Source organism: Pinus tabuliformis, chromosome J (genome assembly GCF_031772625.1).
Source record: "Pinus tabuliformis cultivar Carrire ecotype Pingquan chromosome J, CPIR1, whole genome shotgun sequence".
Lineage (NCBI taxonomy): Eukaryota > Viridiplantae > Streptophyta > Pinopsida > Pinales > Pinaceae > Pinus > Pinus tabuliformis.
In genome coordinates, this window is record NC_142295.1 from 1,117,687,596 (window position 1) to 1,117,759,684 (window position 72,089).

Here is a 72,089-nt window from a genome sequence, read left to right on the forward strand (position 1 = left end):
GTTGTTCAATTCATTTCCACTTAATTAGCTTTATTGTTCTGTTATATTTCAGATTGTTGTTCATTTCCATTAATTTAGCTTTGTTGTTCATTTCCATTAATTTAGTGTTGGTATTCAAATAGGCTTTGTTGTTATCTCTTTCATGCAAGGATTTGATTTCGTCTTTTAATTGATATTGCAGCAAGTGTGTTTTAGTAAGCATTTCCAATTGAATTGCTATTTCCAGTTATTTCCTTTAGTGCGGATTGAAAGATCAACAACTGTAAAGGACACTAACTACCGTTGTCTAAGTTCTCAGATTGGAGATCTTGCCTATGATTGATTTTCATTTGCATCAGTTTACAGGGGAGAGATTTATCATTACTGAGTCCTTGACTGATGATTGTTTGAATAAATGATTTAGTGCAAAGTATTTGATTTTCTTGCCATTTCAATTAGGTTTTGTTTCCAGCATGCATTTACTTTTGCATTTTAAGCACTATACTACAAAACATTACTCTTGAGTAAATAGCCACCTCATACTAAGTACACTCTTGAGATAAAAAATCGTCCCTGGGTTGACAATTAATGTGAAGATAATTAGGAGTTAAAAAGACACCTTTTATCACTCAACAGCAGGCACGTGTATTCTAAGCTAAGTCATTAGTCTATGGAACACAGAACTTACATATGAACACTTTTAATCTTCAAAACTTATTTTTCTTTGGTAGTATGGCTTTGTCAGATCTCTTTGGAAGAACAACTTATCACAATGTTGTGTCTTCTTTTTTTAACTTTCTGCACGAGACTCTGGAGGGAAATCTTTCTTGAAAACCTAGCTCTATGTGCAGAAATTTACCAACCCCTTTGATCGTGTTATTAATTATGTCCTGGAGGTGGCTCATTTATCCACCAACACCGATCAATTTAAATCAATATGCTCCTTTATCAAGATGCAACAATGAATTTTTAACAACAAAACCCTTAGCAGCTACTGAAATTGCAAACTAACTTATTAGCCTATGGAACACAAAACTTCCACATGAACACTTGCTAACTTCAAAACTCTCATAACTATTGGGAGTGTGGCTTTTTATCCAACCATGCCAATGGAATGAAATCATCGCGAATCTTTCTTAAATGCAAATATAGTATTAACTAGCTTGCTCAAGGTCTCCTAGGTATGATGGCTGAGGGTGAAAATTTTATTTTCATTTACCAGACCCTTGTTGCCTTGTCCTTTGGATTTTCTTGCCACATAAGTCATTCCTTTGTCAAGGTTCCCATAATCTTTGAATATATAACTTTCATGAGATTGTCCTCAATCCACAACCTCAATAAGTTCTTGTTGTGAGCTCCCCACCTTGCCTCTTCCCTACTTTGTTTTCATTTTTGACAAACTGTCTCTATGAGAAGTCATTTAACTACCATCCTTATGATACTTGCAAACTGTGATGTTACCAAACCCTCCAAGGATCTCAAAATGGTAAAATATAATGCATGCATTCTTTGGGCATGCTAGTTATTACTTTGTATCTACTCAAGGAAAATTTCATCCACATATTTCTAGCATTTCCATTTCCCTCTTGTAATCATTGTTCTAACTAGTTTCGCCTCATGGTTCGGTGGTTGTGGTTTTAGGATTTTTCTTTTTCGTCTAACATTTTTTTGTGGAAAATATGTGTTCTTATAAAATGCTCATGTTGTAAAATTGCATTACTGATACAAGGATCAACACAGATATACAACAGAAAGGTCAAATACCTGTATGCTCTTGTCCTACAGGCTTAGGAGTTCATAGCCCAAAAGAAGTGAGTGGTCCCTAAACTTTAAATTGTTACTTCTTATATGATGTGTAATGGTGATGCCCTGCAAGATTGATATGCATGCCTTCATACCCTAGAAATATTAAATTGTTTGTTTCTCCTAGCTACTGGTTAATGTGAAATGCATCTCAAGGAAAGGTTGCATACAAGAGTATATTTTGCAAGATAACATCCCAACTTATTAACATCTTGGTAATTTTGAGATGAAACCTTATGGTTTTCAATGATACAGCCAAAGTGATAAGTGAACTGTTTAATGAAAATACAAATATAATGTTTATATGAAATGCATAAGGGTATATTTTGCAAGATCACATCCCAACCTATTAGCATCTTGGTAATTTTGAGATGAAAGTTTATGGTTGTCAATGATACAACCAAAGTGATAAGTGAACAGTTAATTCAAATACAAATATAATGTTTATATGAAATGCTATAGAATTTCTTAAAATATTGGTCTTAGCTTTAATCATAATACCTGAACAAGTTTTCTAGATCTGTGTAGAACAAAAATAAATGTTGAAGGATTTTCGAGTGCTTAAAACTGAACAATCACATGAAAATTCATTTCTTTGATGAATAAATGGGCTCTTATTCAAGAATATTTTGTTGGAACTGCATCAAGAAATATAGGGGCTGCACTACAAATAATATACTTTTGTCAACTTAAAAGGCTAGGTTTTTGTGGCATTTGTTCTGCCAAAGCAACTTGTGTGTTTCTCCTGGTTTCATCCCTTCTTGAACTCAGCCAATTAAGGTGGGTAATGTTGAATTTCCATGATCTTGGGTCTAGGATAGAATCTTAAAACCTCTAATTCTACCAAACCAAGAATCTCAACATAACTACTTTGCACATCGAAATATAAACAACAGTAAATCACACATGCTTAGAATATGGGCAACTTTTTACATTTTCAACCCAACTTCGTTATATTAAACAACATATAATACAACGGTCTAGGGTCCTGGTACTAGGGATAATGAAACTCATAGATCCACTAGTACAAGAATATAAGCTGGGGCTTGGTGTCAGTACATCGAAAACCAATCTTCCCTCAATAAGATACTAAGAACATCTAGCTGTTGCATGCTCTCTTAACTCCTCTTGGTCATACCATGTACCTTCTCGGTCCTTCGGCTCCCGATTTGCAACTCCTGCCTCTATCAATGCTCCAAGTCCATCTAGCCACTGAACCTCGGCTATTAACCTACTCACTATTTGTGCCTTAGTCCATCAAGGGCACAACACATTGAGACTCCTATCGATTTCTTCACAACTCCACTTGTGAACAACTCTTGATCTGCCCATTGTTTCTCCTCAGCTACTCAAGGACTTCAACCCACTATGGTCTTCCTTCACTGCATCGATGAAGACCAACTTAGGGCATGGAGGGCTACCACCTATCATTATAGGATGTTCATCTCCCACAATGAACACGAGTTAGGAGGGTTTCCCATCATCTATTGTAGGAGCCATTCTCCACACACAAGCCTCGGCCTTCACGAACTGCTCTTAGTTGATCAGACCCATGAGCTCATCAAATGCCTCTCTCGCAACTACCTTTGTCAATCAAGGTGTTTCTCACTGAGCTCTAACTTGGACACTAAGACGCTATCCTCCAGCATACCATAATTTCCCAATCCATGTTCACACTTGGTCTAGTCTCACACTGCCCTATAACATTCCAAGAGTGGCTAATCCACAATGTAGCATCTGCACCTAGCTAGGGCATCCTCACACTTAGGAGACCCTTCTATTGGCTGCCAAAAGACTTCTCCATATCTGCCCTTTTCTATTGATTAGAGGATCTATTGCGCAAATCAAGGCTTCATATGTATTGCTCTTCATTGTTATTTGTGGACTGAGTTCTGATCACTAGTTAGAGCTTCCACTAAAACCTACAACAACCCACTAACCCAACTAGAACTCACCTAATTTGTTGGGGCTTCTTCTCTTTACCAAGTCTAGAAACTTGCTTTCCTATATGACAGCTCCTGCAACCATTTTAAGCTTGTTTGGCCCTCTAAAATGTTCATTAAGGACTGCGACTAGTTCACCATAGGTCTATCACCTTCTTGGACTAATTCACATGCCACATCTAGCCCAAAAAAACTCTTCTTCTAATGCAGCCTCTCAGTAGATTACACCTTCAAACTGATCCCTCACTGTAGAATCTATCACCTCATTAGGGCATCTAACCATGAAGTCTGCCCCTCCTATTTGACTTCCAAAGGCTACCCAAATTATCCACACTTGGAAAACACCCACTCGGCAACAATTCACCATAGAAAAATACCAACTTACCTGTACATATGGGTTGGTGTACTACTGTAGGGTAACGTTCTGGTTAGGGAAACATAGCAAACCAAAAAACCTTCACAAAATCCAGCAACAGTGTCCTCATTCACTGCAGTTTCCCCTCCTTCTTAAGCCCTATACCCACTCTATCTATTGCTCTAGTCCAACACTATGCAATATCCCTTACGACCCTCCTAACCAGCCCAAAATAGATTTGTGGTGCCTCTCATGTGACCACAGGGCCTGCGAGTTAACAAAGAGGGATAAACCACCCCTTAATCAACACCAAAATGACCCAGACTTGCTCGGATTCCTCTTATGCTCCTCAACCTCCATAAAAGGTCTCACATCTTCACAATATCCTCCTCGGCCTTCTCTCCTTGAGTTGCGGCTTCCACAGGTATTATTTTCGCTATGAATGTTGCTCCAATGGATGACTAAATGAATGCTCCCTCACCTTGTATTTATACCAAATCCAAGGGCTCCACGAATTTTTTGAAGAGACATGTCTCTTCAACCAAGCCTACATGACTTGACTATCCATAATTAATTGTCAACTTCAAAAATTCATATCTCAAGTTCTAGAGCTCTGATTTAGGTGATTTTTGAAGCGTTGGAATCGACACACCAAAATCTATCACCTCAAATTTTCTCATGCTCAAATTATTCATGGTTTTTTCCCAAACCCTGATCGGTGAAAAACCCCATGCATGGGTTCCAAATCCACAAGCTTACTTGTGGCGCTTTTCCCTCCAAACCCCGAACACTAGGGCTTGGAGTACCTCCCAAGCTACCAAAAATCAACAGGTAAAACACAACACCCATGAAACCTTGGTAAATGGCCTGACACTCTGTCAACCTCATAAGTGAAACCAACTCATCGTTGGAAATTTGTATAATTAAATTAAAACTTAATATATAACTCTTGTGCAAGTTTTTGGCCACCTATTGGTCATGAAGTGACCCACAATTATGGGGTTGATTAACTTCGTTATATTTATTAATAAACCAACTTCATTAAACTTACTAATAAACAACAAAAGTGGTATGAGTGAGGCATCCTTAGTGTTTGAGCATGAATAAATACACATTTGAATGTAGGTTTGGAAATAATAGAAAAGACAAAGAAGCTACTTATATGTAATGAGTTGTTAAAATAACAAAATGATTATGACCAAACACTTATAATTTGTTGAATGATACAAATATTAAGTGATCACAATTAATTTGATATTTATGTTACATATTCTTTCTTTTCAAGATCAATGTACTCCTTGTTCTCTTAGGATCACGGGGTAGATGGGTAAACTTAGGGCACTTTCTTGTTCTCCTCTCTTCGTAGCAGCCACACCTTTCTAGCTTTCCTTCACTTTCTAGACGTTTCCTTCTTGAAATAACTTATTTGTATGCCTGTTTTTATCTCATTTCATTTCATTTTTCATTTCTTCTTACTCTAGGGGTGTTTTTTCTTGTTTGTTTCACCCCTCTTTTACTTTACTCTTTATTGCTGGTAGTAATCACTAGTCACCTTGTCTTATTTTGGTCTTCAGACATTAATACAAATTTCAATTTCATTCCATTTAATGTGTTCGAGTACATTTGTATTTGAAGTATGAGAGTGTAAGAATTTTACTATTCCTACCTCAGCAGGTTGGCTTCTTACTTCATCTGTTATTTTTTAGGAACAATGATGTATGTTAAATCAATATTTATATAGAAATTACATTTGACTATAAACTAATACAGATTCTTATATGCAACATGTTTGTTATTTTTGCTTGTCTTCTTTAATATTTAAAAGTTAAGATTTTGTGGCTTTCTATTATCATTTAAAAAAAACAAGATTTTATGTTATATTTACATATAACTAAATTGGTGCCTTATCTGTACTTGTAGGAGGATTTCTCTATAAAATTCCAATAGTGCTTTCAAAACTTTGGTCAAGTCTACAAAATTTTAGTCTCGTGTATATTCTTAGACAATATTTTTCTTTAAATAACTCTCTTGGAAAAAAAAGAAAGTATAATTGTTGCTTTTACTGAAATCCAGTTACACCGAAGGTGTCTCTTTTTGAAATTGGTCAGGCTAGGCATTGTCTACCTTTTTCATCTCCTTTTGACATCTTCCCCTCTATTGTTTAGCCCACTAAATGACATATGTTCCATCACTCTTTGAAAAATTGAGAGCTAGGGAAGGTGGTGCTAACTATTGAGAAAAATTCATCAAAGAGAAAGAAGATTCTTTACACATCCAAAGTGATAAGAATATAACTAATATATCTCTGCATTACTAGTTGTAGCAGAGGGTCTAACTCTGTAAATTGTAGAATTATTTATTATTCCTAGGTGCTGACATTTCTGGCGGTGGGGGGTGGGAATGCAAGTTAAGAATTTATCTTTTTCCCATATTTTGTATTTGTACCTACATAAGAAGTCACAAGAGATGCACTAAGAGTGGTTGTGATCTTGTGGAATGCCATGGTGACAGAATATTCACAGAATAGGCTTGTTGAGGCTGAGTTTTTCAGGAAAATGTGAGTGGAATGTGTGGAATTGAATCAATTTGCATTCTCCAGTGCTATAAAGGCATGCACTCCTATGGCAGGTTTGGAAGAGGGTAGGCAGGTTCATTTCCATATTGTTAAAACTGAGTTTGATTCTGACGTCTTTGTAGGAATCTCCCTTGTTGATATGTATGCAAAATGTGCAAAGCTAGAGTATGCACGTCAAGTGTTTGATAGGATACCTGAACCAAATGTGGTGACTTGGACCATCATGATTTTTGGGTATGTGCAGAGGAATGGTTTCGAGGATGCCTTGAAGCTTTATTTATAGCTACCCTTTCATGGCATCAAACTTGATCAGTTTGTGTTCTCCAACATTCTCAATGCATGTGCCAGTCTCTCATCCTTGGAACAAGGAATGCGGATCCATGCCCACATTGTGAAAACTAGATTTGAATCATAGAAATATGTACGGAATTATCTTATCGAAATGTATTCGAAGAGTGGGTGCCTGAAGTATTCCCGTCAAATACATGATTTGATGCCAGCAAAGGATGTGGTCTCATGGGCTGCCATTGTTGTAGGATATGCACAGCATGGGGATGGAAGTCAATCCCTTCAAGTTTTCAAACAAATGCAATAGGCAGGAGTAAAGAGAAATAACATTACCTTTGTTTGTGTATTGTCTTCTTGTAGCCATGGTTACTTAGTGGATGAAGGTCGTCGTTACTTCAATGCTATGTTTTGTGATCGTCGCGTAATGTCACGTCTGAGCACTGTGCCTACATGGTGGACCTCCTTGGTCGTGTTGGGAGAATCAAGGAAGCTGAAGAATTGCTTAACAAGATTCCTATTGAACCTAGTGCTTCTATCTGGGGGGCATTGCTTGGTGCCTGTAGAGTCCATGGTGACATGGCACTAGGAAAAAAAGAAAATGAAAACCTTCTTAAGTTGGAACCAAAATGTGCGGGAACTCATGTTCTTCTCTCAAACATTTATGTTGCAGCTAGTAGGTGGGATGATGTGGAAAGAGTGCAGAAATTGATGAAAGACAGGGGAGTGAAAAAGGAGACTGGAGTCAACAGGATTGAGGTAAGGAACACAATCCATGCATTTTCTATTAGTGACTCATTGTACTGATATTCATAAAGGATCTATGCAATGTTAGAAAAAATAAATCAAAAATTGAAGGATGAAGGATACTCACATGATACTAACTGTGTGCTACAAGATGTTGAGGAGTAGAAGGAGCGCATCCTCCAACACCACAGTGAAAAGTTGGCCCTTGCTTTTGGGCTTATTACCTCACCTCTTGGAGCAACCATCCGAATAAAAAAGAACCTCCATGTTTGTGATGACTACCACAGTAGCATCAAGTTCATTTCCAAGATTGTTGGGAGGGAGCTAATTGTGAGGGATACTCATCGCTTCCATGTTTTCAGTGGCGGGCTTTGTTCCTGCAAGAGTCATGGAAGGCGTTGGATGGAGTATGTTCAAGCTGAAATCCACGGACAATATGTACTATGTTTACAGGAAGGTTGATTTCAAGTGTCCGCTTTAGTGGGACAGTTCGAACCCTACACCTGCTCCTATGTTCAGAGCCTAGACGACTGCCGGAATTGAATCTTACCAGTGCTCCAACTGAGATCTTGGAATATGTTGAGTCTCATGACAGATGATCTTTTCTATCTCAACCACAAACTCCCTTGTGCTTCCTCCAGAAGAAGAGGCAACTTTCCTTCTTGTAAAACATAAAGCTAATTTATCATTAGCATTGCGGCTAAAGGTCCATGGCTTCTTAAACAGATATATAAATATATCTATATTGTATTCAATGTTCATCAATTGGGATGATTCGTCTTTGTACAGGTGCATTGTATATTTATCTTCAGTGCATCTAATGAAAAGGATCCAAATCAAGATTTTTTAACGACATGCTTTTGTTCCTCTCTTATTCTACTATTTTATTGTACTTTCTCATGCTGAAGAGTGAATATGATTGTGAATTTAACAACATTTCTTGCATGCCATTTGTTTTCTTCCAATATGTTTATTCATTTTGGGCTTTTTAATCCTTACTATGGATTTGAATTTCACCCTTGAATCCCTGAATGGTGAATGTGCTTATGAATTTAATAGTAGAGAATCTAGATTGCATGGCAGTTGTGTTCCTCCAATATGTTTATTAATTTTGGGATTTTTAATCCTTAATATGGATTTAAATTTCACCCTTCAATCGTTGAAAGGTGAATGTGCTTGCGGATTTAACAACATTTATTTCATTCCATTGGTTTTCTTCCAAAATTTTGGGTTTTTGATTCCTTAAAATAGATTTGAATTCCCTCACATGCCAGGCTTTCAAAATATGGAGCTCGTTTGATCAGAAATTGTGGGCCAATTTTTTAAACAACTCCTGTGTTCAATTTAAACCCCGGAAAACTGAATTGGAGTTTTAAAGACTGCACCTCTGTTTCTGTTGATCAATTTGAGATCTATAATTTCATTCCTTTTTTAAGATATCTTATTAAACTACAGATGTGGACCTCTCAAGCTATGGTGAGAATGTGGATGCCTAATAACCATGAGTTTTGTTTGAGCCCTGAGTTGAGTCAGCTCAAAATAAAAATAAATATTGTGAAGGAGTTATGGTTCCACTTCAGGAATCTGGATTCTGAAGTAGGACAGGGAACTAATCTAGCCTAGAGCCATCTAATCCTAGATCTGATATGCACCTTTAGGTTGCATACCTGAGTTACAGTATTTGATATATCAATTATTTGTTTGTATGAGCTCAAGATCCATTGGTTTTTACGAACTCAAGAGATGTAGCATCAAGCTTCACATGGTGCTTATTGAATATGGGTTTAGATGTGTCTAGGTTTGTGTGCATATTCAATAGTTCCCAGTGTACCATCAAAATTAAATGAATTATTCCACAAGTTCAAAGAGTTGATGTATCACCACACTCACTCAGGTTGTAGAATGCACCTTGCTTCTGTCTGTGCAAATAGGCTCCTCTATGATTAGATCTACATTGCATAACATTTTGTTAATGCTGTCAGTTAGGAGCAATGTCAAGTAAACCAAAGTTGTGCAAATTTCAACACTCTTAAAGTTGCTCATGAGTCACTCTAAGAAACTTATTATTCCTTGTTTTATTTAATTTGTTGCAGTGCTCTGACATATCAGTCTATCTGAAATTCAGTTGAGACAACCAAGATCTCGTAGCCTACTGTATTGTTCATTCCAAATGTAGTGATATCTATTCTAGACTCTAAGGAAAGCCAGTGTTCAGAATCTCACCTTAAACAGTAAGCCTTAGCTTGCTTGGTGATCTCGATACTGACTTCACCCATATGGGGATTTTTTTATGCCATTATTGAAATTCAATTCAATTCCAAGAGCAACAGAGAATGCTCCTGGGGCCCATCCAAAAATGTTTGAAAGAATGCACCATGCCCTTTGAGAGGTTGATGACTTGATCATTTGTGCCAAGCAACATCCATGGTGTCTCGGCTGCTATTCCCTCCACAATCCCAAGTTTTCTACCTAAATTAGAGATTGGAAGATGAGATTTGATTGATTCTTTGAAGAGCTTGAAAGGGTATTTTCAATCTCAGTGAATACTCAATAGATTGTGTCCAACCTGTTCCGGACTCCGACTTCATAGGGTCGACCATTGAATCCGCTCAAATGCACCTACATTGATGTTAGTACATCTCTGTTTTTGAGCACTGGTGGGTCTCAGTTGAGGTGGAGCGATTATATGTTGGCTCGATTCAAAATTTATATCACACAATGCATTATCAGTTAAGATTTGAATTTATTTACTTTTAATCTTTATGCACCATCAGCATCGAATTGAACCATTTCAGACTATATGAGCATATTCTACCGCTAGTTATTACTTTTTAATAATATTATTTGCTTCTGTTATTTTTTTTTTTTCTCGGTAAAGACTAAATCTATTAAGTAAAATATAGTACAGACAGGAAAAGCAAAAGACCGTCAGACCGGAAATGATGGATTCATCAACCTCGGTCCCGGAGGAAAGATACAATCACAGAGCTACAGGAAAAGCAAAAGACCGACAGACCGGAAATGATGGATTCATCAACCTCGGTCTCGGAGGGAAGATACAATCTCAGCTACATCAGAAGATTCGAGAGCAAATACTAACTATCAGGCTATTACCCCAGCGGGACAGTAACTACACCACAATGTTTTTTCCCTTTCTTTTTGTTAACTTTTGTCCAGCCATCATGGGGAGGATGGGCTAGAACAACTTGAAGACTGGAGTTCTCTATCTTCGGGGACTCCTTCTCTGATTCAGAGGATGAAGTCTCATGGGGACGTTTCTGGGAGCTTGCTGAGACATGGGTGTGCCCCATATTGTCCGTGGGCGGTTCCATCGGCTGAGGCGTCTGATCTGGTTCTGACTCTCTTTCCTCCTTTTCCATACTTGGGGGGCTGGAGCTTCCAGCTGGCGGCGGTGGACAGGGAGCCCAACGCTTGGGCTTAGAATGTGCGAAGAGGCCCTTTTTCGTTCTTGCTGTCAGCGATGGGCAGGAGTTATGCAGGTGCCCTGTTAGGTGACAATGGCGGCATCTGAAGGCAGTGTTTTCGTACTCTAGAAACTGGGTCCAGACAAAGTCCTTGATCTTGAGATTGATGTACTCTGGCAATCCCTTGCTTAAATCAAGCTCCACACAAACTCTAGCGTATGTATAGAGACCTTGCCGCTCTCTCTTGTAATCTCCCATTAGAAAGCTACCCAAGGCATTGCCTATTTGCCTGTATACTTCTGTACGCCACAGGTGAACTGGGAGATTTGGAAGTCTGATCCATACCGGGGCTTTGGTGATGACTGCTGAAGCTGGGTCAAAGTCTGGAAACCATGGAGTTAGGAAAAGGCCAGCTGAACCCATGAACCAAGGGCCTTCGTCTAGGGCATTGTAGCAGTGCTCGAGGTCATCGAACAGCACTATAAAATATCCCTTTGCACAGAAATAAACCTTGCAACGGTCAGTCCAGTTTTCCTTGATCCAGTCATAAAGATCCTGTGAGCGCGGCCAGAGCCCATTGAATCTGCAGATGATGGCCCTTTCAGCAAATTTTTGGGTGTCGTCTTCAAGATCAGGGTAGGAGATCTCAACTGAGGGAACCTCCTCCACTTTGTCAACCAAAAAAGGCTTGGGTGAAGTCTGCACTGGTGGATCTGTCTTTTCAGTCTTCTTGGCATGGACTGCATCTTTATACGAAAACGCCTTAGCTGAGGATGGCTCTCCCACAGCTCCTCCTCTCAAACGAAGGGTTAAGATAATAGATGCGTCTTTCTCAATGCCATAAAAAGAAATAGGAAAGAGATCCTCAAGATGTTTACCTTCGTAGAGAAGCCGTTGAGCTGCAGAGGGGATCCCCAGTTTGATGTCCAGTGCATGCTTGAGATTCTGCACTAGATCCGTCTGGCAAACCCATTGTAGCATAGTTTTGCCTGTAAGGAGCCTGATTTGTATCTGGAATGATGAGGAAGATTCTGAAAGCCTCTTTCCCCAACCGATCTGTGGAGAGGGTAGGCAAATGCCTTGATAGATTTTCGATTCCTGTATTTGTCTCATGAGCAGGGGCGGCGTGCATCTGTTTGGTGCCGTCCCTTCCTTTCTGGAAGCCATGGTCAGAGGAAAAGCTAAGGGATCTGCAAGATCTTTCTTGTCCGCTGCTCCATCAATCGGAAGGGGGCTGCAAAGGCACGCCGTGGAAGCAGGGGGTCGGGGCCAGGCTTTCCCTGAGCTCTCGGCTAAGAGGTTTGCAGGCCCTTTTAGATCTGCGGCACCAGTGTTGCTTCTGTTATTAATGTCAACTACATATAGAGTTATAATCTAGAATGAAAATGGTCTTTGTATCATAAAGTGGATTTAGGTCAATGTTCACATCATGATTACTATTTTTGATGGCACACCCATTGAAATATTTGTTTGATATCAATCTCAACTTCTTACAAAAGCTAATCTTATTCTGAATGCCTTTTTTTTTCTACTCTTTAAATTCAAGTCCATGAAATGAGTATTATATATTTTTCATTTAGTTATTAAAATCATTATAGTACATGGAAATGCTATTAAGAGGCAGGCTTAAAAACATATGGGTCTTGAGACACTGTATGAAGTTTTTTGAGTTCTTTAAGTTTGTTTCTGGGAAATTTAATTTTATTTATTGACAATATATTATTGATTATGACCATATGGAAGACAAGCTTCTTCGATAAGGTCTTTTATTAAATGATGAATTACAAAGCACGCTTGAAAAACATGACGCTACAACCTCAGAGTCTCCTTTACCACAACATCTTGTGATTTCCAGCTCTCAAACACCATCTTCCAGTGCCCCTTATGAGGAAGATGAGGCTGAAGATGATTTTGGCCAATTGATCTGCAGGTAATTTTAAGATGTTTTCTATTTTACGTTGCTAGAGATAGTTGAAATAAATATTTCATTGTTGTCTTAAAATGAAATATAGTTGTGGAAAACAATAGCAAGGGCTTTGAATCTGTCAAATTTTGGCAGAACGTCCTTTTCCAAGTCTTATCTATCCTTGCATTGAAGCTCTACACATTTCAACCCTAATAGTGCTAATTCCAAAGCCTCACAAAGAGGCCAATCTCCAACATTTTTATCTAGGATCTCCTGAAATGAACCATCCTCAATGGTTGCTTCAACTGCATCTGTTACAGCCATGGGTGGTCTTCCTATCAGCAATTGCAGAATGATTATTCCCATAGCATACAAATCAGACTTGGGGCCAAGAATACCAGTCCTTTGGTACTCAGGATCAATATAAAAAAATGTGCCTGCAGGGACTGTGCTATTGTACTGGGTTAGCATGGTTGTGGTCATTGCAGGCACAAGCCTGGCAAGACCTGCATCCAGGGAAAATTTTAAGGATGGAATTGTATATTAAAGTTTGGAAACCTTGGCGAATATTCCTAGGCCATAATATGCAAATTATAAAATGTTTGCTAATATTTTTGTAAAAATATTTAAATCTCTATTGATTTTATGTTAGTCTATATAAACTTTTAGCGATTTTTGAGGTTAAATATTTTTTTACTATAAAATTTGGGCGAATCATCTTTAGAAAAAAATGAAAATTGGCGAATATTGTTTTTGGAAAAAGCATGAAAAATTAGCCCACTTACGAATATTAGCCCCTAAAATTTTCCTTGGCTGCATCATCAATTTTGCTAACAAAGTTGTGATCCAGTAAGATATTTGTAGGCTTCAAGTCACGGTGAACAATTGGCTCTGGCTTTGCACTGTGAAGAAAAAGCAATGCATATGCCACTTCCCAAATGATTCTGATCACTATTTCCCTTGCAGAGAAAATGGTCTTCTAGACTACCATTTTCCATATATTCATATACCAAACACCCATGCTCAGGGCACGCTCCAAGAAAAAGTACCATGTGAGGGTGACGAACTCGGCTCAAAATCTCAAGTTGAACAATTTAGGAAAAGAAAAACACCCAACCAAATATTTAAAAACAAAATAAGCAACCCAAGTATTAAAAATCTTCTGCAGATTCATTATTGAGTTTTAGATTTTAAGAGCATTAACCATAGGTAGTGCTTTGAAGATTTAATACCTCGTTGAAATTCTTGTATTCCTTGAGTTGCTTCATTTTTAAGAATCTTGACTGCCACTATGGTATGTTGCAAAGTGCACATGTAGACAGCACCATAACCTCCCTCTCCTATCTTGAGTGAATCAGAGAAGAAATCTGTGGCAGTTTGAATTTCTTCTATTGAGTATCTTCTGTATCCTTGATGGGTAGATGCAAGCTCTTCCTGTGCTTTCTTTCTCTCTTCTGCTTCTATTGTGGCTCTTAGTTCTGCATCTCTTCTTTCTTGGGCCTCCTTTTTAGCAAGTTGTCTAGTTTTTTCAACCATCCTAATGACCATTTCACTCTTTTCTTTCTCTTATGCAGTGATTGTTTTCGCTATCTCTTCTCTTTTCTTTGCTTCCTCGACTTTTCTCACATCTTTCATCACTTGGAGAGATAGTTCATTAGCCTGTCACCGGCATTGAGCTCCTAAACATCAACCCTCCAATGTACTACCTAGTACCCACAACTACATATCTGATATTCAACCTACATTCAACTCGACTAGAAATTTTAAAGCAAGATAGACAGATAAAACTCACCATGATTTTCTCTTTCACTATGTCTTCCCTCTCTACAACAAACATGCCTAGAGTATGATTTAGCTCATGCTTCAACCTTTCTAGCTCAATCATTATGTCGTGTTGAACAAATAAAGAAAGAAATCATATTAGCTCAGAACAAACCCATTACATGGCTCACCCTTCCAACCACATTACATTCAACGTATTGCTGGATGACATTCTGATAAACAAGGTAGTAGACTTTGGACTTTTGAAATTCATTATTGATGGTGGTACCGATAAAGTGGGAAAAGGCCATGTATCCCCCCAAGGAGAGGAAACATTTTGTTTCATGGTCATTGTGAAAACTCATTTGAGACACGTTCCTTTTGATAGTTTTCTCTTAAGTTACTTACTAACATTCTAAATTTTTTCTTGGTTCTAAAAGTTGTGGGCCTTTTTGCAGCACTAACAACAGGTAGACATAAAGGTGCTGAAGAATGTTGACCTAGGTTGTAATTGATGTCAATATGGCAATATTCTAGATACTAGATGATGATATGAAGCCAAGGGGAAGCAGAGCAAATCAATGAAGAAACAGGAGCAAGGCCATCAGGAAAGCCAAGCCATGAGTAAGAGTCTGTTAACGAAGGAGTTAACAAAGGAGGCATATCAAAGCTATCACTTATGCTTAGGAGTATTGCATAATATCAGAGCAAGAGAGGCATATCGAAAAACACAGAAGCCATCAAAGTATGAAGGTATCAGAGAAGACATTGGAGCAAGAGGAGCCACATCGGAGGAGCATCGCATGTGATACATGCCCAAGAAGAACCGAGAGGAAGAAGGCAGGGAACAGAGGAGCAAACAGAGCTATCAAAGGAGCAAAACAGAGCTATCAGAGGCTATTGGGAGCTATCAGAGGCTATCGGGAGTATCAGAGTAAACGTCGGAGGAGAAAAACAGAGCTATCGAAGGCTATCGGAGGCTATCAGAGGAGCAAAACAGTGCTATCAGGAGATATCGGGAGTATCAGAGCAATGTATGCCAAAGAAGGACTATCGAGAGAAATGGATGCCAAATAAGTAAAGAACGAATACATATATATACTGACCTTCCTAGCCTTTTACAATGCCAAAATTATAGTGAACTCGGGAGGCTTCTCTCCAAGCTTTTTGAGCATAGGAATAAAATCTTAAATCAAAATAAATAATTTGTCTTTTTAGGTCCGATAGATCATTATTTGGTCTCAGCGGACGTTAACCATCATCATCATATAAGCGGAGCATAAAGAAGAGCGGAAGAGCAGTATAATATATATATGTGTGTGTGTGTGTGTGTGTGTGTGTGTGTGTGTGTGCACAATATACACTATCGGAGGCAGAGTGTACATATATCAGAATACACTATCGGAGGTGGAATTCACATATATATCGGAATACACTATCGGAAGCGGAATATACATATATATCGGATAAATCATATCGGTGGGTTCTATTATGAGCCACTACCTGCAACCCTTGACAGTGATATATATGTGTAGACCCGACGAGACATATATGTTTGGGTGTATAAACAGCAGAACTCCGAGTAAGTGCTTCAAAGCGGGTTTTAAGTTTATTTCATATATATCGTTATATTTGGGCTCTAAGCCTTGCCACATTAACACTTGTGAATTGCAACACACACACACACACACACACACATATATATATAATAGCGATATGTTGCGGACCCGCTTAAATATTAGAATATGACTTTATTGTATGTCGCATCTGCCATATCGCAAGAGCTTAAGGCCTTGCCGCTTCGAAAGTGCCGATTGCGATATATGCCGCGGACCCAATGGTCCAATTTTAACACATCTCAATACTATATCGCGTCCAGTAGGGCCATCGGCCATCAACGATGTTATGGGTTCAACTTATACAAGACCTCCGGAAGCTGTGACTGCCGATTGCGACTACACAGCGAACCTAATAAATTTTATAGATGTGGGCGTAAGGAATTTGAAGTCTGGCCTTAAGCATTCAGTCGGGTTTTCCCACATATTCCTATGTATTTCAAATAATTGTATTGCACAGGGTTTTAAGGCCAAAACACATAAAAAACGCTCTCGATAGTTCAGTAGACCTGAACAAAGTCGATTGCGATTGCGATGGTGACATGGCATGTGGGGCCCTCCTGATTAAGACAATCTCTCCATATCAGTAAAGTCCTGTGTATGAACGTTATTAAAGAAAAAAAGGGACTCTCTCTGATATTGTCTAATAAGCATAATTTCCTGTGCAAGCCAATTCCAATGCATATACATTCTTACAATTTTTTGTTATCAAGGAAGCCAATTCCAATTATACAAGGGTATTGAAATTGTGGAGCTAACCACTGGATATGAATTTAATTTTCCACCATTTAATGTGATTCAAGCTTTGGATTTATATGTTAGAGAGTAAACTCTCTTGTAGGATGGAGAAATCTTAAACATTTTTCTTTTGCCTCATAATATGTCATAAAATGAAGTTCCAACTGAGGATCTTGCATGTTCAAATTCAATGACATGAATGTATTTTCAGAAAATATAAGTGTGTTGCCTTATTATTTTCAATGTTTCTTTCTAGAATTGTTAAGTTTTGGAAATTGTTTTTTCATTTAGATTTAAAATGAATTTGTTGTTATCCATGGGGTCTTGGATAGATGTTGATTAGGTGCTTTGTTAAGACACTCCTTGATGTGAATTCATCTGTTAAATTCTCTGCCCCGATCAAGATGATATATTGGACATGTTGAAGATGTAGTCCTGCCAAGCTTACAAAAAAAAAGTCTACATTTTTTTAAGACCCTGATCGGGGTGCGAGTTGGCATTGAAGCACTCAGCTAAGGGAGTAATGGTTTGTACAACAGTGTACAATAACACCGACCCCCACACGCTCGAGGTGATGGGTGCGGTGTCCCTTTGCATGATGGCATGTAGTATATATGGGAAAGGTGGCAGCAGGAGTAAAGACAGAGTTGGTTTTAGTAACAGGGAAGGAGGGAACATTGGTGCTGATTGAAATGTTTACGGGCATGGAGACCGGTGGAACAGGTGGGGTCTCTGGCACCACCAACTACAACAAGTCTATCGACTGTGCACAAAGGGTAACAGATATGTACTCAGATATAACTCTGCTCTCGTAATTTTGACCTTCTCTGGTTTTCGTTTGGGGGAGAGGGGAGGAATTATGGGGGAGACCTGCAAAATTGAGAAGCATTGGGGGCATAGGCTGGTGGCATATTCTTGGTTCTGTGTCTATCTCTAGTACCTTTTTGGAATACTATCTATTTCTCTTTGCTTTGAAGTTCTCCTTTCCCGTATGGGAATTCTATTTGCACTGGATAAAGGGCCTAGTTTTGTAGTTCATATGAGTCCTACTATTAAAGCTAGGGAGATGAGCCTTGGGGGTAGAGTTGGCCATCCCATCTGCATGTTGGGTGGTAGCCACCGCTTTAGGTCCATGCGTAGTCGCAGAGGTAGGTTGCAACCTCGGAATGAGGGAGAAGGCCGTGAATCATGGGCGAGAAGTCTGACAAGGAGTGGCATTGGCTATGGCAGACAGATTGGTCATGGAAGCTTCATGGGGCTCAGGGATGGGTGGTTGATTGGGTCGGGTCCTCCTCTTGCATCCTAGGTAGAGGGTAAAGGGTATGCCATCCAAGTTTGGCAGAGAGCTACTAAGTGGCGATGTTTAGAAACTCATAACTGAGGAGAAGAAACAAATTGAATTGAGGTTGAGAGGAGGTGTCTTAAGAGAATTGTATCCATTGGTGTTGGTTGTGGGTTGGCCTCCTCCAGGGAACTGACCTGTGACCCCGAAAGGCCGGGCACTGCAACTAGCAGGGGAGGGTATGAGGAAGGTGGGATTGTGCACAGTAATACTAGCACCTGTGTGAAAGCTCCTTGTAGTATTTTGTTGAATTGTAACTGGATTATGGTTTGTTGCAATGAACAGGGTTGGGTCAGAAAAACCATGATATGTCCTGCAAAAAATCATGGCTGTGGAAGGAGAGCCCAAGCAACCAGGAAGGACACGAAACCGGGGAGGTCTAATGGATGCAAAGGCAGAAAATCTGTTGAAAAGCTTATAAGTGGAGTGACAGTTGCCTACCGTGAAGGCACTAATGAGGAAATTCATAAACTACTAGCGGATTGGGAAAAGGAAGTGAAATAGGAGAGTGAGACAGACACAAAAATGGAGGATTGGATAACCCTTGTCCTAGATCCTAGAAACACAAGGGGTAGAATCACTCAATCCAAGGAAATCCTCTACCTATATTGGTTGATGAAACGTCTGTTGGGTAAGTCTATGGAACAAATTTCGGTGGGCATGGCTGTCACTGTCTAGGGCATGCCAAATTACAAACAGGAATTCTAGAAGGTGTAGTTCCAACTACACAAACATGATGTTCGACTTGGCCGAATTGAGAGAAACATGCCTTGTATCCTGGTCTAAACAGAGATGCTGGGGATGAATTCCAAAGATCTAGCGACTGTGGAATCTGCTTCTGCTGAGTAACATAACTAACTAGTCTACTTTTATGGTTTCATTTATATATGCGAATAACCTTTACATTTCCTTATGCAAATATATATGTATGTAGATCTCTAGAGTATGGACAAGAATCTGAGACTTATATAGCTTGTATAGAAACACTGAAATTCTTTTGTTTCTGGATGGAATACAATGCGGATAGGTGGCCAACAAACTTGGTTTCTCGCCGAGCAAGTTGAGGCCACCTAGCCAGTGTATGTGGTGTAAATTTGCTTCATAACTAATGGAAAAGGAGGATCTACCAAGCTTAAAAAAAATTGACTTTGCTATTAGCTTTAAAAATAATGGAATTTTTTTTTTCCATAAAGAACAGAGGTTTAAGGTAATTAAAATCACTATTTTGGAACTTTGAATGTTGAAACCACCTTAAAAGAACATTTAAAATGATTTTGTTTATTTTTTTTAAATAATTTTTCATATCGTCTTTAAAGAGACAATAGTTGGAATCAAGGACATATGGTCTATATAGAGACAATATGTTTTTAATCTCAGCTATTGTCCCTAAAGAGACAAAAATGAAAGTGTCTCTACAGAGAAAAATGAAATTGTCTATAGAGAGGCAAATGAAATTGTCTCTTAAGAGAAAATAATTCCTATGTCTTTATAGAGACAGTAATAATGTGTTCTATATTGTCTTTATAGAGAAAAAATTTTAAGATAATAATTTTGAGACACTGATTTTGAGACACCCGCTTAAAGAAAATATTTAAGACAATACACAAGTTTATTTTTGTCTCAAGTTAAGACAATTGACTTGAAAATTGGCTTAAATATTGTCTTAAAACCCCCCTATATGTAGTAGTGTACAGTGGCCCTTCTCCACGAGATGAGAATGGAATAACCAAATATCTTATTAAGGAATCATAAAATATGGAACAACAATGATATCTCCTTTGTCAACTCCAGAGTGCCCTCAAGTGGTTTGTGCCCTTTCTGGGATCCCTGCCAACTTCAACTTCTAAATTTTCTCAAGATGAAACATTAGATAGCCACCTCCTTCCTGATCCTCTCCATAAATCAGATATGTGCTATCATCTCATGATATATATATATATATATATATATATGCTTGCCCATTTTAGAGAGAAATCAAGATTGTTGGAACTTCCTCATGGGTCTTAAATATTTTGAATTCGGCACTCATTGTATATTCGGAAGGAATTTCAACACCACATCAATATTAAAATAATATTATCTAGTGTTGAAGCATTTGTGATGAGATGTATTAAATAAAAAATTTCTCTTCTTATCTATATTTTATGAATGCAATTAGATTGGAGCTCGTCTCCATTCCGCTCCATTGGGGAAGTCAAGATGTAGTCCATGTCTGATCTGAGAAGGACAATGTTAATGTTGCATGACATGAAATGTATTGTGAAGGTCGTCTTTATCGCATGGAGACTAGACCCGGTCTTGACATGTCCATATATATATATATATATATTAAAAATGAAAGTAGCATGTCTCTTTATGACTAAATTCTCTCTTCCCTGTCCTAGACTTATGTAACTTCTCTCATTTATATAATGAAGAAGGTCTGTTTTTTTCTTCCAAAAAAATATCATGTCTCCATTCATAGCTACATCATTAAATAATAAACGTAATGGACGTAGATTCTATGTTTGACTTCCCTCAAATTAATTTAAAATAGAAAAGTCACAGAGAACTTCGATAAAATAATCCTATGTAATGATCCTCATAGCGTTTACAGGCCACACTACTTCAAAGTACCCATTCACACAACCATCATCGCTAAAAATCTGTAATTGAGAAATGTGCCACCATTTTGTATCATAAAAGTAATTTTCTTAATGGTTTATTTCACTTTTGGAGACCAATTTCTATATTTTAAGAAATGCATGTAGATTGGGATACATCTCCATTGTGACCCATTAGGTCTTAGGTAACAGAAGTTAATGCAATGGATATACAGAGGATTTATCTAATTTAAGGTCGTGAAGGATCAAATTTTTAGGGGTGGAAATTTTACTTTTGGAGTGTAGAATTTTAGGGAAGGTTTGCACCTCAAGGGATTTGATCTATTTCCACCTATGATAGATCTGGGGTTAGATGGATATAAGCTAATTCCAATTGGGGACAACAATGTCACATTTACAGATTATCAATATTATTTATATGCTTGAGATTAATGTCATACTTTGATATTTATATGTTTATTATTATGTCTTTGTTTGAGGATTTAAAGTGATGACATGTAGATACAATCTTAGTTTGACTTGGATTGAGAATGGTGAGTTCATAAATTTGGATCTGGCCACTATACACAAATCTTGTAGTAACTTTTTCTACATTAGGTCGTTGTTGAAAAGATTTGTGGCGGTCTTATGGCTTTATATCATATTTTGTTTTTTTACATTTGTTCATTTTTAAAAAGCTAAGTGGTGGATTTACATCATCACGTTTTTCTTTTCTTGTGTTTGACAATTGTTAAAAAGTCCTTTCGTGGGTTTACACTATGTTGCATTCTCCTAAGCTAACCTTATCACTCCTTTAATCGTCAGATGCGTTGAATTGTTTGTGAGTGGTTTGTGTGTATGGATTTGGATGGTAATGTTTGTGGATATTATAGTCCCTCTGTTGTATTTCTATATGTATATGTAATTGTCTATCTTGATCCAGAAGTGAGATATTTTGTTTTAATTCTTAATAGTTTCCCTCAAGGTATTATTATACATACCTTGAGGAGAGTTTTTAATAATTTACTTCCTTAAGAATATTCCTGAAATAATTTTCCTCCAAATTACATGTGAAATAATATGTTTCTTTGCAAAATTTTGAAACAATTGATTTCCTTCAAGAATATTTTGGTGAAATTTTTTATCATTATTTTTCAAAGTCAAGAAATAATATAATTTTTTTCATGAGTGGCCAATATTACAAATTCTCTATATTATCTACTTTTTCAAACAACTATAATAGATTTGAAAGGTTAGGAACAATTATAAACAATTTTTGATAAGCCTTGAGAAAGAAGACAAAACATGTTTATTGGTGTTGTTAATTTTTTGATAAAAAATTACTGCAAGGATTTATTAGTCAAGTTATTGTCATGTTATGATTTTTTATGGAACCATTTTTATAAAATAAAAACTAATCTATATTTTTTATTTTATCACACCTCCATTTTCTATATCTCTTAATAATGGATCTTGAATAGCATTTTAATGAAAGGTTTATAAATATATCTTTCCGTGAGATAAACATATTGAATATATTGTTGTATGCAATACTTTTTAATCTTTTATATTTGATTAAATTTTGGGTCAAGGTTAAGGAAAAATGATAAATGATGTTAAAATTTCGACTAAAATGATAAATCATAAATCATAAAATTTTAAATTAAATTGTTTATTTATGCCAATTTAAAAAAATATATTCATCTTCATTGGGATGTTGAAATAATTTTATTTTATTGTTCATGAAAGAGTTCTGGTCATTTTATGTGAAAATAAAACTATAAACTAGAATGATGTAGTTTAGGGACAAAATATTTTTTATTCTCGTTCATTGGGATGAAGAATTAATTTCATTTTATTGTTTATGAAAGAGTGTTGGTAGTTTTATGAGAAAATTAAACTGTAAACTAGAATAAGGGACACTTTAATTTTAATTTGTATATTTGATCAAAATAATTTTCTAATGAATATCCATTCATTTTGGTAGAATTTTATTTTGTTAATTTTATTATATTATATTTGCAAAAGATAAATTTATTTCTTAGATAGCTAGGTAGTTGATGTATAAAACTGTAAAATATTTACAAATAGACATGATATTAGTTGAAATTGTACAATGTTCGCAACTCAAATTATGTGTGTACAATTAATTTAATTATTTATCTCTTTCCTTCAATGTTCTTTGTAGTGTATATTCACTATATTTAAGCGTAGATAAAAACTTAAGCATTCATTATATTTATACTATAATTTTAATTATTTAAATTAAAATGTATAAATAGAACTAAAAGATGACAACACACTATTTTTTTTTCTTTTTAAAACGGACACACACACACACACACATATATATCACTTACATTGATTTTATTATTAATAATATTTTTAAATATCACATAATTGAATGAATTATGCATCCCTCTCTTATTACTTTTATTAGAAAATAATTGAAATTTTGAGCAAGAAGTTCATTACTTTTTATTCCATTAACACGTGTTAAAATAAAAATAAAAGTATTATTTAAATTAAAAAATAATATCAATTGTAAAAGTATTATAAAACGTAGTACCATTGGCATGTGTAAATAAAAATAAAAGTATTATTTAAATTAAAAAATAATATCAATTGTAAAAGTATTATAAAACGTAGTACCACTCGCATGTGTTATGGATTGTTGATATTGCAAGTCAATACAAAGGAGATATAATAAAAATATTTCATTCTTACTCAATTAAAAATAAAATATTTCCATATCCATATAAAATAAGGTAATTTTATATGAACTTTAAAAAAATTTGAAGCAATTAAAACAAAAAACAAAAAAAAATTATATTATTTATATTTTAATATTTCAATTGGATAATTAAATAAACTATTTTAATATCTATATCAATTGTTTTATTTTAATACTAACTTCAGAAAAAACATAAACATATATGTATGTATATGAACTACAATAAAATATTTCAATGTGCAAAGTAAAAAAGTAATTGAAATAAAAAGATTGAAAATAATATTGATATGTATTTAAAAATATATTAATAGAAAAAAAAGCTTGAATATGAACAATATAATCCACAATTAAAATATCTCAATAATCATGTTAGCTTACTTATTTCAATGTCAACAATGGTTTAACATAATAATAATATTACAATGTTTATATATATATATTGCATTTTAAGCATCATTATTTTACATTTTGATCTTTTTATTAAGGGTTAATTTTGAATATGGCCAATATTTTGCTCCAATTGTCAATTTAAGTCTTCTTTTTTTTTTTCCATATATTCAAGCAATTTATCCATTTATACATTCAAAAATACAATCTAAGAAATGACTATATATATAGAGATAGAGATAGAGAGGGGGGTTCATCTTAACTATCATCTACATAGCTTTTGTAAGTTTTCCACTATAAAACGGGCTAAATTTGTAGTTAACAAGAATCTATATTGATTTCTTATTTACTTCTTCTCTATGTACATTAAATTTTTTTTGATAATTAACATTAATATACATTAAAAAAATTTTGATAATTAACATTAAAATATTATTGTGTTAATTTAAAATATATATATAGATTGAAATATTTTATGGTACATTAAAATATATTTAATTTCTTAAAAAAAAAAAAAAACTAATATATTTGTTGGTCTGGGAAAAAATAGCACGTTTCAAGTTTAAAATGATATCTTAATCTATCTTCCTTAAGATTTATTAATACTATGAATAAAATTTATCAAAATTGATTTTTTTAAATATTTATACTAATAAAAATGGTTGAATTTTAAAAAATTTAATAAATAATAATGAATTAAAAATTACGATAAATTTATGTTAATTATAATTTCATTAATTTTTTATTTTTCAAAATATATATTTTTATTAAAAAATATAACCTTTTATAATTATATAAGCAAGTTTATCTCTTAAATATTTCATCTGATATGAATGCAAAATACAACTCATCAACAATTTCAAACCATTGTTCGACAATATCCATCCGCATTCATTTGCATGATCCACGTGTCAAATTTTCCATCACATACCTTTTTGTTTTTCTTCACTTCTGGTTCACGGATACCTAGGTCAATACCCGGGTCAATGGGTAGCCGCTACATCCAGGGTTGTTCAACACTGAGTGGACGCACCCGAAGGCATCAACACCCCTCGGCACCTAACCCCAAGAGCTTTCGGGATTCGACCCTGTGACCTCCCATTGGAGAGGCACTTGATTTGACCGATTGAGCTAACTCTTGGGGCTTTCCATCACATACCTTATGAAGAGAGCACTTAAATTTTTTGACAATATTCGTACAGAAAGTCTAAGATGAATATGGCATACAAATTGGAGATATAGATCATTTCTCAATTGTGAAACTTACAAAATATTAAGTCAAATTAAGTGAGTAGTTTATCAACACATTACTTAATTTCTTAATATATTTTTAATTTTCTTTTCTAACTAAAGATGAGTAATTAACATGTTACTTAATTTTTTTCCAGCTCAACACCAGTAAGTCTGATTTTGAATTTCTGTATCAGGAAAGCCCTTCAAGCAAGACATGATTCCATCTCCAAAAATTATAAAACTCAACCAAAGCCAAATTATTTTATTTTTTGGCAAGTTAATTTATTACATAAATTAAAAAATATATATTATATAATTGTTTAATTTTTAAAAATGTATTAAAATTTAGTTAAATAATTTTTTTATTATTTAAAATATATTTTTAAACTCTTAAATAAAAATAACATCTTATTCTAATTACTTAAAGATCACGGTCCAAATTTAACCAATAAATATATCCAAAAAAAACCTTAGACTTTAAGCTCAAAAATCCTTCAAAGGAAACCCCACTCCATTGCAAAATTTTATTCCAAACAAAAACACTCAACGGGGCCGGGGTTAAATTTGACGCCCGTATACTTGTATTTAGCTTTTTTACATGTAAAATACTTTCTCGTTTCAAATCTCCACGTCATGTGTAACTGGCTAAATCTCCACGTCATGCGTAACTGGCTATGACCGTCATATTTAAAAATGAAAAGTTTTAAATTTTTTAAAACCGTCATATTTAAAAATGAAAAGTTTTAATTTTTTATATATATATATATATATTTAAAAGCCAAAATTTTAAATTTTTTTTTTTATATATATATTTAACCTTGTGAATAGTGATTCATTAACATTTTTAATATCTAATTTAATAATCCTTGCCCTGAATCATTGTGAATAGTGATTCATTAACATTTTTAATATCTAATTTAATAATCCTTGACATGTATAGGAATGTTAATATCTAATTTAATAATCCGTGACACCTATAGCAATTTGCCGAGTGATTGCTATCCGGATTCCGGAGTAAGTCTGGAATATCAATTTCTAATTTTTAACAAGTAAATGGTATCAGGTATGCTATTATTGGTAATTAATTGCCATCTACTCATTGCGCAGTATGTTACTGATTTATGGTGATTCAGACAAAGTCATAAATATCAATTTCTACCCACGGCCGAGTTTTGGTACGTTCCAGCTACCCACTTCCGAGTTGTGTCAAATTCAATGAACAACAATCTGTAAGTTACTCATTGCTGAATGTGGCGACTTCGGTGAGTTTTGTTACGTCCCAGCTACCCACTTCCGAGTTGTGTCAGATTCCAATGAACAACAATCTGTAAGTTTATGGTGATTCAGACTAAGTCATAAATATCAATTTCTACCCACTGCCGAGTTTTGGTACGTTCAAGCTACCCACTTCCGAGTTGTGTCAAATTCCAATGAACAACAAGCTGTAAGTTATTCATTGCTGAATGTGGTGACTTTGGTGAGTTTTGTACGTCCCAGCTACCCACTTCCGAGTTGTTTCAAATTCCAATAAACAACAATCTGTAAGTTTATGGTGATTCAGACTAAGTCATAAATATCAATTTCTACCCACTTCCGAGTTTTGGTACGTCCCAGCTACCCACTTCCGAGTTGTGTCAAATTCCAGTGAACAACAATCTGTAAGTTATTTATTGCTGAATGTGGTGACTTTGGTGAATTTGTTACGTCCCAGCGACCCACTTCCGAGTTGTGTCAAATTCCAAATGACCAACAATCTGTAAGTTATTCATTGGTCAATGTGGTGACTTTGGTGAGGAGCAGGGCAAACTCTGGAACTTCGAATGTTACAAAATCAGAACTCAGCCGACCAAGTAACCAGTAAGTGATAGACTATTATGCATAAATAGTGAGAGATGCTCTGCTCTATTCGTTTTTCTATGCATGCTTGTTGGATATCTATATTCGTTTTTCTATGTATATATTCGACATATTCAACTCGTTAAATTTTTTCGCTGCCTTTGGAATCTCCATTACCTGCAGAAAAACCAAGTTCAGTTTGCTGTTTTATCTACAGAAAAACCACAAAGTTTGAATTTGTTGTTTTATCTATAGAAAGTAAACAGTTTGGCAAGACTGTTATGAAAAACTTACCTCGTTTGGGTGCATGTTTCCCCAGTCCACAGTTTGGCAAGACTGTTATGAAAAACTTGCCTCGTTTGGGTGCTTGCTTCCCCAGTCCACGGCAAACTGTATAGAGCCACTTTTTTTTATCGACTCTTAAAGGCTAGTAATGGTGTTGGGGAACAAGCCCTCCGCTATAAAAGTCATAGTATTGTGGTGTTACCAAACGAGTTGCTGAGTCATAAATTGGCTACTATAAAATAAATTGGCTGGGTTGTAAAGTCCGTGGCTGGAGACTATTACTTTATGTTGAATTGGTAAATGCATCGTTCTTCTTTGGGAGAGATGCAAGCTTCAAAATTTCGTGTGAAGTTAGGGTTTACAGGTCTGCAGAGATCAATTAAAAGCTTATTGATTAAATAACTAAAAGCTTAATACAGACCTTAAGAATCCTATTTTAATATACTTTACCGAGAATTATTTGCAACTCTTACAGCGCTTAATGTCGCTTACATATCAGTCGCTGCTTGGCAGAGACCCTATATCTTGTTATAAACAACCTTAGGACTTCGAAATGGATGAAATTATAGTTACATGCCAAAGCTTGAAACTTGAAACTTGAAAGTAGTTACTATGCCAAAGCCTGTGTGAAATGTATAGTTACTCCAATAACATCTAGTTTAATAAGCAGCAAAAAATGGCTCCACCAGATTAGCCTGTGTGAAATGTATAGTTACTCCGATAACATCTAGTTTAATAAGCAGCGAAAAATGGCTCCACCAGATTTCAGCTTTCAGATTGCACAAGTATAATACACCGGCCAAAGCAAATAGACAGAGAGGCAACAATGTGAAGGAGAATCTGAATAATTGTTACCAACATTTTCAGGGATGGCTCTTGATCCAACTTAAATAAAAACACACATTAATACAGTACCTGTAAGCCACCCAAAATGAGGACCACAAAGAATACAGGCATATTCTCCAGACAGTTCTGATGTCCTTGCTGTAACCAAACAATGGAGTTGTCTATAATGCGACTTTTTGGAGATTCCCGTGACGGAATCTGGTTGAAGAAATTGAGGTTAAATCTTGATTTGTTGCAGTTAAAATTGGTTTTTTAACTGCATATTTGGATCAGCACCCTCGAAAACCCCTGGGACGCTTTCATTGTGCAGAAACTAGCTATCAAACTTGCCATTCCAATAAATTCCTGCCGGATTTCTATCGGAAAAACCCGCCAGAAAAGCTTTCAAAAAATTGTGTTATAGACTATTTCCCAAACAATCAATAATTGGTCAAACATAAAAATATACGGTTAATATTAACATTATCCAGCCCTAAGAATTATCTGATATCCTCGCTTAAGAATTGTAACTTGCCCCGTTAATAGAGTATTTTTAGCCGGCTCTTCCTTCAAAGTTTGGGCATCAACAGGGCCGAATTTTCTGTCACTGGCTTTATGAATTCTGTTAATAGCCCTTTTACCTACCTCGGGAAACGATGCGTCATGGCGTTTGGTCTTCAAGGGCCGTTTCTTCTCAGGATTTTCACCCCTAACCTTAGACTTCTGAGGAGAAAAGCCATGAGCGTGACCAGATTTCCTATTGAACTGCGGATGTTGGTGTGATTTCTTGGGATAAATCAAACGCTTGAAATTACCGTTCGGATAGCTCTGATAATGAGCCAGAAAACCCGGGGTTGGAAGGAGAGCAGATCCCATATCTATCCAGCGCCTCAAAACTAAGCAAAATGAAGGTAAGAACTGAGAAGGAAGCGAAAGCTTGCAGAACGATGTGAAGGGAGGGCAAAGAGGTAAAGAATTAGGTGTCGTGTCACTACACTATGGTGAAGAGGTCACATGTTAAAATACTATGGGCAAAAATACAACCATGATAAGGGCTGGTGTAGTCTAGACCAATAAGATCTTGATAATTTTGATGGCTTCAATACCCTTTGGTTGAGTTCAAATGACACTATTCTAGTCATATCATGTTTAGACTCACATTACCTAAAAAAACACAAAAATATTAATTTAGTAATAAAAATTTATAACTAGACTCACATTACCTAAAAAACACACAAAAATATTAATTTAGTAATAAAAATTCAATATATAATAATATAGTGAAATTTATTTCACATAATATAAATATGTTGTTTTTTTTAATGTTATAATTTACTTTATACATTTTAAAGTTTTTATAATCAAATTTGTTCTAAATTTAACAAACTTTAAAATCACAAATTTAAGTCCTAAATTCATATAGAGTTAAAAAAGACACTTTAAGTAACAAAAATCATAATTTAAACCAAAAAATGTAACTCCATCGAAAACCTAAAATAATCCGAAGTTTAATTATAAATTTTGCAAACTTTGAAATCACAAATTTAAGTCCTAAATTCATATAGAATAAAAAGTTTAGTTAACAAAAATCATAATTTAAACCTTAAAAAATGTAACTCCATCGAAAACCTAAAAACCTAAAATAGTCAGAAGTTTAATTATAAATTTTCAAAAGTGGAGTTTAAATAATTAAAAATTAAAATTACAACAAAAATCAAATTTGAAAGAAAAAGAAACACATAAAACAGTAACATTCTCTCAAGTCTCAATCGCGTGAATACTATACCGGGATATAATATATTAGTGACTCATACATCTCATACATTTCAATTTGGAGGAGATGGATACAACTGAATTGGATTCTGCATAGTTTCAGGAATAATTTCCATCGTCTGAATCCACCTCCGGCAGCCGGTCGTGCCCAATACTGTCATCTACTGTTCCTCCTTTGGAATAGAACGGGATGGCAGAATCGTCCGAAGATATAGAGTCCGGCTCTCATCGACTGAAATCTGCTTTGTCCGGTGAAATTGGATCGATAAACCGCCCCCTCAAAGTATTTCTTGATGCATTTCAATTTGGCTTCAAGCTAGCTTATCGACCGATGAAATTTGCAAAATCCGGCTCTCATCGACTGAACTCTGCTTTGCGCAGTAAAAAGGAGGCCTCTCCGGACAAGATATTGAGAAACATCGCCTTCATCCTAGCTGTTATCGAGAAGGCAGCGAGCACGCTTGGAACGATGAACTTCATTTGGGCTACTGTCGTTCTGCTGGGAGGCTTCTCACAATCATTAAAAAGTATAGACTTCTGGTTCGTCAACGTAATATTAGTGGTAGAGGGTCTTCGCATCTTATGCCGACAAGGCGAGCTGAAGACCCAGGCGATGACGTGGCGGTGGTCGTCTCCCGATTTCATGCTCGAATTGATACATCAGTATTCGCTTGCGATACAAGAATATTCGGCTATTGCATGCATCGTGTTGTCTAGCCTTCGTATACATGAGCAACAGTACGGGGGCGACGATAATCGGAATCGGAATCGAAATCGGGCTCTCAATCTTTTCTACTGGCTGTCCCTCGTGGAATCGTCTCTGACTCTGTTCGGATTTGTTGACAGATTGATCCTCTCGAACCCTTCAATTCCCAGATTCCCCACCGGGTCTGATGGACTTATGCGCGAGAATGGTTTTGGACAAAGTTTGAACTACTCGGCTTTAAAAGAAGTTGGCTTCGGCTATTCTAAGCGATTTTTGTATAATACATATTGTCGGTGCATGAATGGAAGCGTTTTCGACGGGCTGAAGATGGATTTTGTGTCATACAGCGTGGAGCTGCTGCAGTCCATCGATGATAATAAACAACTGGAGGGTGCTCGACTACTATCCGTGCTTGTGAAATCAGATTGGCTTCCTTCAGAGAAGTTGAGGTTGATCGGAACAACGCCAGGCGTGCTGGAGAGGCTGATCGAGTTGCTGAGTTGGGAGAAACCTGAGGAGCAGGAGATTCGAAGAGTGGCTGGAGAGATCATCTGCAAATTGGTGGAGATACCCCGAAATCGCATTCGGGTGATGGCCATTCCTGAGTCCATGGAATCCATAACCTCCATGCTGTACGATAGCAATCAGATTGAAATCCATTCGAGCAAGTACCCGGGTCAGTCTCCAGACGAGTATAATTACTCAGATTTCAGTGTGCTGGGGAAACGGATATTGAAAATCCTGGCCAACGGCCCCGACAACCGCGCTAAGATGGGAACCAGCAAAGAGCTACTTAGCAAAATTACCGAACTCCCAAAACTAAATTCCGACGCGTCGGAAATCGTAAGGCATTTGGAAATCACGCCGATGGAGACGCCGGTAAGTCTTGCTCGCCAACAGGACGTCCGTGAGAATATCACCGGTACCGGTGGCTTTGGAGCTGAGCATTCCGATGATCCGAATTCACAATCGGTTGATAGTCAGGTTTAGATCTCTCTACTTTTTAATTAATGAAAATAAAGTACTGTAATAATGGATTATATCGCGCTGTAATTGTGAAATCTTCTATTAGGCCTGAATCTACAAACAATTTATAGTCATAGTTCAAATTTCCGCATAAGTTGTTTTCTATTTTTCAATCCAATGGAGCAGTCTGATAGTTAGAGTATGAGTTTTTCAATTTGTGAAAACAAAACGTTGTAATCACCAAGTTTATGGCGCTATGGTTTTTCTTTTTTCTAATTGAATAAATTGGGTTGAGAGCCGCTCTCAGATACATATATGGTCTTGCTCAGAATTCGACTTTAAGAACTGTGGAAACCAAATTTCCACCTAATCCTTAAATCACATCCATAAAACTAAATTTATGGGTCTGTGGTTATGGTTCTGGATTTAGTATTACTTCAATTTTCATTGTATTGCATTTTGTAATAACAGTTCTGTCGTTTAAAATACAGTTGTTTGATCCGCGGTAAATGAGGCTGGTCTGCTTACGACATTTACATTTAGCTGCGATGCGAAATTTATTTTGTCGTTTTAATATCCTGTAATTTATTTTAATGGGAGAAAAAAAAATTTACATGAAACTTTTACCAGAATTGTCACAAAGGCAACATTATCTCCATTTTAGCAACGAATGCTATCTCCATTTTAGCAAAGAATGCTATATTTGCATTTATGTGTTTTAAAATTTGTGATACTCACATTATTTGTTCTCTTGCTTGCAAGTATATATAGGGTTTCTATTTTTCATTTGGAGTTTATTTATCCAATAACACCATTGTCCATGATTACTGGACGAGGGTATTCCAGGATTCTTCTTGCTAATTGCAAGGTATTGATGAAGTTATAATTCAAATCTATTTGGCATTTCTTAATATTATTTTTATATATTGTTTTACCAAGGTTTAACTCCTGTTTTTCCATTGTAAGTATTCTTAAAAAATTCTTGTGGTCGCTTCCATGGTTGAATTTAGCGTTTAAATTGCTAGTGAGTCTTTAATTACTCGTTGTCTTGGCTCTTTGAAAAAGATTTTTTTTATCTATTGTTTTACCAAGGTTTAACTCCTCTGTTTTTCCATTGTAGGTATTCTTAAAAAATTCTTGTGGTCGCTTCCACGGTTGAATTTAGCGTTTAAATTAATTAGTCGTTGTCTTGGCTCTTTGAAAAGATAACATGCGTCTTGTTTTTTTGGTAATTTCTTGGACAATAATATTGCTCCTATCTTGGGTTAGCTTATTTTTCTATAGTTATTCCTCTCGACATTATTACATCAGGGTTTTTAAAATAAAAATCCTAACCCTGTATATTTCTTTTTACGTTAATTACTTGGATTTCAAAACTAGGGTTTTATTTATTTGCCTGTTCTTGTGAGAACAACTATTGACCCTTTGTATATTGTAGGTTCTTATGGGTTTCTATTATAATCGTAGTTTAGGGTGTTTATATATATATATATATATATTATTTATAATTTTTCTTCCAGTTTTGTTATATGAATCTATATAGGGGTTTAAACCCTCTCTATGTTACAATACTTTTATCTATTTTAATTTTGCGTTATAGGTTTTAATCCAAAATAGGTAATTTCTTTCCAATGTCAATAATTTATTTGTAATTTACGTAGTTCTTCACTACACCATTAAGGATATATTTCTTGGTAAAACCTTTTTCTGGGATACTATTCACATTACAAGAACTAATTTAGCCCACTTAGACATTGAAGTATAAATACTAATTTGTATTTCACTACTCTTCACAGGTAATAACATCTTCAGAGTGGAATTTTGAAACTTTTCTTTATATAAGCACTTTGGAGCTTTTATTTTTGCTCATAAAGACTTCAGGTTCCTCCCCTTGGAATGTTCTTCTTTATGTCTTCATGAATCTATGTTTGAGGAAATTCATTTCTATCATTTGTCTATAACTTATGGACTAAAGTTGTTAATTTTATTTCATTTCTTTTATGGAAGCTTTCTTAGTCTACTATCTTTCATGCCTAACATTGTATGTATTTTTAGGTTTCCCCAGCTTAGAACTATTGTCAGTTGTAATTCGTTGAGGTCAATATCGACTTATACTATTTATTTAGTATATTTATATTTTTGTTAATAAAATGTTGATAACTATATACAAAATGACATCTATTTTATGTTACTACTCTATTTCTCAACTTTGATTATAAATAAATAAGACTTACTAGCCTTTCTATATACAATATATACTTTACCTTAACATACAATCTTTTTTATATCATTCTTACATATATACTTTACTAAATACCATATAATTGTTACCTTTCATATCTATCAAGCTATAATTACCATTTATATATAACTATGACTAGGTTAATTTAAAAAGAATTAACTATCACAATATTTAACACTAGTACGTTATAATTTACCGCACTTCAAACACTTAGAACTTTCTGTAAACTCATCCGCACTTCAAACACTCACATATGCAAACTCATCCTATTTTTCTAATTCCCCGGCTCTTTTAGTGGCATTTAGTTTATTACTAATGTCAAGAAGTTTTAAACATGCAATCTATTTTTTTATACCACTCCTTGCCCTTTCAAAAACACAACTATTTATTAAGAGGTTATCTTTCTTCTTTCTTTTTTTACAAAATCGGTTGCTTGATATATTCAAAAAAGTTGGAGGAGTCTAAGCACCGATTTTACAAGAGATGGAGTTACAGTAGTTGCTTGTGTTTGTATTTCATTGTGGCAATACACATGAATGCCTTTACTGTTCACTTGTAAGATCCTAGAACAAGTATAGATTCTTATGAATTGGGACAGCAGAAGACTGGTTTTGCAGTACATCTAATCAATAGTGATATATCTGATATGTCGGTCGATGGAGGCCTCAGGTTGGCTGTCAAAGGTCACGAGTTCTGCTGAATAAGATCCAATTTGATTTTTTAAAATCTTCAAGAATGAGAATAAACTGCGTAGACAGAGATTGCTGCAGATGGAGATTTGGTCAGACTCCTTGATAATAGAAGCGCAGTTCCTTGGAGAGTGGCGATTTGGGGCAATCATGTGGATCAAGGGATGAATTGGTGCAGGCTCGCTTGATTGCATAAGAGGCTTCCTTTTTCCCGTGAGCTGGCATGACTAGCTCTCTTATCCGCTTCCTGGTTGTTGGATCGAAGGACATGAAAAAATTGGTACTCCAAGCCCTGAGACAACAGATTTTTACAACGACTGATGATTTGATGGAGAAAGAGATTGGATGCTTGTCTGTTGCTATTCATTAAACTGATTATTATAGCCGAGTCGCCGAAGATGAGGGCTTTGTTAATCCCTTGGTTCTGAAGCTGCAAGATACCTTGGTACAGACCCAGAGCTTCAGCTCGGTTGTTGCTTAGCCTTCCCAAACCCCATTCAAAGGAGGACACAGGTGCGCCTGAAGGATCCAGAATGATGCCCCCTGCGCTGACAGCTCCCGGATTAGATTTGGAAGCTCCGTCAAAAAATAAAGAGTGAGAATTCTTTGAAAGGAGCCATTTACCGAAATCATCTTTTGTGAGGCGGATTTTCCATTCTGGGTTGTCGGCTTTGCCACTGAACTTACTGATCTTTGTTGCTGAAATGGTGCTGGACCTGTCTATAAGATTCCAAATAAAGTTTCTCTCCTCTGTCCATAGGCTGACGGGATCGATTCTCTTTGTTATCTTAGATGCTATAGTTTCCGATGCAAGACTTGAAGCTTTAAGGAGTATGTGCCTGATTGTAGTTGCTTTGTCTCGGAAGATCATACTGTTTCGGGCGATCCATATGCGCCACAGAAGAACAAAAGGAATGGCGTTCCAAACTCTTTTAGCTGGATTTTGATTCGCTGAATGCCAAGGATAGCTTCTCCTCCAGTTGTTTAAGGCTTCGACAATATAATGTTGGGGATTCCAAATGGAGGGAGTAGAAGGGATGATGTTGTTCCAGCATGAGGCAACAAAGGGACAAGAGATAAATAAGTGTTGTATGGTTTCCTCCGCCGCTTGACAGTTGGGACACCTAGAGGGTCCGAAAATGCCTCTTTTCCTGAGGTTCTCTGCAGTTAAAATTTTACCATGGAGAAGTGTCCACATGAAAAATTTGATCTTTGGAATTGCTTCAGCTCTTTTTAAAATCTTCCCGTGAGCCCAAACAACAGTGGGGTATTCCTTGCTACTCAAGTAGTTGTATCCTGCTTTGATGGAATAATTTGTTCCTGAAGGGTCCCAACGAAACTCGTCCTTTGCACCTTTGATGGTGGGTGCAATACTGTGCAGACAGTTACAAAGAGAGTCAAAGCTACCTTTGAGATGGTGGGGTATGGGTGGGAATTCCCATTGAACCCAGGCATTAGATGATTCATTCCATTGAGAGATTTGACTCAGATTAGATATGCCTTTACTTTGGAGATAATGAAGAATAGGGTCGATACCTGGAAGACTGTTTATGGGAGGGTTCCCCATGATTTTGTCCGAACCAAAGTTCACCGTTTCACCTCCTTTTGGCACTTTAGAAACATTTTGCGCCATGAAGACGATGGCTTTTTTACAAAATTTCCATATCTTTGTACAGTGTCTGTTGGGGATTTCAGCATTGAGAATTTTTTATCTTGGCTGATTAAGATATTTTGATTCTAGGACTTTTTTCCACCATGCAGGTTGATTGTCCATTAGTCTCCAAATCAATTTCCCACCGAATGCTAAATTCATAAGAGATGGGGACCTGATGCCCAGACCTCCATTCTCAAGGCTTTGTATAACCTGTTTCCAGTTTACTAGGTTGTATTTTTTCTTTTCATTCTTGCCCCCTTGCCAAAGAAAAAATCTGAGGATGCTATCCATTTTTCGGTGGAATGAAGCTGGAGCTTGGGCCAGAGAAAACTGATATAAAGGTAGGGAGGAGAGCCCTGATTTTAGTAGAACCTGTCGCCCAGCTGGATTGAGCCACAAAGTTCCCCATCTCTGAATTTTCCTTTTCATTTTGTCTAGCGTTAAGTCCCAGGCTCCAGTCTTTGCTTTCCCTATGGTTACCGACATTCCCAAATAACTGAAACAGTCCCAATCTAACTTGCAGGGGACACCAAAAATATTGGCAATATTATGTATCATTGATGAAACATTCCATCCATAAATACAACTCTTAAGGTAATTTATTTTACCTCCTGAATATCTCATGAACTTATCAAGCAGGGACTTGAATCTTCTTGCAATAATGGTGGTTGCCCCCCCTAGCAGAAGGGTGTCATCGGCAAATTGAGAGTGATTTATATTTTTAATGCCATCTTCAAACTTGATGCCCGTAATGAGGCCTGACTGTCTCTTTTGATCAAGGGCACAGCTAAATGATTCTGCCATGAGGATGAAGAGATAATGGGATAAGGGGCAACCTTGCCTTAGTCCTCTTGAGGATTGGAAGGAAGGTCCGAGTCTTCCGTTGATGAGGGGGGCGATCCAACGTCCAGAAATGCAACCTCTTATGACATTAATAAGAAGAGGTGAGAAGCCCATCCTTTGAAGAACTGCAAATAAAAAAGAATGCCTTACCTTGTCAAAGGCATTGGCCAGATCTAGTTTTAGAATGAAGCCTTTTTCATTCCTTGCATGACTTGAGTGTATGGCCTCTTGAACTAAAAGAATAGAATCTGAAATTTGTCTGTTTGCCATAAAGCCTCCTTGGTTTTCTAAGATCAGCATCGGTAGAAGAGGTTTGAGCCGAGAGGCTATGATTTTAGTGAAGATTTTGTAAGATGAATTGCATAAAGATATAGGCCTGAAGCGAGAAAAATTGGATGGCCGGTTCTCCTTCGGAATGAGAGCCAAGTGGGTAGAATTTGTATATCCACCTATTTTGCCTTTTTTTTGGATCCACTTGATGTATTTTATGAGGTCCTTCTTTATCAACTCCCAGTAATCCCTGTAAAAGCAAATTGGGAACCCATCCGGACCAGGTGCCTTGTTGGGATGGAGGTTCCAGATTGCTTCAACTATTTCTTCCTCTTTTATTTCTGCTGTCAAGTTTTTGTTCAGATCATCTGTGACTTTAGAATGCAAATGTTGTAACAAGTCATCATAAGATTCTTCCTCCTGTGCTTCGGTTAAAAGGTCCTTGAAATGTTCTGTAGCTGCTTCTTTAATATCTGTTTGTTCCACATGTTGAGTCCCTGCGCTGTCCGAGATGGCAGTTATGGTGTTTCTGACTTGTCTTGCGGTGGCTTGTTTATGAAAGAATGATGTGTTCTTATCCCCACTTTCCAGCCATATTTGTCTTGATTTGATGCGCCACTTTTCTTCCTCCTGCCTTTTAATTTTGCTCAATTTATTGTACAGCTCTTCTTCTTGGATTTTTTCGCTGTGGCAGTAATCCTTTTGTTCTATTGTGCATTGGAGTTCAGCGATTTGAAGTTTTAGCTCATGTTTTTCCTGTTCTGGCTCCTTATAGTGCGATTTGGCCCATTGTCTAAGCGCTTTTTGCACATTCTTTAGTTTGCTCTCCCATATGTAGCCCGGGGAACCTTCAATATGTTGTCCCCAGGTGAGTTGGATGATGTTTCGGGCAGCTTGTTGATCACTCCATATATGATTATATTTAAAAGGTATCGGACCAGGGGCGCAGTGAGTATTCAAGGCGAGGGTGATTGGATAGTGGTCTGAAGCAGCAAAGGGCAAAATGGTGGAGGTAACAGTTGAAAAGGTTGACAGGAGTGAGATATTAACCAAGAATCGATCCAGCCTCTCCATGATATTGTGGTTGCCCAGCCTTCGATTACTCCATGTGAACTTGCGATTTTTTGGAGCTATATCTATCAGATCACCAATGTGCATTATATTTTCCATTTGATTCCTGAAAGGATCTGGCAGAAAATTCCCCCCTCGCTTTTCATTAGCATGCAGGATTAAGTTGAAGTCGCCGCCTACTATGATGTTGCTATTGTCTCCTTCCATGATGTGATTGCTAAGAGCTTCCCAGCATTTTCCTTTATCCCTATAGTGATTGGGAACATATACATTGAAGATGACAATCTGTTGATTGCTGATATTATTTCTCAGGACTGTTTTTATCCAATGTTGATCGATTAACTCAGCTTCACTTTGCCAATCATTTTGATTCCAGATGGTGGTAATTCCTCCAGAAGCTCCTCTTGCTTCGCATATGCTTCCTTTGTAATTTTTATACTTCCCAATGATTTTGCTGATTTCTGATTCTCTTTGCTTTGTTTCCTGTAATAATATGATGGATGGTTTCTCCTGCACTATAATGTCTGTTAGAGCATTGATTTTAGAGGGGTGCCCAAGTCCCCTGCTGTTCCAAGAAAGTATTTTAATCATTTCAGACCTGTGGTTCGAGGAGGTGCTCTGCCTCCCTTGTCTTTGCTTGCTACTTCTTGATCTTTTGTGGCCTGAATGTAAGATTCTATTGGATTCTGTAGACCAAGGGCTATGTCTTTCTGCGCGTTTTCATCCCTATGCTTCTTTGTAGTCTTTCTCCCCGGCTTCTTTTGACCATCAAAGGAAGAGCCCTAGTCCTTGGAATTGCTTCGGGTGATTCTAGGGGGGAGTGGTTCAAGTAAGAGGGGAGGAAGGGCACTCATAGAATGAGGGGAAGAGGGCTGATCAGGAGGGTTCGAAGGAGAAGGGTCACCTTCAGGGAGGGAAAGAACATGGAAAGGGTTGGAGGATGGAGGAGAATGAAGGGGTTTCCCAAGTCCAGGGGAATGAGATTGATGAGGAGGGGAAGGCGGAGGAGATGGGATTTGGGCAGAGGTTTTATTAGAGGAGGGTCCAGGTTCACTGGGTAAAGAGGGACTAGGGGCTGATTTTTTTTTTTTTACCACTTTCCATTGCTGATCTTGAGTATTATTATCCACATTAATAATCTTAGTGTAGCGATTGGCAAAATGACCATACTCGTGACATACCTTACATTTGAAGGGGATCTGTTCGTAATCAAGCTGTTGTATGTGCGACCATTCATTGACTATGATCTTGATAGCTTCTGGAAGTCCTTTGCTCAGGTCGACCTCGACGCAGATACGGGCGCATGCTTGCATGTTGTCTCTTGGTTCGCTTCTGTCAATATATTTGCCGACTGCATTTCTAATGGCTCGCACAGATTCATCTCCCCAGCAGTGTAATGGGAGATGTGGGAGACGTACCCAAATAGGAACTGCATTAGGAATGTCAAGCTCTAGATCGAAATCTGGCGTCCACTTGTTTAAGTACAGATCTCTGGAGTCCATAAAATAAGGTCCATTGCGAAAAATCAGATCCTTGTCATTCTTTATCTCGAAGTGAAAGGTAAAGTAGCCCTTCTCACAGAATGTAATAGCAATTTTTCCTTGGATTTTGTCCGACCAATTTCTTTCCACCCACCTTTGAACAGTTTTAGGTGAGGGCCAAAGACCAGTGAATTTCCCTATCAGACCCTTTTCGGCCAAAGCAAGAGCAGCCATTCTAGGCGGAGTAGGAGGAAGGGAAACCTCTTGAAGTCCTCCTATTTTTTTTTACAAATTTTGAAATGGCTGGGCAATCTCGTTGAGGCGGCAGGGAACTAACAAGGGCTGAGAATGCCAGCTGCTGAGCGGCCTCCTCCGGTGGAGCCTCCAGAGGGGCCATCAGGAAGGATGGGGGCGCGAACCAGAGATCTGAACGCGGCAGGTAGGTGTGCGCGCGCTAGGGTTCACAGGAGCGCGGGGGAGATTAGAAAAATAGAAGTCAATTTCCATATTAAGAGGTTATCTTTTATTATATAATACTGAATTGATATGTTTGGAAGAAAGTTCACGAGAACTACCTAAATTCAATCATTTTCTGATATTGTTATTTAGCTTTTCATATATCTTATATATAAAAGAAATTGTGTTATTTTTGTGCCAGATTGATAACAAAACTAAATAGTTATATGAGTTCTTATTTTGGTATTCATATATAGATATTAGTGAATATGGACTCACGAAATTTTTATATTTAAGAATATTTTCTTTGAGAGAATCATAACCATTTTATGCTAAACAATAAAAATATATATATATAGGTTTACTACATTAATTCTGAGATAGAAATAATATAATGTATTTTCACTTATATTATCAATCTAATATTTTTTTCTCTTTTAATAAGAAAGAAAGAAAAAAAATACTAAATAATTATAATACTTTTCTATCACATAAAATTCATAGATTTATATTTCAAAATACCAACTTGAGCGTTTGAGTCTATAACTAATATACCCAACCCTTAAAACTTTGTCCTCCAAAGTATCCCCTTGAGAATAGAGCTACTTCTTTTTTTTTACTTTCTCTTCCCATCCATATTTCAACACTCCATATCTTTCCTCAATAAGAAGACAAAGGTAATTACCCCTTACCAATCATTTGGTACTTGGTAACTACCTCCACCTCACCCAACATGTGGTAGGTAATTGCTAGCTCATTTATGATATCTACTTCCCACTCCCAGCTCATTTATGATCTCTACTTCCCACTCCCAAAGATAGCATCATGTCTCTTAGGGAAGTTATGCATCACTCATATCCACAATCATAATTGCTCCAATGATTCATATTATAAACCTAGGAGATAATGAATGGATAATTAATAACCATCATTAACTTGAATCCTTTACCTCTTTCATCCATATATAGCTTCTGTAATAATTTCCAAACACTTTATTTTTATTAACAACATAATAATAATTACAAATTTACACTTAACCATTATCAATTTTATCATACTGAAAGCTCTTTCCAAATAATTCTTTTAAGTTAAAGCACAAGCACACTTAACCATATATACAAATATACAACATAAAATCCAAGTGAAGGGATATCATAACCTTGTTGAGAATTTTAAGTGATGTTTGAAAAACTTCTCCCCATAACGTATGTGGCACCTTTGATTCAATGTTCATAGCTTGGGCCATTTCCTAGATTGTCATGCTCATTCTTTCAACTACCCTACTTTGCTGAGTAGTTTTAGCTATTGAGAATTGTATCTTAATCCCATGTTCTTCACAGAGATCATAAAAATCATTAGATGTGTACTCTCCTCCTCTATTTTATCTTAGGAACTTAATTTTAAGATACATTTTGTTTTCCACTAGTGCTTTGAATATTTTGAATCTTTCAAAAGCTTCATATTTATATTTCAACAAACTAATCCAACACATTCAACAACATAATTATTATTGAACTCATGGAGATCTCTTTCTTATGGGCCCATGTATGTTTATATGGATAAATTCCAAAGGCATTTCAATAGAGTGTTCCATTTCTTTGAAATGAACTCTTATTCGTTTTCCAAATTGACATGTCTTGTAGACATTATTTTCAAGTTCGATGATTTTTGACATGTTTCACCTAATTTAACCAACTACTAAAAAGTGAGGTTCCCTAATATCTTGTGCCACAACAAACTCTCATCAGTTTCACCCAAATAGTAGCTTTCTTTGTCTCCTTCTAGCACATATACATTACTTGGAGTCCTAACTGCTTTATTTATAGTTTCTCCTATGTAAAACTCTTTGACCACATACCCATTTGACCTGAAGTTACCTCAAGTCCTTGCTCACACATTTAACTTACACTTGAAAGGTTATGCTTAAGACCGTCTACATAAAACACATTTTGAGTCTTAGTCTTTCCCTTTTCTAAGACGAATGTCCCTTCCCAGTATTCCTGTTGGTACATTGTTACCATAACATTTCCACCTCTCTTCATCGAAGGAGATAAATGTACTTCTATCACCTATGATTTGCTTTGAACATAGACTATCAATGTGGCACTGATTTCCTTCATTCGTTGCATATAAAAATAATCCACACTCTTTAGGGTGTATAGTCTTCTTATTTTTCCATATTTTGATAAACTATTCATTTCTATATTGCTAATAGGAAGATAAAAAATTGCTTCTACATTCTTTTGCCTTATGTGGCTAGAGAAGGCTTGGTCTTGATATTGTTTTGACTTTCTTGATAACTTAAAAACAACTTCTTTGATTTCTTGTTTATTCTTCTTCGATCTCATCTCATACGGTTTAAGTATTCCACGAAGTTGAATATTCTATTGTTGAGACTTTGGCATCAAATCTAGGAGAAAGCTATCTTACCACCTTTTGGACTATAGTAGAATCATTTATTTTATCACCTAGTTTTTTCATTGTGTTTACAATCTCATCCATTTTGAGAAAGGAACTACTTATACTTTCATCCTCATTCATTTTTAGATTTTCATATTGTATCATGTATGTTTGTAGTTTTCCATTTTTGACTTTGGCGTCTCCTTCATAACTATTTATAAGTTTATCCCACATTTCTTTGGTTGTCTAATGTTGTATTACTTTGACAAATTCTCATGGTGCAAGTCAAAGCAAAATTGCATTCATAGCCTCAGCATTGCTTTCATACCTTTTTTTAGGAGCCTCATATGTTGGAGAAGCTTCTTGGTTAAGATACCCATTTATCAGAATTTTATAAATATCCATTCCAAGTGACATCATATATGTTTCATTCCAATTTTCCAAAATGTAAAGTTTGTCCAATTGAATAGTGGACGTCTTCTTGAGAAAAAATCATCCCAACTTGTCATTTTGTGTAAGATCTTATTTCTTGCAATTAGGTTGTTACTAAAGGAACCTAGATTTAATACCAATTGTTGATTATTGAGAAAAAGGAGGAGGGTTAATCAATAATCTTATTTCCCAAAATAGTTTTCAATCAAATTTTTATTTCTTATTTTAAGAAATAAATAGAAAATCATCACATAACTAAATGATCACATAGGACACCACATATGAACGTGAAGACTCATAAAAAGAGAAAACCACAAAAACTTCTTCTTTTCTTTAAATGATTATAGTAGAAATCCACGTATAGTGAGTTTGCAAGTACTTACTTGTAAGAGAATTCTAATTTTTCAAGCTTCGACCCACTAAAGGCACATGTCGCCAAAATCTAGTAGGAACCCACCTATTTAAAAGACTGGTCCGTGGTTAGTGTTGTTCAATTTCTCATCTGTCTCTTTTCTTCACTTTGTACTTGTACCAGCAACAACCATATATGAAAATGCATTGTCTATATTACCTACACTACTCTTTGTACTCACCACCTAATAATTTTCAGGTTAGACCTTTTCTCCTTTACTTCACACCATCAACAACGTCCATAATTGTTTCTCTTCTATATTTTTGGTTTAGGTCCTTGCTTACTATGGGTATTGGTCCATGGACATTAGACACGTGGTGAGAACAACAACCTTAACAAAATTTAATAAAGTTCGCCTAGTGTCAAAATTCCATTAGATTTAAAAGCACACAAAGTGATCTTATTGATATCGAGGGTAAGTAAGTCAATTTAGGGCCCTCACCCAATCTGAAATTTTAATGAGGGGTGAGCCACATCTTTTTAAAGTGCACTCCACAATCCTTTGCAATGATTAGAATGGATGGTGGTGAGGTCACTTCAAGGCTCCCTGAACTTTCTAAACTTGGGTTGAAAGTTTTTTTTGGTTTTTTTTTTTTTTTTTTGCTCTTTGTGGTATACTTTCGTGTAAAGTGTGATAATCAAATCCACTACATGAAATTAATATATTATCTAATTTTCTACCATTTATCAATTATTTAATTAGACTAGTATATATTATTTATTTATATGGTTTCAATAAATAAACATGTTAGCATCACTTTATATAATAATTCTAAATTTCAAAAAAACATATATCTTGAAATAAAATATTAAACTATGAAAAGGCAGCATGTTTCTCTATTATGAGTTTATAGTTGACACAAGCCGAGTGATCTGTAAACGAGATTATATGTTGTCCTGCTCGTCTCAGACACTGGACCTGTCTTGACTTGTCTATACATCCATTTCATTACTTAAGCCTCCAGTGGGGCTCAATGGAAATGTACCCCATCTACTTGCATTTTTTAAAACTAGCAATTGTCCCAAAAGGTACAAAGAGAGGCCGATAGGATTATTAAATTGGAATTGTAGTTAATTGGTTTGTGGAAAACCTTGTTTTCTTGGACTGGATCATTGTGCAATTACTTTTCTTTAGATGTTTTGTTTATATCTATATTACAAGGAACACATTCAATGTCTTATTTCATTTATGCTATCCTTACTAATATCCCTTCCGTTCTTTTTTCTTGATCAATTTGATGAAATATTCCATTATCCTTTGGTCAAAGTCCTCACTTGCATATTAGTGTACATCCCGGTAAGTTCAAAGCTCGAAAGCCAACCAAAAAAGTCAATGATAACCACCATGCACGTATTCAAATTCGTAATGTAAAACTGCCAGACAGAGTTCAGACAGATTACCTCCAAGATGGGTATCACCATTTGTAGCCAAAACCTCAAAAACTCCGTTGTCAATAGTTAGAACATTGACATCAAACGTGCCACCACCAAGATCAAAAACAACAATATTTTTCTCTCCACCCTTCTTGTCCAAGCCATAAGCTATTGTTGCAGTTGTGGGTTCGTTGATAATACGAGCTACATTCAAGCCAACAATAACACCAACATCCTTCGTTGCTTGGCGCTGTGCATCAGTAAAATAAGCTGCGCAAGCCCACAAGTTAACAGTCACAATGCAGTCAACAATTGGTTAACACTTTTACCCTGAACCATTTGTAAGACCATAATTTATTATTTCTTGGCATGCAATGTTAAAACTTATGAAACTTTCCTGCTTGGTCTAGCTGATCGAAAAAAGTAAATCCCATTCCTCATTCTACAAAAAGAAAAGAATATGTAGAATAAAATTCAGTCGAGTCCTCTTCATTGAAAAAACTCGACAGTTTATCTAGCACCAACTTAACTGTAAAACCTGGCTTTCATTTACCAAAAAGAATTTAGTCCCAATTAACAAGTCTGTTTATGATTTACCTAAAAGTCAAAATGTGCAACAAACGTTTTCTTGCAACAAATTACCTTTCGTAGTGAAGAAAAACCACTTAATGTTTCCAATGTCTTATTATTACATTCAAGATTTAGACAATGTGAATCTTTATGCAGAAATCAATCGAGAGCCCAATTAATGAAATGGAGATACCTTTATGTGTTCGACAGACAACATACCCACAAGAATACCCAGGCAGGCTTGATAGCCACAGTTATCAACTATGTAAACCAATTTCAGAGTTAAAATAAATCCTCAGACATAGCTAGAATTTTCAGAGAAAGTTTTAACAAGCCATAATATATTACAAGCAACAATCATCACAACTAGAATCCCCCCCAATAGTACACAACGAAAGGCACTTGAGCATTCTTGAAATATTTGAAGAGTACAAAAAGTTCTTCTGCAAAATGTGCAAGAGTATATAACGGAAAAAACTGTCTTAGCATATAAAAATAGCTCTGTAATGGAGTTGAACTAAGATAGCTTAGCCAACTCCACCGATGAAAACATCTGCACAGTACCCAAATCACATATAGATAGATGTGATAATGCTACTCTAAGCCCCAAATACAAATCAGAATTAAATGTCGGAGCTCAAGAGCAAACTCCAATGACACAAAACTAATTGAATCCGCCCATCCCTAAATATGCGAAAGCATATTAACAAAGCTATTCAAAAGCATCATCATCGTCATTTGGAAGGGGTTGGGCCGCAGCTGCTACAAGTTCTGCCTCGTACCTGACAACATAAAAGATTGTAAGCCAAAGTTTCAATCTTTTAGAAATGGAACAAATTATTTCAATAAAAGTTAACAAAAAAATAAGAAAATAGCATTCTAATTACTGCTGCTGGGTTGCAAGGTCTATCTGAACCTCGGGAGGAGCAAGAGCAGGTGACTCCACAAAATGAAGGTTTGGATCCCTATAAAAATAACCCATTATAGAATCAATGCAATTTTTTTAATATAACATTTATATTAGGGAGCATCAGAAACTAGATTAAAGGCTCACCCTGAGAGCTTCCGTGCCAAGTACAGGAATGGCTTCTCAAAGTTGTAGTTACTTTTTGCAAATATCTCATAGTATTGAAGATTCTTCTTTCTATGAAAAGTAACTTGCTTAGCTTTCACTTGCCTGTTCTTCACATCAACCTTGTTTCCACAAAGAACAATAGGAATGTTCTCACACACCCTAAAATTCACAAAGATATTTAGCTAATCGGTTCAGGCAGTTGTGCCACCACACAATCAAGGAACCTTCATTTCTTCTTAGATATCCAACCCCTCTGCAAAATAGATACCTGCAAAGATCTCTGTGCCATGTTGGGACATTCTTGTAAGTCAATCGTGCAGTAACATCAAACATGATAACTGCACATTGCCCATGAATACTGCAACAAACAAAATCCCAATCAGTAAATAAGAAGGAAACAAATAAATAGAAGTGGAAAAATACGGAACCCTCGCCAATTCAATCAGGAAAATGCCAACAGAAACAGGAAAAGCAAACCAGTATTGATCAAAACAACCAATAACACAGTCTGTCTATAAATTCAAAATTAAACTAAATTCAAATTCAAATAAATATAAGTGGAAAAATACAGAACCCTCGCCAATTCAACGAGGAAAATGCCAACAGAAACAGGAAAAGCAAACCAATATTGATCAAAACAACCAATAACACAGTCTGTCTATAAATTCAAAATTAAATTAAATTAAAATTCAAAATAAAGAGACATAAACGAGTAAAACAGAGCGCTGATAAAAAGGAACCAAAAAAGGGCTCATAGTTGCTCCATTGTCATTGATATTGAGGTTAAAAGGTGTTGCTACTGAGCCCACACTACATACATATCAACACGGGAAAATAGAATTGATAAGTCAAAAGTTCTCTTGGGATCGATCCAAGTTTAAATCCATGTAGGACCTTTTTAAACAAAAAGTTGAAAAGGCACCCCAAAAGCTCAAATGTACAGTGCTCCAATCAACAGGTGTCTACTACACCTGCAGAGGATGACAAAAAACACTACTTTCGTAAAGTCCCAAGAGACCGCTCCTCTACCAAAGGATCCAACAAAGAGAATTATGACAAGGCATGATTAAGATTCTTCATATCAAGGAAAAGATTCAGTTACTAGAATCCCAAAAAATAAGTATATGCAATTAATGGTGGTTGAATCTCCTAGAGTGATTTAATCAGAAAACTGATTGTAAGAAGGTAAGGAGAAAGAAAGGGGAAATGGCAAGATTTTCCTTAAGGCTTAAGGCATTATATTATCTTTCTAATTTACACAACCCAAGATCTGCCTGCTGATGAAGAAAATCATATTTGAAGTTTTGTCCATGGGCATATTTATGGTAAAGACTGTAGATCAAACTGCAGAACCACTAAAAATAGGATCTGATATTTGTAATTTTTTGTTGGGCCGCAAACTGGAAAACACAACCCAGTAAACCCTGAAACGAAGAGGGACATGACTGAAAACCTTTACAACACCGATCCATGGGGCGACCTAGTGACACTGTTTATATCAAATCTAAAAGCCAACCACATCAATATAAATTGTGATGGGGATTCAAATGTGTCCAAGAACAAAAAAATGGAAAAAACCTCCAAACAAAATACCATTTATTGCAGAAGACAGCGCATACAGAAGCTTTGTAATTATAAAAACAAATCATATTGTACTCACGCTCGTATTTCTTCTCAAACTCCCCGGTAAGATGACGCTTCACGAAGGTTGTCTTCCCTGATTCACAAAATATATTACAGTCAATCTAACCGATTTAAAAAGAAAACAGACAAAACTGAACATAAACCCTATTTATAGCGCACCAGTTCCTCCATCGCCAACAATAACGAGCTTAAAGCTAGGGCAATCAGCATGCTGACTGGGTAGAGCCTAAATATAAGAGAAAGCCAAACAAATAAGCACAAAATAAACATACTAATGTTATCAGAATCCAACCCAACAAATAAAGGGTTTAAAAACAAGCACGATGAACCATGAAGATCTGTGGCATACCATTTAACAAGATTAAGAGCACTTCAGACACCCAATTAGAGGACGAGACCACTGAAGGTGAGGCCCTGACGATATGAGGAAAACAAAAGTTGCACGCGAAGAATGCAGAGCGCCCACGGAAAGAAAGCGGAAACAGGAGGAATAGAAATGGTCGTGGAAGAAAACAGGAAGAGCAAAAAGCTGAAGAGGAGAAACAGAAATGAATTGCACGACAGATGTCAACCATATGGCAGTTGAAAGTGCACGCCACCTGTCAAGCATAGAAACAAAATGTAGACGAAAAGCTCACTCAAAGGAAGGCCTATCGGCCTAATTATAGAAATTTGTCTCCGAAAGTGAAATAAAACATTATGAAATGTATTTTTATGATAAAAAAACGTTGCATATTTCTCTATTACAACTTTATATGTGTGGAGAGGTACTTTGAAGTAGTGTGGTCTGTAAACACTATAAATATAATTATTTGTAGCTGTGTGTGATTATTTTATCCGAGTGCTCTCTGAGCAAGTGGCACGTTTCTCTATTACCAGATTTTAGTTGACGACGAGGGTGTGTAGTTTATAGTATATACTTCACACCTTCATCGTCAACTATAAACTGGTAATAGAGGAACGTACCACCAGTTTGATCATAAAATACATTTCATAATGCATTATTACACTTTTGAAGGCCAACTTTTTAAATGCTATCAAGCTCTGCAATTTTGAAATATGCAATTTTTTTTAAGTTTCGAGTGTGATCGAGATACTATATTTAATGTCGAGCATGCAGTCTATGCAATGTGGATATTTTCGTTGATTTAAGATAGAGATTGCATGGTTAAAATATTATTAACCAGTGTGGAAGCATTTGTGATAAAATTTATTAAACACAGCCTCAATCGAGATAAGCTCAGGGGTGTTGACTTGCCCAGTCTATTTGCCTTCACAATACATTGCATGTGATGCAACAATAACTAGGCGACGTCTTGACTTCCACAGGACTTAAAATATAGACCAGATAAGATGAGCTCTTAAAATATAGATGTGCCCCACTCTATTTGCGTTCTTAAAACATAGACGTGCCCCAGTGTACTTGCGTGGGGTCACGTACATATTTTAAGCGCGTAGTCTAACGAGTGGAGGAGTTGCTTGGAAAGTTATGGAAATTTTCATTGAGAAAATCCGGCAAGGATTTTTGTAAATCTAAGTTATAGGTGTTAAACTTCAAAATTTTAGGTGTCTTAGATATTTTTGATTGTGCTGAATCCATTTCCACCATAAAAACACAATTCAAACCTATGTTACCAGAAACGGTATGGGAGCATTCGTTTCCAAAGAAAAATGCAAAGAAAACAGAACGGTACGGAAAACGCCGTTTTGTACGGTCGTTTTTGTTTTTCAATACATGAAACCGGTTTCTCTGGAAACGAATGGTTTTTTGACACGGTTTTCATAAAAACGTTTATTCTGGTTCGTTCCAATTGGACGTTGAGCAGAATTAAAAAAAGGCAAAGGTTGGTTTACGTTACTCTGGTTTGTTTGTAAGGTTGGTTTCATTGTAACGTTGAGTCTAATTTAAAAAAATGAAGGTTGGTTTTGTGGATAGTTTTTAGTGTAAAATTTCTTTAACAACATTGTTTATTTAGGGATTTTGTTTGTTAAAATTATATCATTGGGATGTGTTGCTTTAATGTTTTAATTATTTTTTCTTAATTTTTGTGTTGGTTTTATTTAAAAGTGTATTTAGTGTAGAATTTCTTATATAATTTTATTGTATTTAATATTTAAAAATTGTCTCTTTATACAAAACTATCAATTTAAATACACAGTGTTACAAAATATATTATTTTTATTATTATAAAGATTAATTACTATTATAATTATAAAAATTAATTACTATTATAATGGATTAACGATAAAGTTTTGAAAGTTTGATGGTATTTTTTTTAGGTTTTGTCTAGTTGTAGCATTTCTGGTTTTCAAACCTTCTGCTTTTTCTATGCAAAATGTCAGTGGAGGGAGCAACACTTCTTCCTATAGCAAGATAGTTGAAGGTAGTAGTAGTTCTAAACAACCCTCTACTTTTGGCTCAATTCCCTAATCCCAATGGAGCTCAATTCAATCTTCACCATCCTATTACCCAACTAGGGAAACTACAACCTAGTAGTTGCTTACCAAATACTACAATATAGCCCAAATTTGAGGTCCGCTCAAATAATATAGGAGAATATACACATGATATGCCAAATCATGTACTCATCAGGGAATTTCTAGGGATATGGCCTTCAAAAAAATCCCACTCTCACTAGGTCCAAATCAAGTGGAAATGGAAAGGTCAAATCAAGCTTGAATTCAATGCCAAAGGTTTCTTCACTATTAAAGGATCAAACATGGGTATTTGCGAATGACCTATGTAAGCAACACAAGCCTTGTTTTCCTATGAATATTCGAGAATGGTCTATGTGAGCACATTATTGGAGAATGCGGATGATGTATGCTTTGTTTTATGTTTTTCACATTTTTCTTGTTTTTTTCTCTCTCCTCGTTTCTTGAATGCGAAACCTCCAAACTTCGTTTCTCGTCTCGTTGTCGTTTCTCGTTTCGTTTCCCGTTTCTCGTTTCTGGTAACATAGATTCAAACACTGCCTCTACAATATTTTTTGAAACTTTTTTGCCCAGATTCCAACCACTTTTAACCGTCGCCGCAATTTCTCCGCCAGGCAATTTCTCTGACTAGTTAGAGGACTCCTATTTTAAGAGCTCATCTTATCTTGTGTATATTTTAAGAATGTTCCACTGTGGAAGTCAAGACGCCACCCAGACTCTTTGACGAACTTATTGTTGCATCACATGCTCTAGAGTTGGACCCACTCTCATTAAGAATGCAAATAGACGGGGCAGGTCATGGCGTGGTCCAATGTGAATATTGCATCACATGAAATGTATCGTGAAGATCGTTTTTATCGCATCCAGACCGGACCCCGACTTGACATGTCCATATATATAAAGAATGCAAGTACGTCTCCATTCAGCGCAAAATTAAACAATAAACGTATTGGACACTCTATAGTTTTAATGCAGTTCGTGGATTCAGTGTTTGACTTGCCTCCTAATTTAAGATAGAAAAATAGCTAATCACAGGGCACTCGAATAAAATAACCATACACAGCTACAAATAATGATCCGAGTCACTAGCTAGCAAGTTTGCTGGTCTTTCTATTGCGAGTGCTGACATCATATCAATGACGTGAGTGTGGACTTCGAATAGATCAGTTTAGTGTTACAGTCGAGGCAAGAAGGTTGGGTTGGGACTTGAAGGTATGTTGCCATTCTACATTCAAATGGAGTAAAGCATCCATGAATTTTTTTTTGTAAGTATTTTGTCACGGCATGTTGCCATTCTACATTCACATGGAGTAAAGAATCCATGAATTTTTTTTTTGTAAGTATTTTGTCGCGGCATGTTGTTTTGGCAACCACGCCAAGTCCCATGGTAGTCTATGCACCGGGACCAGAGTTAAGGAGACCAGATCAAAGGGATCCGAGCCCTGTATATTTGTTTATAGTGGAAGATTAGAGAACTATTAATATTATTTTTAAATGATTAATTCACTTGCATAGATCTACCAATATAAGGCCAATAAGTTGGATCAATCAAACTATGTTATTTAGAAATTTAAGTTCCAAGTGTTGATGGAAGGTTATTGAGTATGGGCTATCACAAAGGGAGAAAAAGCAAAGCGAAGGGTAGTTGGACGTTTGACAACAACATCAATCGAAGGCTTTATGGACTATCATAAATGGAGAAAAAGCAAAGCCAAGTGTAACTGGAGGTTCAACAACAACATCAATCTAAGACTTGGAGAAGCAGGGAAATAAAGCAAAAGTATTGTTAGGGATGTCTATGATAGATAGCATAATTCTTCACATTCTTGATACCAAGACTTCCAATAAAACTTGAACTACATTGAAGGATTTGTATGAGACTAAAAATACAATCCGTGTGATTATTTTTTGAAGAGTAAGCTCCTTTACATTAAAATGGAAGAAAATGAAATTGTTAGTAATTTTATTTCAAGAATTAAAGAGGTGAAGGATAAGTTGGGAGACAAATTTGGGAGACACAGGAGAATCAATAGCTAATATTGATATTTGTATAGTTAATTAAAATTGAATGTTAGAGGGCTATCAAATGTTCATTACAGGTCTTGCAGCAAGGAAGAAAGCAACCACTCTTGATGAATTGACATATACTCATGCAACAAGAAGAGAGGTGCAGGAATTTGAAGCCTCAAAATCCATACTTAGAACTTTTAGCGAAGAAGAAATTCTTCAAAGGGAAACAGAGAGAAGGAAGTAAAGGTGGATGTCCATCTCAGAAAAGGCTATCTCCAAAGTCAAATCAAGGTAAGTCACCTGCTAGAAATGATTCTAAAATTAAATGTTTTTATTGTGGTAAGATTGGGCATCTTGCCAGAGAATGTTACAAGAAGAAAAGTGATGAATCTGGGCATAAACCCATAAGACATTTAAGGCATTTTGCAGGAAAAGCCCTAAATTTTGATCTCAAGAATCTTAAGTTGTTTGTGTCTAATGTTGTGTTGTGTGTTGAAACCGATGATGTTAATGCACAATTTGTGGATTTTGTAGCCTCAATTCACATGACATGCAATAGGAGCCGGTATGTGAACTTTAAGGAAATAAGAAATGGTGCCAACATTTATATTAGAAATGATCATGCATTTCAGATCAAGGGATATGGAGACATTCCAATAACACTACCAAATGGCAGTGTCAGACACATTCATAATGTTATGTATGTGCATGTGATCAAGAAAAATCTGAACTTTGCGTCCATAATCACAGATCATAATCTAAAGGTTGAATTTTTCAAAACATATTGCATAGTAAAGGACATGTTTGATCACTGCAAACTCGTTACTTTAGGAGTTAAGTTGGAGGCATGCTCAAACTTGATGTCTCCAGCAAGAGTCATCAAGCACTAACTTCTGCAACTATGTCAATAGAAATTTTTTGGCACGAGAGGTATGGTCATATCAATTATCATGATTTGTTGTTGTTGCATAAAAAAGAAATGGTTGAAGGACTTCTGACGTTAAAGAATGAGTATGTTGCATGTGAAGGTTGTGCATTAGGAAAAATACATAGAGATGAACTCCCCTCTAATTTGGATAGGAGAAGAAGATATGTATTAGAACTTGTGCATACTAATTTTTGTGGACCAATGCATATGAGATTCCCAAGAGGTGCTTATTACTTTTCATTGTTTATTGATGATTGCACAAGGTATACTTGGGTTTACTTCCTTAGGAGAAAGAGTGGTGTTTTTGAGTATTTCAAAGAATTCAAAAAAATAGTAGAGAAAGAAATAGATAAGTTCATAAAAATCCTCTATTTAAACTAAGGGGGAGAGTACAGGTGGGGAACTTCATCAAATACTGCAAATATCATGGAATAGAACATCAATTTACATTACCCTACCTCCACAACGGAATGGTGTGGCAGAAAGAAAAACCAAAACATTGGTGGAGTGTGCATAGAGTATGATTAAAGGTAAGAATCTTTGAAATGCTTTTTAGGATGAGGCCATTAGCACTGTTATTTATTTAAATAATAGAAATCCAACAACGTATCTTGATCTCAAGACCCGAAGCCTTGTATCATGTTTTAAACTAGCAATTCATCATTTGAGGATATTTGGGTGTAAGGCATTTGTAGATATTCCAAAGAAGAATAAAAAGAAACTTGATGCGAAAGCCATCAAATGTATTTTTTTAGGGTACTGTTCATAATTTAAAGCTTATAAAATGTTTGATCCCTCTACTCATAAAGTATTTGCAAGTAGAGATGTAATTTTCCATAGGAAATTAGATGAAGGCAACAAGGATAATAACTATGAAAGGTGGCACATACTTCCTGAAGTTGAAGACACTACAGAAGAAGCTTAAGACAAAGAGGAATATAAGCTTGAGGAAGAATCTAGTGATATGGATACTACCAATAGCCGGAGCTCACTTAGAGGTGGATAAGGACCTTCAGAGAGCAGGGATGAAGACATCAAAGTGCCCAGGAGATCTACTTGACAGATTCACCTACCTAAAAGGTATAAGAACTATGCCCTAAAGAATATTGTTTTAAATGTCATAGAACCCATGAGTTTTAGTGAATCTAATGAACATGAAGAGTCAATAAAAACAATCAAGGAAGAATATGACTCTATAATGAAAAAGAAAACCTGAGAATTTACTGAATTGCCTAAAGATAAAAGAGACCATAGGATGTAAATGGTTGTACAAACCCAAATTTAAAGCATATGGTAGTATAGCTAAATATAAGGTCATATTTCTGACAAAAGGGTACTCACAAAAAGAGGGCATTGACTATGCAGAAACATTTGCACCTATACCTAAGTTGAACACTATTGGATTGCTAATTGCATTATCTACAAAGTACCATTGGAATCTTCACTAGTTAGATGTAAAATATGTTTTTCTGAATGGTGATTTAAAGGAGGAGGTGTATTTGACACAACCTGAAGGGTTTGTGAAAAAGGATCAAGAACATATAGTTTGGAGATTAAAGAAAGCTTTGTATGGGCTGAAGCACGCACCCAGTTCATGCTATGAGAATATAGATTCCTTATTTCTTCAACGGGGTTTTATGAGGACCCAAAATGACCCAAATATGTATACCAGATTTGATTCAAAGGAGCATGTTGTACATATTTCCTTGCATGTTCATGATTTAATGATTAAAAGGAATTATGGTAAACTAATTGATGGAATTAAGGTGCATAAGTCAAAATTATTTGAGATGAAAGATCTTGGAGAGCTACATTATTGTCTAGGCCTTGAAGTTTGGAGAGACGTCGGTCATAACCTTGTTTCTCACAGTAAGTATGTCAGAGAATTTCTTAGGAAGTTTAAAATGGATCAATGTAAAGTTTCTTTCGTTCCGATGCAACAGAATGTGAAACTTCACATTGATGATGGCTCAAAGAAGGTAGATGGTACATTGTAATTACCTTAATAAAAACAGACTTGATATAGCATGATTTGTTAGTGTGTTAAGTCAGTTTATGGTGAGACCTCTAGAAAGCCATTGGAAAGCAGCGAAAGGTGTACTCACGTATCTTAAAGAAACAATTAATTTTTTTATTAAGTATATTCATTCATATGATGTTGAGATGACATGTTAGTCATACTTAGATTAGGCTGGTAATTTGGATGATAGGTGATCTACTGTAGATTATGATTTTAGCATTGGATGCAAGATTGTTTCATCGAGTACTAAGAAACAACCTATTGTATCCTTTTCATCCAGTGAGGCATTGTATGAAGCTTTGTGTGCAACAACTTGTGAAGTTATTTGGTTGAGGAGAGTTCTTCAAGTTGTTAGAGAAGAACGAAAGAAGGTTGCAATAATCAAATGTGATAACCAAAGGCTCGATCAAGTTGGAAAATAATTCAGTTTATCATGCAAGAACAAAGCATGTTGATGCTCAGTTTCATTTTTTTAGAGAGAAGATAGAATCCAAAGATATTTTTCTTGAATATTGTAATACTTGTGAAAATTCTACTGATATCTTCACTAAGCTTCTTGGGAAGATGAGATTTTATTTGTTTAGGGAGATTTTAAGTGTGGAAATAATCATTTCTCCATTAAAAGGGAGACTTAGAAATAATGAAGAAAGTATTCGTTAGGCTATTTTGATTGTGTTTTTATTTAGGACTTAGATCCTATTTTCGAGGAGTTTGCTTGATCTCCTTAATTGAATGTAATCATATAAATGCATGTACCTTTAATTGTTTAATCAATGAGGAATTAACAACGTTGTTTTGGTAGCCTCCACATGTAGCTCGTCTCACCTGTGAGATGTAGGTTCATTCATTAAGTTTTGTCTTCCATTTTCAAATAATTATATAGTGTTAATAATTAATCTGTAGTCAATTAGTATGGCGTTATGTAACAGGGATTTTATGGGTGTTTATAAGTGAGATGAACTCTTAGGTGAGTGGTACAGAAAAATGTACCCCAAAGAGATATGTATGGAAAGCCATGTAACATTTGATTTGCCGAAATAATACAATTTCTCAATTCAAAAAAGAAAATGTTAACTTGAGTGATTGGGATGAAGGAATGGAATCCTCCCCACCTAGGTTTAGTTCCCACAAATGACATGACAATATTGATAATATAGCATTGTACCTCTTAAAAATAAAATTATTATAACCTATAATAGACCTTCTCTCGTAGACGAGAATGGAGTAACCAAATATCTTATTAAGGAATCATAAAATATGGAACAACAATGCTATATCCTTTGTTAGCTCTAGAGGGGCCTCAAGTGGTTTGTGCACTTTATGGGATCCATGCCAACTTCAACTTCTAAATTCTCTCAAGATGACACATTGGATAGCCACCTCCTTCTTGAACCTCTCCACAAATCAGGTATGTGATATCATCTGATGATATATATATATATGCTTGTTAATTTTAGAGAGAAGCAAGATTGTTAGAATTCCCTCATGGGTCTTCAATATTTTGAATTTGGCACTAGTTGTATATTCGGTGGGAATTTCAACACCACATTAACATTAAAATAATATTAGCCAGTGTTGAAGCATTTGTGATAAAATGTATTAAATAAAACCTTTCTTATCTTATCTATATTTTATGAATGAAATTAAATTGGAGCACGACTCCATTCCGCTCCAATACATTCTAAATGCAGTCCATGTCTGATACGAGAAGGACAATGTTAATGTTGCATGACATAAATGTATTGTGATTGTCGTATTTATCGCATGGAGACCAGACCACGTCCTGATATGTACATATATATATTTTAAAAATGAAAGTAGCATTTCTCTTTGTGATTAGATTCGCTCTTCCCTGTCCTGGACTTATGTAACTTCTTTCATTTATATAATGAATAAACTTTGGTTTTTTTCTTCAGGAAAAAAAATAGCATGTCTCCATTCATAGCTATATATTTAAACAATAAATGTAGACGTATTGCCTCAAACTTTAAAATATAAAAATACCTAATCACAGAGAACTTGGATAAAATAACATATATAATGATCCTTATAGCGTTTACAGGCCACAATACTTCAAAGTACCCATTCACACCACCATAATCGGTATAAATTTTGTAATTAAGAAATGTGCCACCATTTTTTATCATAAAAATACATTTCTTAATACTTTATTTCACTTTCGGAGACCAATTTCTATATTTTAAGAAATGCATGTAGACTGGGATACATCTCCATTATGAACCAGTACGCCTTAGGTAATGCAATGGGTATATTGAAGAATTATTTAATTTATGTTTGTCAGGGATCAAATCTTTAGAGGTGGAAATTATATTTTTGGAGTGTAGAATTCTAGGAAAGGTTTTCACCTCAAGGGATTTGATCTCTTTTCACCTATGATAGATCCAGAGTTAGATGGATATAGGCTAATTCCAATTAGGGACAACAATGTCACATTTATAGATTATCATTATTACGTATATGTTTGAGATAAATGAAACACTAAATGATATTTATATGTTTATTATTATGTCTTTGTTTGAGGACTTAAAGTGATGACATGAAGATACAATCTTAGTTTGACTTGGATTGAGAATAGTGAGTTAATAAATTTGAATCTGACCATCATACACAAATCTTGTAGGAGAATTTTCTACATTAGGTCGTTGTTGAAAAGCTTTGTGGTGATCCTGTGGCTTTAAATCATATTTTGATTTTTCTACATGTGGTCATTGGTGACTTGGATTGAGAATGGTGAGTTCATAAATTTGAATCTAACCACTATACACAAATTTTGTAGGAGAATTTTCTACATTAGGTCGTTGTTGAAAATATTTGTGGTGATCCTGTGGCTTGAAATCATATTTGGTTTTTTCTACACTTAGCCATTGTTAAAAATCTCACTCATGGATTTACATCATCTTGTTTTTGTTTTCTTGTGTTTTACAATTGTTAAAAAGTCCTTTTCTGGGTTTACATTATGTTGCATTTTCCTAAGTTGGCCTTATCATTTTTTTCTTTAATCATTAGATGCCTTGAATTGTTTGTGAGTGGTTTGTGTGTTTATGTGTATGGATTTGGATGGTAATTTTTGTGGATATTATAGTTCTTGTGTTGTATTTCTATATGTATATGTAATTGTTTATGTTGATCCAAAAGTGAGATATTTTTTCAATAATTAATTTAATTCTTAATAGTTTCCCTCAAGATATTACTAAACATATCTTGAGGAGAATTTTTAATAATTTACTTCCTCAAGAATATTCCCGAAACAAATAATTTGTTTCTTTGTAAAATTTTGAAACAATTGATTTCCTTCAAGAATATTTTGGTGAATTTTTTTATCATTATTTTTCAAAGTCAAGAAATAATATAATTTTGATTTTTTTTAAATGAGTAGCCAATATTAGAAATTCTATATATTATCTATTCCTTTGAACAACTATAATATATTTGAAGGGTTATGAACAATTACAAATAATTTTTGATAAGTATTGAGAAAGAAAACAAGACATGTTTATGGATGGTGTTGTTAAAATTTTGATAAATAATTAATGCAGTGATTTATTATGAAAAATATTTTCATGTTATGATTCTTTATGTAACCATTTTTATAAAATAAAAACTAATCTATATTTTTTATTTTATCACATCTCCGTTTTCTATATCTCTTAAAAATGGATTTTGAATAGCATTTTAATGAAAGGTTTATAAATATATATTTTCCTCAAATAAACATTTTGAATATAAATATTTTATATTTGATTAAATTTTGAGTCAAGGTTAAGAAAAATTGATAAATGAGAAATGATGTTAAAATTTCGATTAAATGATAAATGATAAATCATAAAATTTTAAATTAAATTGTTCATTTATTCCAATCTTTAAAAAAACAAAAATTTATTCATCTTCATTGGGATGTTGAAATAATTTAATTTTATTGTTCATGAAAGAGTGTTGGTAGTTTTATGTGAAAATGAAACTATATACTGGAATGATGTATTCTAGGGACACATTTTTTTTATTCTCATTCATTGGGACGAAGAATTAACTTAATTTTATTGTTTATGAAAGCTTGTTGGTCATTTTTTTGAGAAACTGAAACTATAAACTGGAATAATGTAGTTTAGGGGCGCTTTAATTTTAATTTGTATATTTGATCAAAATAATTTTCTAATGAATATTTATTCATTCTCATAGAATTTTAATTTGCGAATTTTATTATATTATATTTGCAAAAGATTAATTTATTTCCTAGTTTGCTAAGTAGATGGTGTATAAAACTATAAAATATTAAAAGATAGACATAATATTAGTTTAAATTGTACAATATTAGAAATTGAAAATATGAGTGTACAATTACTTTAATTATTTATCTCTTTTATTCAATGTTCTTTGTAGTGTATATTCACTATATTTAAGCTGGGATAGAAATTTAAACATTCATTATATTTCTACTATAATTTTAGTTATTTAAATTAAAATGCATAAATAGAACTAACGTCTTTAAAATCTTATTAGGCAACTAGATTGTCTTTAACTTAAATTTACAATTCCAACAAATATGTGTTAAATCTTTGAAATAATTTATTTATCCCCTGCATTGATTTTATAATTAATAATATTTTTAAAATATCACATAATTGAATGAATTATGCATCTCCCTCTTATCACTGTTATTAGAAAATAATTGAAAATTTGAGCAAGAGGTTTATTACTTTTTAGATTAAAAACTAATTTGCATTATAAAAATATTATAACATGTGTTATGGATTGTTGATATTGCAAGCCAATACAAAGGAGGTATAATAAAAATATTTCATTCTTACTCTCAATTAAAGATAAAATATTATAGTGTCCATATAAAATAAGATAATTTTATATCAACTTTTAAAAATAATTGAATTAATTAAAACAAAAAACAAATAAAATTGATATTATTTATATTTTCATATTTCAATTGGATAATTAAATAAACCACTTTAATTCCCATATTAATATTAAATTTAGAAAAAAACATAAACATGTACTACAATAAAATATTTCAAAATTAATTGAAATAAAAAGATTAAAATATTTCAAAATTAATTGAAATAAAAAGATTAAAAGTAATATTGATATGTATTTAAAAATATATTAATAGCAAAAGAAAGCTTTAATGTAGACAATATAGTCTATAAATAAAATATGTCAATAATCATGTTAACTAACTTATTTCAATGTGTTTTAACATCATAATTAATTATATATATATATATATATATAATTTCAAGTATCATTATTATTAAGGGTTAGATTTGAATATAGCGAATATTTGTTGCAATTTCCTATTTAAGTTATTTGTTTCCATATATTTACACAATTTATCCATTAATGCATTCAAAACTATAATTTAAGAAATGAATATATATATACATATATACATAGAGAGAGATCTTAACTATTATCTATCAAGTGTTTAGAGGGATGCAATCTTTAGATATGTAACTTTTGTAATTTTTTTACTATACAAAAAGTTTGCAACTCAATATATTTGATCCCTCTAAACTCTCACTAAATATGTGGTTAAGATGTATCTATATTAGTTTCTCATTTACTTTTTTCTATATATATTGAAATTTATATAGAAATATTTTATGATAATTAACGTTAAAATATATTTGTTCTAATTTTAATATATATATAAAATCGAAATCGAAGCTAATATTTTTGCTAGCTTGGAAAAATAGCACACTTCAAATTTAAAATGGTACCTTAAAATGTTATATGATCTATCTTCCCTTAGATTCGTATTTACCAATATTGAAAAAAATAAAATCTCTCAAACTGAATTTTGTTTTAAACGTTAATACTAATAAAAATGTTTGTATTTTAAGAAATTCGATGAATAATGGTACATTAAAAATTAAAACCGATTTATATTAATTATAGTTTCATTAATTTTTATGTTTTAAAATAAATATTTTTATAAAATAATATAAATATTTATTAAATAATATATATTTATATTAATTATAGTTTCATTAATTTTTATGTTTTAAGATAAATATTTTTATAAAATAATATAAATATTTATTAAATAATATAATTTTTATTAGTTATATAAGAAAATTTATCACTTAAATATTTCATGTGGTCTGAATGAAAAATACAATATCATCAACAATTCCAAACCATTGTTTGACAATATCCATCAACATCCATTTCAATCTTCCATCACATACCTTATGAAGGGAGCACTTAAATTTTTTTCCATGATCCACGTGTCAAATATTTCGTCACATACCTTATGAAGAGAGCACTTAAAAACTTTTCCCATGATCCATGTGTCAAATCTTCCATCACATACCTTATGAATAGAGCACTTAAAAAACTTTGACAATATTAGTACAGAAAGTCCAAGATGAATATGACAACAAATTGGAGTTATTAATCATTTCTCAACTGTGGATTACAAATGTTAAGCCAAATTGGAAAATTCCATTGGACATTAACTTAATTTCTTAACACATTATTAGTCCCTGTTGCAGGGTAGGCAGGGACTATAGTAATCGATATGATGTTCATTAATATTAATTTGAGTTGTTTAAGATTCTCAATAACCAAAGTTTTAAGACTCATGACATATTTTTCATAGTGAAATCTTTTTCGTCATCTTAGTTGGCCTCTTCCTAAGGCATGGAGGCCAGAACCATATGTTATTCTCATGTTTCTTTCATGTGTTTCCTTCGCATTTTCAATTGTGAGACTAATGTTGGCATTAACTCATTTCGATTAAATTTTTGGGTGTTTGGATTATTTAGTTTCTTAGTAATATATATGTTAGGCGACATGCACACTACATGCAACCAGACTAGATACCACATGGCTACACATGGCTACTACATGTACTACCCATGTGTCTTTGATACCAGTTAACGGTTCTTCAAGTGTGGTCCTTGTCCTTCATTGAAAGGTACCTCATACTTCTTTTGCTAGCTTTACTTCTTTTGTTGGCTTTTGTTGTTGTTGGCTTTTGCTAGCTATGATGTGGGATATTCGCAGAGATTGGTAGTGGAAGATGGGCGAGAAATTGAAAGGTACCTCATACTTCTTTTGCTGGATTTTGTTGTTGCTGGCTTTTTCTAGCTATGATGTGGGATATTTGCAGAGACCGGTAGCGGAAGATGGGCGAGAAAGGACGGGGAAGAGGTTGTTGTATCCCGGATAGATTCATTGATTCATGAGTCAAAAATGCAAGAACGTTAGTAAAGATAGGTCCTAGAGACTTATGCCCAAGCCACATTACCCTTCTCTTAAAAGCACTCATCGAGACCTGCTTTCACCGTTTACTTACTACCTCTTCACCCAACGGAGTCTAGCCCTTACTATCACTGAAGATGGGAATAACAGTAGCGTAGGCACTATCGTCGTGAACCTTTCACCCCTGACTTCCATTTCTTTCTTGGACCAACCGGGGGTAATTCTCCTAGCCTACCTATAATGAAATGTAAGTAAAAGCGAGCAAGCAAGAGCTCAGCTTAAAATCCATTGATCCCATCAAGCTGTAGCAGCCAGCCCAGACCATCAATCTATGCAATCGTAGCATTTTTATCCTTCCTAGCTGCCCATGTGAAATGTCTTCAAAAGCCATTCTCAAAAGAGAAAAAGTGACTTTCATTGTGAAGTTGGGGTTCCACATATTAGGTCAAAAAAGTGCATTTACAGCGTGCTCAAATGGCTATTGAACCAGTTTATATCTAATCTGGTGCACCATCAGTCAAGGTCAAAGATATAGCTTCTATGAAGGCAAGTGGGTTATACGGGTAACAGTTAAGGAAAATAAGCTGGTGCGTAGTGGCACGTGAGCCTTAATGGCTAGGTTTAAGGCGAATAAGCAGGGGCATGGTGGCACGTGAGCCTTATTGGTGAGGTTCGAGATAGCTATTACACTTCACGACGACACTAGAACTGTCTATCGTTTCCCACGTCTTGATACGAGGTTGAGACAAGTCCTAGAGAGTGGAGAGGCGATACATGGGCTACACACAAGTCCTAGAGTGTGGAGAGGCGATACGTGGGCTACATGCAAGCCTTGCATGCCCACTTCCAAGTTTCCTTTCCTATATTTAATTTAATTTATATCTATTTTTTTAATGATTTTTCTATATCAGTGGCTCTGCAAATTTAATATAAAACATTATACCACCTTTTCATGCAACATGTTTATACATTCACATATGTATACACTATATCATATTGGTCTTCATTATGTTGAAGTTCACATATGTATACACTATATCATCTTGGTCTTCATTACACTGAAACTCTGAATCAAGGCCACCATCAAGGTATGAATTGGGTGAATTACGCTGAAACTGTGAATCAAGGCCACCATTAAGGTAAAGGCCACCATCAAGATAAGCGCTGGGTGAATTAGAGAAGCTTTTTTCATTTTTTAAAGGTGTTTGCTAGCTAAGAAGCCTATATGAGCTTTCACAAGGATGTTTGTTGGTCATGGGACCTAGAGATAAATAAGCCTCGACTCCCTGCGATGCGTAACTGTGCATACTAGGTGTTAGGACTGCTTACTTGAAGGTTATCAACTGGTTCAAATAGGTCCTTCTAGAAGAAGCCTGGTTAGATGGGCCATCCCCATCACTAGTTCAAATAGGTCCTTCCAAAAGAAGCCTTATTATATGGGCCATCCCTGTCCATGCAAAGGAAAGTTGGTTCATCGAAAGAATCAACTGCTTCAACAACTTGCTAAGCTAGGACATCATCTTTTGGGCAGTGGTGATCAAGCTTCTAATCATTGTATTTTTTCAAATCTTCCTGAAGCTAGCGTAATTACTGTATATGCCCAAATCTTCCTGAGTGAGAGCCTATGCGATGGGTAGATAGATGCCAAAGCTGGCATTATGACTGAGTGGGAGCTTTTTTTCCCACATTGAGGTCCTGTCCTTGAGCTCCTTAGCCATGGAAACTCTTATGGGTCTTCCCCATTGAAGCCAAAAATATATGCATTATGCCCATTTCTTCTTTTGGGGTTTCACATAAATTGTGGGGTTTTGCAGAAATTGTATCAGTTGGACAACCTCGACAATGCGCCTGATAGCCGAAATCTCTACTTGCCACTTTCATCCTCATGCAGCACACCTGTTTTCACCTACACGGGCCACTTGTGGATGCAATCCACTTGTTTTTGTTTTCATGCTCGCCACTTGTTAATGAAATTTTCTTTTTTTTGTTGAAGCAAGAGACTTTCCTTCTATTTCAAAAACCCAAAGGTAGAATTACAATAAATATAAAGGGCCTGAAAATTTCAAGGCCTACAAAACCAACTATATCGTACTATCAAAGATGTGCCCCACTAAACTAACTAAAGTGCAATATGACCGATCAAATTGTCCCCACAAATAAAATATTACCCAAAGTCAAAGTCCTCGATACCTCCCATAATAACCTCACAAAGATTGAACAAACCCGCTTCCCCACAAACTAGCCCAACCAGATCTAACCGTTGATTGGCATCACAAAAAAGGATGGCTCGGAGAGATATCAGAGAGCCAAGAAGCAAGGTCTTTAAGGCGCGATGAAGGGTGGTAAGATGACTCCCACCCCTGCCACGTGTTGAGAGCTGAGTGGAATCGCTCTCAACGAGCCAAAACCACTTACCATTTGAGAGCCTTGCGATCAAAAGAAAACCGCTTAATGCCGTGGAATATCCTTTGTGGGAGCGATCCATCCTTTCAACTTGTTGAAACTGACAATGGAGCTCACCGCCGAAACATTCTGAGACTGTAAATGAAACCTTGTGTCGCCATTCAAGAAACAAAGGAGATAAGTTCCCTTACCCCAAAGGAAGTTATCACCATGCAGAGAAAGCCCTTTTTCAAAGAGTCGACCACCGAAATGAGTAAGAACAGGCATAAAGAGCTTTAATCATAGCCTACCCCTCGAGCCCAATAATCAAAAATTTCCTTGTCCTCTGCGGCTTGAGCATCGCAGAGAGATTTTAGCCTGCTTGGAGGCATCTCCTGCCATTTCATTTCGATCCTGCAATCTAGATTAGTCACTCCTTGGTTGGCCAGGAGATCTGCAAGTTTATTGGCCTTCCTCTGAACATGATTGAAGCTAACCATTCGTAGACTCTGGAGATGTTTTTGGATTCTCTGGTACACTTGTATAAGTCTCCATTGTTTTGAGACCCTTTCAGGCATTGTTCCATAGCTGATTTTCTTAACTGCATTTATAGAAATCTCAGAGTCTGCTTCGATGAGAACATTTGAGCTGTGATTGAGTTTAAGAAGCTCTAGACATTGTTCCAAAGCCATTAATTCAGCCATGTTGTTGGTGGCTTTGCCTAAATGACAGTGGAAAGTGAAAATTATTTTTCCTTCTTCATCTCTTAACACACCTCCATAACCTGTAGTCCCCAGGTTGCTTTTTGAAGCCCCATCAATGTTGCATTTCAGATAACCTTTTGGTGGAGGATGCCAGAACTCCTTTTCCATTTCCAACACTCTTTCTTTTTTGCTAAGACCCTTGAGGATGATCCCCTGCATTCCCAGCTGCTTGAGAGTTCTCAATTCAAGCGCAGTGGGAGGATTCGAGGGATAGCTGTGTACAGTGGTGGAAACGGTCTCCTTAATCTGCTTTAAGATCAAATCCATCAGGCAAAGAGGAGTAGTTTTTTCATCCTTGAAGATTCTTTTATTCCTTTCCTTCCAAACATTCCAGATAATGAAGCTTGGTGTCAAGGTCCAGGCCAAATTAAGGATCTCATACTCTGAAAAGTTTTTTCTCCACTTGTTCAGGGTGTTAATAATGTTGCCTTTGTCTCTGTCTATCTGTTGAAAAATGATGTTGAAAGAATCCCACAACCAGGTGGTATAGGTGCAATTGTTGAGAATATGCTCCATAGTCTCCTCTTGAGCCTCACATAATTGGCATCTAGAAGGCCCCATAACCCCCCTCTTCTGAATTTTTTCCCAAGTTAATATTTTCTTGTGATGAACTAACCACATAAACAGTTTGATCTTCATCCATCCTTGGTGGCTCCAGAGTTTTTTCCAGGACTTAGCCAAAACGCAGGGGTCCAGGTTAAGGGTAATTTTTTTTTCTTCTTTGATATTAAAGATGCCTTCTTTGTTTTGGCCCCATCTTAACTGATCCTGCCCATCTGTAACCAAGATCTTCCTCTGTTCTAATATTTTCATGAGTTCTTCTATTTTTGCTTTTATGGGGCCGTCCTCTCTGCATTCTATTTTCCTCCAGCTTCTCCATTTCTAAGTGTCTTGAGGAAGATTCCAGAAATCCCTAACTTTTATTAGTCCTTGGAAATCAGTTTCCTTCTTGATGCTCATGAAGTCCTCCTTTAACAACATTGGTTCTTGTTGCCATTTATCTTCCCAGAAGAGAGCTTGTTCTCCTGCTCTGATTTCCCAGAAGCTATTGTTTTGTACTAGGCTTCTATTATCCCAGGCTTTATTCCAGATGTGAGAGCCTTTTATGTTCCCTAACATTCTGATAAGATCACTTGTTTGCAAGGTCTTGTTAATGAAATTTTCATGCTCGCCACTCGTTAACGAAATATAGGGATATATATGTCTTAATGATATCTTAGACATTAAATGCTTAATAACTAATGCTAACATTATGCTAACATTATGTGAGTTCTTTTTATCTTTTATTATGCGGATATGCTAGGAGTTCATGTTATTGTTATTATACTAGTAGGATCATTACTCGAAAAGAGAAACTACCTAACTGTTTGATTTATTAATATAACCCTACCCTTTTATAACGTTTCCCTCTAAGATTCTCTTGAATGCATGCATCCTGAAATGGTTCCATGCCTAAATGTAAAACTCCTTTTCACCCTTATTTATTCTTTCCTGAAGAGTGGGTAGTCCAAGACAAGCACAGTGACGAGGCAGGGCTTGCTATAATGGCTACCTTACATGTGAAACAAGTTCAAGTTTGTGTTCTTTCCCTTTCCTAACTATTGTACCTTTCAAAGTGTATATGTTTGGGTTAGGTGTGATAGGTGTTGTAGTAAGTTCCCTTAGTTCATAATGATAGGGTGAGTCATGGGTGTTGGGTCTTCGGAGGTAAGGCATTGAGGCATCGGTTGCTTTGCGGTGGTTTTGGGGAATCCACAACCACTAAATACAAAAGTGATCGGGTGTGTATGTAGCCAAGTAAAGATGAGAAGTCTAGCCAACACTATTTCGCCCCACTACCCAACAATTCCTAACTGTGTTACTCAACAATGATGAATAACTGCTTGTCCCCACTCACTCCACTAAGCAGCTAGTAATAAATTCAAGTAAGAAGCATGTGTCCCAGAAGCTCTAAATTAAAGTATGAGCGTAATAAGAACTAAATCCAAGGAAGGAGCTAAATGGTTCTGAGAGAAATAAAAAGGGTTTGTCACGAGGCTCCCTCCTATGCTCTATCTACCTCGGCCTCTGCCCCTGCCCTTGTCACCTATGCTACTGGTACCGGTGCTTAAACTACTGTCATTAATGCTACTTCTCTAGCTACTGGTGGATAAGCTTCAGTGCGTCTAATAAGCTTCTTCTAATACGGTCAATGTACTTGTTGGGCCATGGATGGGAGCCCCCTCTACCAGCTGCACAAAATCCCGCTTATAGCCCTTTGCCTTAACTTCGAAGTCAACCTACTCAACAACCCACTCCCTGCTTGTCCCCCTCAAGGCAGGGACTAGCTGTCGTGCAGCGCTCCTTGTTTAATTTGTTTCAAGCTCGACACAAGTAACTCCATTTTGAATTTTTTTATTAAAAAAGCCCTTAAAGAAAGACATGACTCCATCTCAAAAAATTATGAAACTCAACCCAAGTCAAATTAATATTTTTGGCAAGTTAATTTGATTATATGAACTTTAAAAAGAAGGGATTGTATAACTATTTAATTTATAGATTTTGAATTTCTTTATTAGAAAAGCCCTTAAAGCAAGACATGATTCCATCTCGAAAAATTATAAAACTTAACCCAAGTCAAATTAGTTAATATGATTTTATAAATTTAAAAAACAAAGAGATTGTATAATTATTTAATTTTTAAAAATATGTTAAATTTTAGTTAAACAAATTTTTTATTATTTAAAATATATTTTTAAATGCATAAATAAAAATAATATATTTAAAAATTAAATATTCCAATTACTTAGAGATCACAGTTAAAATTTAACCAATAAAAATGTCCCAAAAAAAAAAGCCTTAAATTAAAGCTCGGAAATCCTTGAAAGAAGACCCCACTCCATTGGAAAAATTTATTCCAAACAAAAACATTCAACACGGGGCCTCCATCAACACCTTCTACGATCTTGATCTCGACCTAGGTCATATTCATCACCTGCCCATGACCACAAACAAAGCCTATTTGGCCTAACAGCTCCATTGTACAGCCCGAGGATTTTAACAATGGTAAAGATGCTTCTAATATTAAATATATTTTGTTTATATATATAATTAGTTAAAACTGACTTTTTTTTATTAATTAAATTTTAAATTTTCAAAAAACATGTTTCAACTCCTTCTCAAACACAAAATTCACCCCCCCTTAACGCAATAAATCAAGACGAATCCAATATCTGACAACATAGAGATTTAACCTATTGAATGGTAACATATCAAAATTAAATAGTAATATTTAATTAAATATGATGTAATATTTTAAATTTTTAATTATATAGTGATAGGGTGTTTTTCTAAAATATTTTATGCTAAAAAAGTTATTATTTTTAAAATTTATGGGTAAAATCCAGCCATGCTAAAATTGGTGTGGCACAAAGTGGGTGTGATCTGCAATTGATTTTGACATATTAGATTAGATGCCTTTAGTGGATGCCACTTAAAGGTTAAGTGTGTCAATCATCTAGGCACTCACATTAAGGCACTCTCGTGAAGAGGTCACAGGTTCAAACACTATGGGAAAAAATGCAGCCATGCTAAGGACTGGTGTAGCCTAGAACAATGTAATCCAAGGGTAATTTTCATAGCTTAGATACCCCTTGATTGAGATCAAGCCACACTATAACAGTCATATCATGTCTAGACTCACATTACCTAACAAGAAAAAAAAATTAATAAAAATTCAATAATATAGTGAAATTTATTTTGTTTTAAATAGTTTTTTTTTAATGTTATAACTTACCTTTTATACATTTTCAAGTTTTTATAATCTAATTTGCTCTGAATTTTGCAAACTTTGTGTGATGTCCCCAGAAAACTATAGTTATTTTATTTTACCACAATAAAAACAAAACTAAATATTATGGATATTGTTTGAATTAAGTAGGTAAATTTGATAATTATAAAGGAAAACTATTTTGGAGTGTTAACAAATCTTGTAACTTTTCATATCAAGAAAATTAGGATAGGCAGTTGCCTAACCCTAACTACCTCCCTGATTATGAATTCTCCAAAGAAAGGACTCAAGAGGGTAGACAGGGATACTTGAGAGTAAAAGAGGAGAAAGGGAGAGAATATTTTGGATCGTGTTGAAAGGTCAGACGAGAAAAGAGGCTAAGTCTAGTGGTGACCAGATAGATGAGGCACCGTATGTGAAGCCTTGCAAGAAGACATCGGTCTTGTGAGAAAGCTCAGGGGGAGACTTGGACCTGAAGGCAAGTCTCATGGTTGGGAGGATTGAAATCTGTTAAATTATAGAGGTGACTTCAACAGTTGATTTTTCTTTTAAAACTGATTTCCAATAAGTAAATCAACTTGGAGAAATTATTTTAATTATGAGTATGCATAGTAGAATGAGCAGTTCTGGAAAATGCTATTATTGAAATCTTGGAATTTTAAACCGTCAAATGAGTAGTTTCTAGTTAAAACATAGATCCAAGAAACACAAATATTCATAAGTACAGACTCAGAAACATACTTATGAAGGAAAGAATAAACTAAACAAAACCAGTATTACCATAAAGGAACAATGCTTACTTTTTGTTAACAACAAGGAGATACATAATATTTATTTATTAGAATTAAATCCATACAATAAATATTTATGAAAAACTAGGGCCGAACCCTGTTCATTTGTTATCTATGAACCTAAAATGAAACAATTTATATCATTGGCAAAGAAACCCTCTAACCATACGACAGTGCTGTACTGTAAAAATCAAGATGCACCACAGACATAAAGAGTGCCAGCAAATGATTAAGGAATAAAAATTGGACCCTTAGGACCAGATACACCCATGGGCCAGGACAAGAATCCATGCCCTAGTTCACATTTCCGCGAATGAAAAAAACACACACACACACACACACACACACACACACATATATATATCGATAAAACACAGAAATTGTGGATAGTATTCATCAATTCCAGACACTCACTGTAGAAAAATTAAAATAACAGAACCCAGAACGTGATGAGGGCATCGGAAGATCATACATGAGAAATCGAGCTAGATTCATCTTTGAACAAAAGAAAAAGAAGGTAAACATCAAGCATCATTACTCAGACAACCAAAGAGTTGATAAATCTCGATGAGTATTGCATAAGAACTATACTAAACAAATTGTTGAACTAACGTTCCGATAGCATTATATATCAAATTGGACTAGTCAAGAGGAATTACAGAATGCATTCATTACGGTTCGATAAAGTTCCAAGACAAACAAGATAATCAAACACTATCGAGTAGGACTTGGGATCTTCCAGCCCAACCCTAAGGGTTCGCTGGATAAACCCAGGACTTGGAATAGCCACCTGAACGAATGTATTGGCTTTCCCTTTAACCAAAGATATAACTTAAAAACAACCACAACGACGAGTCTCAAGGGAATATCCCCTTTCGTTCAGAAATATATATATATATATATATATATATATATATATATAGATATATTGTACATTAAATAAATATCACAACTGAACCGAAATCCTTCCGAGGGATAATCCGAAGAACTAGAGACTGTCTGTCTCTCTCCCTGGTCATCAGAAGACCTCAAACCATACTATAAACATACTCATAAACTCATTGAAGACCTGGGCATGTAGATGTGCCAGAAACTGGTTGAATCTACCTCGGAGGATCCTTGGAGCACCGGGACTTCACCAGGAGAACCTGCAAATCAATTTTAGAAAAGAAAACAAGTCACTAGATAACTTTAAACTGCAAACTATGGAAACTCAGGGGAAATGCAAGATCGATTAAGTGATTACCTAATAAGGGTCGCGTATGGTTGATGGAAACATCTGCTCAGAACCCTCACAGCTTGCCAAACCATAACCATTACTTAATAAACCCCCTG

At 35.4% G+C, this 72,089-nt stretch overlaps 2 protein-coding genes and 1 pseudogene across 3 annotated transcripts; 1 reads left to right on the forward strand and 2 right to left on the reverse strand.

The window, feature by feature from the left end:
* Positions 1-13,108: 13,108 nt before the first annotated feature.
* LOC149230991 (U-box domain-containing protein 34 pseudogene) lies at positions 13,109-14,554 on the reverse strand (annotated as a pseudogene).
* A 12,512-nt stretch (positions 14,555-27,066) lies between these two features.
* On the forward strand, positions 27,067-31,876 carry LOC149230992 (uncharacterized). 2 transcript variants are annotated; one of them, XM_089376177.1, is made up of 2 exons: positions 27,067-27,268; positions 30,228-31,876. In XM_089376177.1, the coding sequence occupies exon 2, from the start codon at positions 30,321-30,323 to the stop codon at positions 31,824-31,826; it is 1,506 nt and encodes a 501-aa protein (XP_089232303.1). In that variant the 5' UTR covers positions 27,067-27,268; positions 30,228-30,320; the 3' UTR covers positions 31,827-31,876. The 2 variants fall into 2 exon arrangements, with proteins under 2 accessions (XP_089232303.1, XP_089232304.1); XM_089376178.1 differs by having other exon boundaries at positions 30,234-31,876.
* Positions 31,877-46,408: 14,532 nt separating this feature from the next.
* On the reverse strand, positions 46,409-47,130 carry LOC149230993 (GTP-binding nuclear protein Ran1B-like). The gene is made up of 4 exons (XM_089381504.1): positions 47,040-47,130; positions 46,751-46,930; positions 46,584-46,661; positions 46,409-46,478 (listed from the first exon to the last, which is right to left on the reverse strand). The coding sequence occupies exons 1-4, from the start codon at positions 47,102-47,104 to the stop codon at positions 46,409-46,411; spliced, it is 393 nt and encodes a 130-aa protein (XP_089237630.1). The 5' UTR covers positions 47,105-47,130.
* Positions 47,131-72,089: the final 24,959 nt, after the last annotated feature.

What these genes read in the sequence shown, in the direction of transcription:
- LOC149230992 (XM_089376177.1), top strand. Translation starts at nt 30,321, where the DNA reads ATGGCAGAATCGTCCGAAGATATAGAGTCCGGCTCTCATCGACTGAAA.
- LOC149230993 (XM_089381504.1), bottom strand. Translation starts at nt 47,104, where the DNA reads ATGTTTGATGTTACTGCACGATTGACTTACAAGAATGTCCCAACATGG. An exon ending in TGGCACAGAGATCTTTGCAG is followed by an intron (nt 46,931 to 47,039) that starts GTATCTATTTTG and finishes TGTGAATTTTAG; the next exon opens with GGTGTGTGAGAACATTCCTA. An exon ending in TTGGCACGGAAGCTCTCAGG is followed by an intron (nt 46,662 to 46,750) that starts GTGAGCCTTTAA and finishes TTATTTTTATAG; the next exon opens with GGATCCAAACCTTCATTTTG.